The following is a 72,089-nucleotide window of genomic DNA, read 5'->3' as shown; positions in this document are numbered from 1 at the left end:
GTTTGACAATAGCGAGGTCGCTGGTATCCTGTGTTCTTTAGCATATGAAGATTCTTTTAGAACTTCCCTTATCTCAAGAATTCTTTCTTGGTCCTCAGCTCTGGAGCTCACCCCACCAAACCTCACCTATATTCCAAAACTATGTTAGATGTGCCAGACTTACTTTAGACTATACCTACAGTGGAATTCCTGGGTTATAGGATTTGCCCACATTTAACTTCATCACGTAAAGATACTTTGGAAAACAGTTGTGCCAGTTTACCTCCTAAAGCCAGTGGGATTGCTAGATTAGAGAGTGAGTAAATATTTAATTTTGTAAGCAATTACCAAACTTTTCCAGAGTGTCTGTGCCATTCTGCATTCCCATTAGCAATGCATGAGAGTTCCAGTTGCTTTACATCTTCACTAGTACTTGATATTGTCAATTTTAAAAACTTAAAATATTTATTTTAGCCATTTTAATGGAGTATATGGCCATATATCATTATGACTTTAATTTGCATGTCTCTAATAGCTAATAATGTTGATTATCTTTTCATGAGCTTATTTGTCATCCTTATATCCCTTTGTAAATATCTGGACAAGTGTTTTTCCCATTTTAAAAAATTGAGCTGTTTCCTTTCTGTTGAGTTTTGACAGACCTTATTCTATCTTAATATAGGTCCAGGGGCACCAGGTGGTTCCAGTTGGTTAAGCATCTGCCTTCAGCTCAGGTCATGATCCCAGGGTCCTGGGATCAAACCCCCCATCAGGCTCCCTGCTCAGCGGGGAGCCTGCTTCTCCCTCTCCCTCTGCCTCTTCACTCTGCTCCTGCTCTCTCTCTCAAATAAATAAATCTTTATAAATAAATAAATCAATAGATTACTAAATACAGGTCCAAATGCGTGATTTACAAAATTTTCTTTCAGTTTGTAGTTTATCTTCTCCTAACAGTGCTGCAGAGCAAAAAAGGTTTTAATTTTGATGAAGTCAAGATTCTCAACTTTTTCTTTTATGGATCTTGCTTTTAGTATTCTATCTAACTGTTAACATAGCACTAGGTCTTGAAGATTTTCCACCTATATTTTCTTTTAAAAGTTTTACAATTTTCCATTTTATCATTTTGAGTTTTTTTTTAATGAGGTATGAGATTTAGATCAAGTTTCTCTTTTAAAAAATTTTTAAATTTATTTATTTTCTCTTTTTTTAATTAAAAAAGTACTTTTAAAAAAAATTTAAGTAAACTCTATGCCACGTGTGGGCCTTGAACTCACTTGAACTCATGGCCCCAAGATCAAGAGTCACATGCTTTACCGACTGAGCCAGCTAGGCACCACATCTTTTTTCCCTTTATATCCAGAGATAGGCAGAAAAATGGATATACAACTGTTCTAGCACCATTTGTTGAAAAGACTACTTCTTCTACTAAATTGCCTTTGCTCCATTATAAGAAATCATTATTTTTTAAAATTATTTATTTTTTAAATAAAGATTTTTTTTTTTAAGATTTTATTTATTTGACAGAGAAAGACAGCGAGAGAGGGAACACAAGCAGGGGGAGTGGGAGAGGGAGAAGCAAGACTCCCACCGAGCAGGGAGCCGGATGCAGGGCTCGATCCCAGGACCCTGAGATCATGACCTGAGCCGAACGCAGTCGCTTAACTGGCTAAGCCACCCAGGTGCCCCTAAATAAAGATTTTATTTATCTGAGAGAGAGAGCTCAAGCAGGGGGAGCAGCAGACAGAGAGGGAGAAGCAGGCTCCCCCCCTGAGCAGGGGCTCCATCCCAGAATCATGACCTGAGCCGAAGGCAGACACTTAACCGACTGAGCCACCCAGGGGCGCCCCTATTTATTTATTTTTTGAAAAGATTTATTTATTTTAGAAAGAGCACACTGAGCGTGTGTTGTGGGGGAGGGGCAGAGGGAGAGGGAGAGAATCCCAAGCGGACTCCACGCTGAGTGTGGAGCTCAACGTGGGGCTCCATCCCAGGACCCTGAAATCATCACCCAAGCCAAAACCAAGAGTCAGACACTTAACTTTAATTGACTGAGCCAACCAAGCACCCCTATTTATTTAATTTTAATGATCTCTACACCCAATGTGGGGCTTGAACTGAGGACTCCTGAGATGAAGAGGCACATGCTAGATCTACCTACTGAGCCAGCCAGATGCCCCTGTTGCAAGACATCAAGTGGCCATATCTGTGTGGGTCTAGATCTGGACTCTTCTCTGTTCAACTGATTTATCTGAGTATCCTTTCATCAATACTTAATTGTCTTCATTGCAACTTTATGCTGATTTCTAAACTTGTGTGTAATGAGTTCAACTTTATTCATCTTTTTCAGAATTATTTGGTTATTGTTCCTTTGCCTTTCCATATACATTTTAGACTGTCTATATCTTATAAAAAATATTGCTGGGATTTTGATAGGAAATATGTTAAACCTATATATCATTTTGGGAGAGAATTGACATCTATCTGTACTATGTTGAGTCTTCCAATCTCTGAATACAGCATGTCGTTCATTTACTTAAATCTTTTTGGATTTCTTTCATAAGTATTTTGTAGTTTTTAGCATACAGGTCCTACCTATGTATTGTTACATAGCATTTGTTAGATACCTAAGTATTTTAATTTTGGTGAGCTATCATAAATGGTATTATATTTTTAATTTAAATTTCCACATATTTGGGGGCACCTGGGTGGCTCAGTTGTGGGGCGCCTGGGTGGCTCAGTCGTTAAGCGCCTGCCTTCGGCTCGAGTCATGATTCCAGGGTCCTGGGATCGAGCCCCCGCATCGGGCTCCCTGCTCTGCGGGAAGCCTGCTTCTCCCTCTCCCACTCCCCCTGCTTGTGTTCCTGCTCTCGCTATCTCTCTCTGTCAAATAAATAAATAAAATCTTTAAAAAATAAAATAAAATAAAATAAAATCCTTGTTAGGTATTGCAGATATTGGGGTTGATAGTGGTTTTCTTTTCTCATTCAAGTGGCTATTTTCATTGCTCTTAGTATGACATTTTGTTAAAATTGGATCCTGGACATTTTGAGCTATTTTTTGAGGCTCAGGCTCTTAATAAATCTTCTGTTTTTTTGTTTAAGATTTATTTATTTATTTTTGTTTTTATTTATTTACTTGAGAGAGAGAGAGAGCATGAGCAGGAGGGTGGGGTATAGGGAGAAGCAGACTCCCCACCCAGCAGGGAGCCCGATTTGGGACTCGATCCCAGGACCCTGGGATCATGACCTGCACCAAAGGCAGATGCTTAACCGACTGAGCCACCCAGGTGCCCGGATTTATTTTAGAGAGAGAGAGAGAGAGAGCAGTGGGGAGGGGCAGAGAGAGAGGGAGAGAGAATCTTCAAGTAGGTAGATTCCCTACTGAGCGCAGAGCCCATTCCAGGACTTGATGCCAGGACTCTTGAGATCATGGCCTGAGCCAAAATCAAGAGCCCTACTACGCTCAACTGACTGAGCCACCCAGGCATCCCCTAAATCTTCTGTTTTTAGGAGTTCTTCTCTGATGCCACACTGGAAAGGGAAAGGAAGGTGATATCATTACTGCCCAATAGGGTGGAAGTCCAAGTTCTCCACTTGGCCTCTGTTGACAGTCTGGAGATCGGGGAATGGAAGGGATGTTTTATGCTAGTGGACTGTGGTGGCTGTCAGGTTCCCCACTGGACCTTCAATGACAGCACCTTGATAGGAGGGTGAGCTGTGCCATGTCCCAGCCTAGAAGAGGGTGTAAGTCTAGGCTTGCTGATATGGGTAGGGGTGGTGTGACACTTTTTTTACGTAGAGTTTGGCTGGAACAAGATGTTTATTATCTAAAAGTTTTCTGTCTTGTAAGGCTGCCCCTTTCCTGTCCTTTGGCTGGAAAAAACATACTACTCTTAGGCTTTTAAAAATCTGCATCCATTGATATTTTCAGATTGCTGGCTTTTCTTTTTTTCTTTTTTTAAAGATTTTTTTTTTAAGATTTTATTTATTTATTAGAGAGAAGGAGCAGGGGGAGGGAGAAGCAGGCTCCCTGCTTAGCAGGGAGCCTGATGTGGGGCTCGATCCCAGGACTCCAGGATCATGACCTGAACCGAAGGCAGACACTTAACCAACTAAGCCACCCAGCACCCCAGATTGCTGGCTTTTCTAATACATAGTCTGGAATATATGAGGCAAAAAGAAAACCCAGGGACCCCAACATCATGTCATTTCTTGGTTCCCAGGATCCCTTCTTGATCTGCCATTTTCTCTCTACCTTTCAGTCTTGTTTATTTATATAATGGTCAGGATGTTTAGTTGTACTTAGTGGAGGAATATGAAGTATGTCTATCTTGTCCTGGACTGGAAGCTTTGCCTTCATTTTTGAAAGATATTTTTACTATCTCTACATTTAGAGTTTGGTCTTTCAGTACTTTAAAGCTGTCATTCCACTGTCCTCTTTCTTACATTGTTTCCAGTAAGAAATCTGATGTTATCCTTATATACGTTATTTATTGTCTGTTTTTACTGACTTGAGTTGGTTTTCTTTTTTTTTATCACTTGTTTTGAGCAATTTGATTATGATGTTCTTTGGTGTAGTTTTCTTCATGTTTTTTTTATGTAGGGTTCATTGAGCTTCTTGGAATTGCAGATTTTACAGTTAAAGTTGTAGGCTATCATTTCTTAAAAAAATTTTTTTTTATTTTGTTTTCCCCAGCTCCCCTTTCAATTATCTATATATTAGTCTGAAGTCATCACGCAGCTTACTGATGTTCTTTTCATTTGGGGGAGAATTTTTTTTTAGAAATGAACTTGATTGTTCTTTACTCATTTTTATTTATTTTATTTTTTTAAGGATTTTATTTATTTATTTGTCAGAGAGAGAGAGAGGGGGCGTGCAAGCACAAGCAGGGGGAACGACAGGCAGAGGGAGAAGCACGCTCCTGGCTGAGTAGGGCGCCCCAGGCGGGACTTGATTCCTGGACCCTGGGATTATGACCTGAGCCAAACGCAGATGCTTAATTGACTGAGCCACACAGGTATCCCCATTTTTTTAAAGATTTTATTTATTTATTAGAGAAAGAGAGCTAAAGAGAGACAGAGAGAACACCAACAGGGGAAGGGGCAAAGGGAGAAGGGGAAGCAGGCTCCCCGCTGAGCAGGGAGCCTGACATGGGGCTTGATCTCAGGACCCTGGGCTCATGACTGGAGTCGAAGGCAGATGCTTAACTGACTGAGCCACCCAGGTGCCCCACTCATTTTTATTTTAACCAAACTTTGTTATAAGAATAAAGCAGGTTGGGGGGGTGCCTCCGTTGCTCAGTTGATTGAGCATCTGACTCATGGTTTTGGCTCATGTCATTATCTAAGGGTTGTGAGATTGAGCCCCACGTTGGGCTCTGTGCAGAGAGGGGAGTCTGCTTAAGATTCTCTCTCTCCCTCTCCCTCTGCCCCTCCCCCTACTCGCATGCTCTCTCTCTCAAATAAATAAATAAAACCTTAAAAGGAAGAAAGCAGGTGGTTGCTTATGACCACAAGGTATTAAGAAGAATTATTTTATTGGTTCTGTTATCATAACAATTATTAAAGCCATAGACAATGGGTTAAAAACTGGGTTTGATCATCAAGATGAAATTCAGCTTCCATCATTAGTTATACTCTGTAAATATACCTCCTGCTGCAAACAAGTAAGCCAGTGTTATTGGTTAAGTGTAAGAGTTTTTATTACAATTAACTATTATAACTAAGAATATTACAGAGAAGTTCCTAGTAATCTAATTACCAAATTTTGTCATGACATTTGAGGCACCCTTGCCTTAACTTGACAAATATTTGTATTCCCAATATGTTCAAGGCATCTGAATATATCCTCTTTTAGGACTCCTATTTTTCTGCAATTTGGAGTATTACTTACTGTTCTTGGTGTATTACCCCAGCTTAATTATCTTTTCTCACCTTCTAGAACATTCAGTAGTTAGCTATTAGAATTTACAGTTTCATCCCTTACAACTAAAGCTAACACTTCCTCTTTTCTTTTGCACCACATTTGAGACCATTGATGGCGTCTTCCAGCTCACCATTTCACTGTACAAATTTTCCTTTATTCTGATATTTCCTTAATATTGTTAGGATTTCTTTCAGATTTTGACACTATTTTTTGACACTATTTTTAATATAAGAATTAACAAAACTGCTCTTTTGCATAAAAGATACTCTTATATAGGTGCCTTAGTCTCTCATATTTCTCTGAATATATTAGACACATCTTTCAAAATCTCCTGTTTGGTGTATTATTGGCTTAGTTTCCTTCAGTGTTAGTTTTTGTCCTTCCAGTTGGGTAATGCTCTTTGGGATGTTGGTTTTTCTCAGATGTCACGTGAGAGTTCCTGCTGGCATGACTAAATACTGTTTACCTATACCCTTTATTGGCAACAGGATGGAGTGTGGTGTGGTCTGGGTACCAGGAGACAGTAGTGATGTGGCATTCCTAAGGTATCTTAGCTGCTGCCAGACACCACGGGCACTTCTCTGCCTCCCTGGTTATACTGTGTCAGTCTGGGAGTAGACCCATAGCTGCTTTCTAGCTGTCTGGGCCCGAGGGGGAGGGAGCGCCAGGACTCAGACTGTCTCTAGAGCTTCTTGCATCTTTTCAAGCTGTCATCTTCTGCAGGTTCTGAACTCTGGATCCAACTCTGTGGTCATTCCATCTTTGAATCCCTCAAAATTCCATGTCCACTGAGGGTGACCCTTCTCATTTTCCAGCAATGATACCCATTTATGTTTTTAAAGTACCTTTTGTCATTTCTATAGTTTTTGGTCAGAAGGCCTACTGAAGTATGTGCTTAAGTGCCATTTTGATTCCATTCAATTGTAGACTGGAATATTAGGTAGTGCTTATAGGTGGGGTGGGTGTATCTGTACAAGCTTTGGAATCAAGAGTCTTGGGATTAACTCTCAGCTCTGAAACATATTTGATATTCTTAAGGCCCTTTATATAATTTAATCCATCCTTACCTTCCTCATCTATAAAATGGGGAAAATAATGTTTATAATGTATTCTTGTTACATATATTAAATGAAAAATTTAGTTTTTGCTTTGTTTTCAGCCACAAAAGATTGCACACAAACTAGTTTGATGCTCTCCTGACCAGTGTCCCTTCTCTGATGCTTGGTCCTGAAGGCAGTGGAAGCCAAACTTACCCTGGTGCTGTCTGCTGAGCTGTGCAGAATTTCCAACATTGAAGATGGGGCATCAGGTGTTCATTTCATTTTTTTGTTTAACTCTAATCAGAAGATTATATCAGGGGCGCCTGGGTGGCTCAGTCGTTGCGTGTCTGCCTTTGGCTCAGGTCGTGGTCCCAGGGTCCTGGGATCGAGCCCCGCATCGGGCTCCCTGCCCTGCGGGAAGCCTGCTTCTCCCTCTCCCACTCCCCCTGCTTGTGTTCCCTCTCTCACTGTCTCTCTCTGTCAAATAAATAAATAAAATCTTAAAAAAAAAAAAAGATTATATCAAATGGCCTTAAAAAAAAAAAAAGAAAGAAACCGTGGAACACAGATATATTATTCAAGTCCCACAGAATTGAAGCAGATCAGTGTTGAAGGGCAGTGACATCTATAGTATTAGCCAAATCAGCTCAAGCTGATATAGCTTGTTTTATAGGAGAACTCCGCTGACTTCTGTCTAACCTTATACAGAGAGACGAGGAACAAAGAGCAGCTGTTATTACAGAACTGGAAGCTGTGTAACCGATTTGTACTGTGAACTTATGAAATCAGTATTTTAAAAAAATTTCCTTTTCAGTATTTTGTAATGCCTCAAAATGTCTCTTGCATTTTGAGCTTATTTCAGTTTATATTGTACTAGTGTACCTCAGCAATTAAATATGCATATTGAAATGATTTCAGTTATGTGAAGTAAAAAAGTATATGTAAATATAAAAAATATATAAAAATACCATGTTGCTCTAAACACATTTGAGAGACATGCTTTTGAAAAATTCAATTAAAGGTCTTAGATTCATAATTTTTTTTATTTTGATTTTTTTCATCCTAATCTTTTTTTTAAAAAAAGATTTTATTTATTTATTTGAGTGAGAGAGAGCGCACGTGAGCAGGGGGAGGAGCAGAGGCAGAGAGAGAGGGAGAGAATCTTCACACTGAGTGCAGAGCCTGATGCGGGGCTCCATCCCACAACCCTGACATCATGACCCGAGTAGAAACCAAGAGTCCGATGCTCAGCCAACTGAGCCAACCAGGAGCTCCTTTTCATCCTAATCTTTTTGTTTTTTTTTTTATAGTTTTATTTTTAAGTAATCTGTACACCCAACATGGGGCTCACACTCACAACCCCAAGATCAAGAATCACATGCTTTTCCGACTGGGCCAGCCAGGTGCCCCTCTAATCTGTTTTTCTTCATTTATAATCCTTAAGGTAAGTTAAGATTTTACAACATTCAATTTGTAACATAATACTGGTCTTTGTGATTATATGAAATTGTGAAGCCTCAATTTAAAGCTTTCTTTTTACTGTTAGTTCATTTTATTTTATTTATTTTAAAGATTTTATTTATTTTTGAGAGATTGAGCACAAGCAGGGTGGGGAAGGCAGAGGGAAAGGGAGAAGCAGGCTCCCTACTGAGTAGAGAGCCCCATGTGGGGCTCAATCCCAGAACCCCAGGATCATGACCTAAGCCCAAGGCAGACGCTTAACCCACTAAGCCACCTAGGCGCCCCCTGTTAGTTCATTTTAGGTGTGTTTTGCTAAAGTAAAACATTTAACTAAAATTTCTATTACCAAGTTAAATTCTTTTTCACAGAAAGAGTCATAGGACTCAGGATATAATTGTACTTGTGGCTAAGATTTATTACATTATGAGGATGCAAAGCAGAATCAGTAGAGGGAAAAAGGCTCATGGGGTGATATCTAGAAGAAACCAGACCTGAGCTTCCCAGAGTCATCTTAGTGAAGTCACACAGGATGCACTGAATTCCCCCAGCAACACGTTGCAACAACTTTTGTGAAGTGTTGTCTACGAGGGAACCTCACCGGAGGCTGGGGATTCAGGATCTTCCTCGGGAGTCAGTCATGGAGACACATCATGCCCGTGTTACTTGTGCCAGTCACTGAAATTCCAGATGTTCAGAAGGAAAGCCGGTGTTCAGCATACATGTTGTTTGTCAGTTTAGGTGCAGTGAGCCACTCTTATCATTTAGGGCAAGTTTTATATGCGTGTAGGCAACTGTTTACCAGGCATGTTCTCAGATGCCAGCCAAGGACCAGCCTTGCAAGCAGGCCTTGATGAGGTTAGCAGGTTCAGGCCCGCTGTGTTAATTCTTTTTGGCACGAAATATAAATGGTATAAACAAACCAATTAAACAACCAAAATTGTCAGAATGGATTAAAAAAAGACTCAGTGTCTATAAGAAAGTCTGTATAGGTGGGTTTTTTTTTTTTTTAAGATTTTATTCATTTATGGGGCGCCTGGGTAGCTCAGTCATTAAGCGTCTGCTTTCGGCTCAGGTCATGATCCCAGATCCTGCTCAGCGGGAAGCCTGCTTCTCCTTCTCTCTCTCCCCCCTGCTTGTGTTTCTGCTCTCGCTGTGTCTCGCTCTGCCAAATAAATAAAATCTAAAAAAAAAAGATTTTATTCATTTATTTTAGAGAGAGAGAACAGGTCGGGGAGGGGGGCAGAGGAAGAGGGAGAAGCAGACTCCTCGATGAGCAGGGAGCCCGACGAGGATCTCGATCCCAGGACCCTGGGATCATGACCTGAGCCGAAGGCAGTTGTTTAAGAGACCACCCAAGTGCCCCATAGTCTGTACAGATAGTTTTAAATTTAAAGGGATAGAAAAAGATATAACATAGAATAGTAAACAAAAATCTGAAGTAACCATCTTAATATCAGACAAAGTAGACGTCTGAACAATGAAAATTGCCAGAGATAAAGAGAAATAGTATATAATGGAAAATAGAACTGAATAGCCAAAGCTATTTTAAGTAAGCTTTACGCCCCGTGTAGGGCTGGAACTGATGACCCTGAGATCCAGTAGCACACACTACCAACTGAGCCAGCCAGGCGCGGCACCTGCCAAAACTGTTTTGAAAAAGAATAAAGTTTGGGGCGTCTGGGTGGCTCAGTTGGTTAAGCGTCTGCCTTCGGCTCAGGTCATGATCCCAGGGTCCTGGGATCGAGTCCTGCATCAGGCTCCCTGCTCAGCGCAGAGCCTGCTTCTCCCTCTCCCTCTGCCTGCCTCTCTGCCTACTTGTGCTCTCTCTCTATCTCTCTGTCAAATAAGTAAATAAAATCTTAAAAAAAAACAAAGTTTGAGGAATTATAGTACCCAGTTTTAAGATTTACTATAAAGCTATAAGAATTAAGATAGTATGGTATTGGTGAAGGGATTGATAGATTAATGGAACAGAAGTGTCCAGAAATTGACACAAATATGGCCAATTGATTTTTGACAAAGTTGAAGAAATTCAATGGCAAAATGATAGTCGGGGCGCCTGGGTGGCTCAGTCCTTAAGCATCTGCCTTCGGCTCAGGTCATGATCCCAGGGTCCTGGGATCGAGCCCTGCATCGGGCGCCACACCCAGCGGGAAGCCTGCTTCTCCCTCTCGCACTCCCCCTGCTTGTGTTCCTTCTCTCACTGTCTCTATCTCCGTCAAATAAATAAATAAAATCTTTAAAAAAAAAAAAAATGATAGTCTTTAACAATTTAGTGCTGGAATGATTGGATATCCATTTGCAGATGAAATGAACCCTAATTGAAACCTCACACCTTATATGTTAACTCAGAATTGATCACAGATCCAAATATAAAACTATAAAATGATTTGTTGATTAAACCCCTTAGTGATCAGGTTACAGTAACAGCAATTGAAATATATTCTAAGAATGCCTCCCTTATGGTCTGTAACAGTAATATCACCACCATTGTTTTATAAATGAGGAAACAGGCAAATAGAAGATTAGTAACTTAAAGGCACATATCTTGTAGATGGGTTTTGCAGTAATGGTTTATGAGGGATTTGTGTGACAAAAGAAGATGGTGAAGCAAGGGGTGGGAAGCAAATGTTTTAGAAGACTTTCTCAGGATAGTCTCTTGATATTGGAAACTTGCTTTTCCTGATGATTCTGTTAATAAATCAGCTCATCTGTGTGGTATTGCCTATTCTATTCCTTGGCATCACTGCTTCAAAGGAAACACCCATCATCCATGGACTGGAAAGGTGAAGTGGTTTACCCCCCTCCCCCCCCGCCGTAGCCTGTGTCCGTTGTCCTGACATTGGACCCCGCTAGACTGTCCAGTGCTGAGATGCCCCACCCTGCCCTTACCTTACCCCATTTAACAAGTTCTATTTTGAATCTCTCCACACCATTTTGAGTTTGTCCTTATAAATGTCACACTTCTCTCAGCAAAGTTATACCTTGATCCTTATATATTTATTGCAATATGAATAGAATTTAATCATATTTCATCAGATTACTGTCGGCAAACAGGAAAGCTTTCAGATAATTTATTTAAATAGTTCAAATATCTTGCTAGTATTTCAGTAGTTTTTTTCTTCATTTGGTCTTCAATTTGTTTTTAAAACTCAATTCTTTTTAATAGATAATCTACTTTTATTTCTTGAATTATTGCATTGATAAAAATTTGGGGACCATATTTTTTTTTTTTTAAGATTTTATTTATTTATTTGACAGAGACACAGGGAGAGAGGGAACACAAGCAGAGGGAGTGGGAGAGGGAGAAGCAGGCACCCCACAGAGCAGGGAGCCCGATGCGGGGCTCGATTCCAGGATCCTGGGATCATTACTCGAGCCGAAGGCAGACGCCTAACAACTAAGCCACCCAGGCGCCCCTGGGGACCATATTAATAATAGTGATACTAAGTACCCTTGTTTGGTTACCAGATTTAATTTGATGGAGTTCTTTTGGTGTTATATCATTAGGTAAAATGTTGCATCGGGCTATCAAAAACCTTTAGTTCTGTTACAAAAGTATATCATCTCCCTTCTCCTTTTCTAAAATCATGTTCAGAGTCTCATGACATTTTATCTATATTCCAGTCACAAGAACCCTGTTTGGTTATTAATAAAATCCAGGGAGGTGCTTTACCAGCTCAGTCACTCCTCTGAGACTTTCTGCCTCTTGCCATGATTGTCATCTGGGGCAGTGATACAGACTTTTTTTCCCCCTAAGGTTGTACAAATTGCCACAAATGTGGTGGCTTAAAACAAATTCTCTCACAGGTCTGGAGGCCAGAAGTCTGACATCAAGGTGTTGGTAAAATTGGCTCCTTCTGGAATTTCTGAGAGGGACTCCATTCCAGTCCCCTCTCCAAGCTTTTGGTGGCTGCCAGCAATCCGTGGTGTGCCTTGGTTTGTGACTGCCCTACGATCTCAGCCACCATCTTCACGTGGATTTTTCTTCTGTGTATCTCTGTACAGCTCCTTTTCTATGTCTTATAAGGACACCCATCATTGGATTTAGGGCCCATCCTAATCCAGGATGATCTCATCTTGATTATCCTTTAATTATATCTGCCAAAACCTTATTCCAAATAAGGTCACCTTCACAGGTTCCAGGGATTAGGACTTGGACATATCCTCTTGGGAGGCCACTATTAAACTCACTACAGTACTAACCTGTTTACTAAATGAAACAACTTGCCCGAGCCCCTGTTTTAGTCAGGAATGATGCCAGGCACTGGAAATACGAAGATGACCAAGATGATATCTTTTTTAATATCACAGAGTCTGATTTCAAAAAACGATATAAAAACCCTCACACCCATATGAGATATAAGTATAGTGAAGAGATAAATACAAATCTTGTGGAAACACAAATAAGGATACTCACAAAGGAATTCCTTAAAAAGAATGTTTGCCTAAAACTGCCCTGTATGAGGGGCGCCTGGGTGGCTCAGTCGTTAAGCATCTGCCTTCGGCTCAGGTCATGATCCCACTGGGATCGAGCCCCGTATTGGGCTCCCTGCTCAGTGGGGAGCCTGCTTCTCCCTCTCCCTCTCCCCCTGCTTGTGTTCTCTCTCTCTGTCAAATAAATAAATAAAATCTTAAAAAAAAAAAGTATTCCTGCATCACAAAGTAAAAACTGTACTGGTTCTTGGAGGAGCAGGAGAGCAGTGTGCTAAGAATAAGGGACTTATAAAATCCAAAGTGATGAAAGTGTGTGAAATAAATATTAGAGTTATAAAATTCTTTGCAATAAAAAATGTAAAGTACCTTGATAATTTTTATATTGATTACATGTTGAAATAATATTTTGAATATTTAAAAAATAAAATGTTATTAAAGTTAATTTCACCTGTTTCTTGTTCCCTTTATTATGTGACCACTATAAAATTTAAAATTACATCTATGGTTCTCATTTCTTTTTTTTTTAATTAAAAAACATTTTTAAATTTTAGATAAAAAGAGAGTACGTGACCAGCAGGGAGGAGCAGAGGGCAAGGGAGAAGAAGGGGGAAAGAATCTCAAGCAGACAGTGAGCTAAGGGCAGACCCCAATACCAGGCTCCATCCCACAATCCTGTGATTGTGACCTGCCCTGAGATCATGACCTGAGCCCAAACCAAGAGTCAGATATGAAACGAAGAGTCAGATGCTCAACCAACTGAGCTACCCAGGCACCCCATCTTATATTTCTATTGGACAGCACTGCCAGATCTAAAATGGTGAAAGGGAATGAGATTAGGGAAGAAAGAATATTTCACAGAAGAGAAAGAGGTATTCTTGGTCATGATAATTAGTTAATGAATGTATGGATTTAGTTTTATCCCAATGTACTATTCTTGCTAGACCCCCCTCCCTCACCTTTTAAAAAAATAAACAGGATGGGATGCCTGGGTGGCTCAGTCGGTTGGGCGTCTGCCTTCGGCTCAGGTCATGATCCCAGGGTCCTGGAATCGAGTCCCACATGGGGCTCCCTGCTCTGCGGGGAGCCCGCTTCTCCCTCTGCCTCTGCCTCTCTCTCTCTCTGTCTCTCATGAATAAATAAATAAAATCTTAAAAAAAATAAACAGGAATGTGAAAGGGTAAGAAGGAAGAGTATTTGCCCAAGATCTCAGTGTTAATCTCCACCTTTGGGCATGGGGAGCAGTCAGAGCAATAGTAGTCCACCTTTGTCTTGAGAGGAATTTACTGAATCTGGGCCACATTCTTAATGCATTCTGAGTGAAGTATCTGAAAAAAAAAGAAATCTTGATAATATCTCTGGAAATTTTGAAGTCAGAGATCTCTGTCAAATAAAAAAAAAATCTTTAAACATTTTATTAATTTTTTTGCCTTTTTAAAAGAGGATTTTATTTTATTATTTTTTAAGTAGGCTCCACACCCGATGTGGGGCTTGAACTCAGGACCCTGAGATCAGGAGTCACACACTCTACCAACTGAGCCAGCCAGGTACCCCATAACTTTTATTTTTAGTGGTGGTAAAATACACATAACAAAATTTACCATCTTAACCATTTTTTAAAAATATTTTTATTTTTATTATTTTTTAAAGATTTTATTTATTCATTTGAGGGAGAGACAGAGACAGCACAAGCAGGGAGAGACAGAGGGAGAGGGAGAAGCAGACTCCCTGCTAAGCCAGGAGCCTGACATGGGGCTCCATCCCAGGACTTGGAGATCATGACCCGAGTCGAAGGCAGACGCCCAACCATCTGAGCCACCCAAGTGCCCCCCCAAATATTTTATTTTTAGAGGGTACGAACGGGGGGAGGGACAGAGGGAGAGAGAGAATCTCAAGTTGACTTCCCACTGCCTTGAGACGGCCCTATTTCACAACCCTGAGGATCAGGACCTGAGCTGAAATCGAGTGACTGAGCCCCCCCGGGAGCCCCTGAACCATTTTTTAAACTACAAAGAGCAGAACCAGAATACAAGAGAAGAGTTGAAAAATGAAAGAAAAAATGCAGAAGAACATCTAGAAGAGAAATATGCATGGGTGTGAAGAACTTCACACACAGACACACACACACACACACACACAAACACTGCCTTGATTGCATTCTATAGAGGACATTATCACACTGTCCTCTTCCTTCTGGGGGATTTGTCACCCTCAGTGATCCTGCCCCCATAGTCACATTTTTGTATAGTCCCCTCCCACATTGTGTGAGGGTTGCCTTTGTGATCAATAGGATGCAGCAGAAGTGGTTTGTCACTTCTGAGGCAAGGTTCTAAAGGACACTGGCTTCTGCCTATCTCTCTCTCTCTCTCTCTCTCCCTCTCTCTCTCTCTCTCTCTCTCTCTCTCTCTCTCTCTCTCTCGGATTGGTTGCCCTGAGGGAAGCCAGTTGCCATGTTGAGATGCTCTCCTGGCCAGGAAATGAGGCGCCTGCCAATAGTCGTGTGGTGTGCCATCCTGGAATCGGATCCTTGAGCCCTGGCCGAGCCTTCAGGTGACTGCAGCCTGGCTGAGAGTTGCAATGCCACCTCAAGAGAAAGCCTGAGCCAGAACTGCACAGATGAGCTGCTCTGACTCTCAGAAATGGTGTGAGATAATAAACATTTGTTGTTTTAAGCCACCAGATTATGGGTTATTTGTTATGTAACAACTAATAAACTGCCTGCGAATTTGTGAGTCTGTAGCAATTTCCTAAGAACTATATTGGAAAGGACACTGGTCCCACTATTTTAATATATGCACAGGCAGTTTGTTGGACACCCCCTGAAATTCTGGACATCAACATATTGAGTAGATAGAAGACCAACAGAGTGACTTGGAAAAAAACAAACCAAAACAAAAACAGCATCACTTCCTTGGGACTTCATTCCTTTTGTCACTTCCCTCATTTATGTCAATTGAGTTCCCCTTCAGCAGGTTCCTCTGGCTGTAAATCTAGAGCCTCTTAAATTGGTGGGAGTGTTGACAATCCTCTCACCAGCTATTTCTTCTGGAACTCTGTGTTCAACTTGAGTTTCACTTCCAGCGTTGTAACTTTTGCTTTCTTTGCTGCAATTTCATCTTTATTGGCCAATTCCCCCTTAATTATTTTTTTTTAAATGCCACTTGAATTTGTATAGTAGTCTGACTCCATATTTGACCTTTGATTGATGACAGCTTTCAAGCTCCACCCCTCTTTTCTTCTCCCTCTGCCCTGTGTCACATCAAGCTGATGTGAAAGCCCAGGCGCTCCCCTCTTTGACTCTGGAGGAAAGTTCCAAGTCACACAAGCCCCAGCTCCAGCCTCACCCCTTAGTCACAATAAAACCTTTAAGGCAGTCCTTCCCAGCTCTCTCAAGCCATTTTTGGACTTGAGTGGTAACTATCCCTGTTCACTCCAGAAAGCCTCATTTTTTTGGTAAAGATTTTATTTATTTGACAGAGAGAGAGAGAGAGAGAGAGCACAAGCAGGGGCAGCAGCAGAGGGAGAGGGAGAAGCAGGCTCTCTGCCGAGCAGGGAGCCCAATGTGGGGCTCGATCCCAGGACCCTGGGATCATGACCTGAGCCCAAGGCAGATGCTTAACTGACTGAGCCACCCAGGGTCCCTCCAGAAAGCTTCATTATATGAGTAATAAACCTTTTCATACCCTCTTTGGGCATGTGGAGTGCCATCAGTTTTGATATCCAAACTGAATTTGTGATGGGGAGTCCATCTCATTTCTTCAGGGTATCAAAGATAAACACAGCTGGATATTAGTTAAGGCAGTAAAAATAGATTCTATCTAGTAACTACTGACAGTAGGGGAAAGAGCTGAGAATTCTAATTTTGCAGAGGTGATAGGATATTTTAAAAGGAGAATGTGGTGGGGAACAAGCAGAGACTCAGGTAGAGTCAGAAATGAAATATTAAAAAGTATAAATGTGGGGCACCTGGGTGGCTCAGCTAGTTAAGCATCCAACTCTTGATTTGGGCTCAGGTCATGATCTCAGGGTCCTGAGATGGAGCCCTGCCTGAGGCTCCACGTTGTGCATAGAGCCTGCTTAAGATTCTCTCTCCCTCTGCCCCTCCCACTCAAGAGCGTGCTCTCTCTAACAAATTAAAAGTATAGGGGCACCTGGGTGGCTCAGTCGTTAAGCATCTGCCTTCGGCTCAGGTCATGATCCCAGGGTCCTGGGATCGAGCCCCGCGTCGGGCTCCCTGCTCCGCGGGAAGCCTGCTTCTCCCTCTCCCACTCCCCCTGCTTGTGTTCCCTCTCTCACTGTCTCTCTCTCTCTCTCTCTGTTGAAAAATAAATAAAATCTTTAAAAAAAAAAACAAACAAATTAAAAGTATAAATGCAATTAGGTCAGCGGCATCTGTAATTATCGAATTTAGAATTCTGTCCTCCCTCAGAGACTGAGAGACAGAGGCCCTATCCTTCCTGATGAATACATTTCATTTCAAGGAAACAGCTTTCAGGTCCTTGACAAAGATACTTCTGAGTTCTAGGAGATATAGATACATCTGAAAGGGACAGAGGAAGAATTCATAATTAGTGAATGCTCTAAGGGAAGTCAGCAGCCTGTCCTCACTGTTGGCTGGCACAAACAGTAAATTCTGGCAGAGTTGAGTTTTTTGGGCTGACATTTTAATGGTCTGTGTGTGTCTGTGTGTGGCTGACAGGCAAGGTGTGGGGAGGTGGGCATGGGAGCGGCTACCAACAGCCTTATGTTGGTAGATGCCATGCTAGAGTTTATTTGTCTCTCAGCAGAGGTCTGGACAGAATCCCTATGTGCTCAGAGTTCTGCAGTTCTCAGTAACTAAAACAGTTTACCAATGGGAGACAGAGCCCACACAACTACAACTGTTGCTGTCTCTGTGTGAATTGAGTAACGGATTTGCAGTGACCGATTACCAACAGACTTTGAAAGAAGAGATGTGACTTGTCACTGATCATGATGTGCAGCCATTATTAGTGTTATGATTTGTAGACCGAAGAGCTAGCAGCTGAGTTTGTACTTTATGCGATTACTGACAGTTAATATGAAGTGGTAACTGAAGTTTGAATTGTGTTGTTGGGGTACTGGTATTATTTAAACCATGCATCCGTGCAGAGGACTGCCTGTTGAATATAGTGCTGTCACTTTTTTTTTTAAGATTTTATTTATTTGACAGAGAGAGAGCGAGAGAAGGAACACAGCAAGCAGGGGGAGTGGGAGAGGGAGAAGCAGGCTTCCCGCTGAGCAGGGAGCCCGATGTGGGGCTTGATCCCAGGACCGTGGGATCATGACCTGAGCCGAAGGCAAATGCTTAACAACTGAGCCACCCAGGTGCCCCAGTGCTGTCACATTTTACGGGAATTTAAATTGTGCAAATTTAAAATAATGTGAATAAATATTTGAAAGTTGTATGTTATATACAAAGTTTGAAATCGTGCAATTCTCTTAATACTTTAAAAAATTGTTGGGAATCATAGGATTTTAAAACTCTCTTAAACAACAAATTGAGGTCAGTATTTGTTATTACTATACATAATCCCTTTCACCTTAACCACACAAAATTTAACTCTATCATGTGTCAGTCTCCTGTAAGTGCTGTTTATGTGCTTTGAAACATTCATTTTGTGAATGATCTGCAGACTTGTGCTGCTATTTTAATATTCAGTGTTGCTAAAATAAAAATCTTTTTTTTAAACCAACTAACCCAAATATTTACTTAGGAGTGGTATTCATGCTTGTGCTCTAAAACATGCCTGAAAATTGGTAACTTTGGAATAGAATTTTTGTTTTTATTTATTTTTTAAAACACAGAGTTTAAAAAAATAAATAAAACACAGATTGTTTTTTTTTTTAAATATTTTATTTATTTATTTGTCAGAGAAAGAGCGTGAGCTAGCACAAGTAGGGGGAGCAGCAGGCAGAGAAGCTGGCTCTCCACTGAGCAAGGACACGGATGTGGGACTTGATCCCAGGACGCTAGGATCATGACCTGAGCCAAAGGCAGATGCCTAACAGACTGAGCCACCCAGGCGTCCCAGAATTTTTATTTTTAATACAATTTGAATTTGATGCACTATGCAGTTGAATTGGTAGTTTAATTCTGTTAAATACTCAGAAAATATGAAGCAGAATTAAAACAAAATTTCTCTATCCTATTGGTAGATTTATGCTCTTTGAGAATGCATTTACTACATTTATTCCAATGGGAAAATTAGTACTCCATTATCTAAAGAGTAAATCTTGCCTTGTCTTCACTTACACATTCCTCACATCACTACTATGTACTATAAATATGTGGGTTTCATTGTTTTGGGGTTTGTTGAATCCTGTTTTTTAAAAAACAGCTTCAGGGACACCTGGGTGGCTCAGTCAGTTAAGCGTCTGCCTTCAGCTCAGGTCACGATCCCAGAGTCCTGGGATCAAGTCCCACATCAGGCTCCTTGCTCAGCAGGGAGCCTGCTTTCTCCCTTTGTCTCTGCCTGCCGCACCCCCCACCCCACCGCTTATGTTCTCTCTCTCTGACAAATAAATAAAATCTTTAAAAAAAAATAAAAATAAAAATAAAAATAAAAAACAGCTTCAACTTCAAAAAACTTAACAAAATCTTTATAATAGACATTTTGGAACAATTGGGGAAATTTGAATATGGAGTTGATATTAGAGGGTTTTTATGGAATTACTGTTAAATTTTATAGGTGTGATAATGTTATTGTGATCATGTAGGAGTATGTCCTTAATCTTAGAAGATATATGATGACATATTCAGGGCTGAAGTGTCACCATAAATGACTATACATTTAGATAGATAAAACAAACATGTTAAAATATAACAGCTGTCGACTCTAGGTGAGGTGTTTATGTCTGCTCATTGAATTCTTTCAAATTTTCTATTTGAAATTATCAGTAAGAGCCGGGACATATATTGACCAAGAAAATGTTTATATTCTTCACTGAAAACATGCTATAATAGTTATGCCCTTAAAATGCCATTTTTGCAACATGTCAGAAGATTGTGCACAGTCATCTAAGGGAGATCGGGCTGTGCGCGATAGTCGTTTTTTTTTAGTTTTTGTCTATTTTTATTCATCTACAACTTTTATGTATTGCAAGTAATTTTGAGAAGCTGGCACCATCCTGTTTTATCATCATTACTACTACTGCCAACACCACCAGCTCGGTGGTGGGAGAAGCTCTGTCATGGGCTTGCTTTCTTTTTCAATGCTCGCACTGCGTGTACTCTCGAGTCTTCAGTCCGCGACAGTCTGCGACGGCTGAAAGTAGGCCTCACGCCTCCGGGCGGTTCTCCCCGACGCAGCTCCGGCCCCCCCGCCCCCTCCGGGGCGGGGCTCCTGCCGCGGGGCCTGACGGGAAACGCCCCTCCTGGTCTGCGGCAAGAGTCGCGCGGGAGCCGGGCGGGGGGGGGAAAATGGGCGTTTCGGCGCATGCGCTGCCCGAGCTGGGCCTTGCGCCTGGGCGAGGCGGGGACTGGAGCGCGGTTGGGGCGCGGCGGGTGTTGAGAAATAGCTGCGCCCGCGGTGGGGGCGGGGTTCGGGTGCGGACTCGGGCCTCAGGTCCCAGCCAGCAAGAGCTGCCCCCGCGGGCGGATCGCGGCGCGACCTTTGTTCGCATACCTGCGCCTGGGGGTTCTCAGGCTGCGGTAGTGTAGGCGGCTCCTGTTCGGAGGCCGCCGCGCGCTCAGTGATTAATGCAGGGAGTCCTCACCGTTCTGCTCTAATGGATTAGGAAACGGAGACTCAAGACAGGCCCGCGAGCGCCTCGGCCCGCGCAGTCCGCGGGAGACGGCGCTAGGAGGCACATCCACAGCTGTCTCCTCTCTAAAAAACGATTCTACCTAAACCCGGCGACCTAGCCCACCCAGCACTGAGCCAGGGGGCATCGCCGTCAAGTATAATGTGGAATCCGGCTTGTCGTGGGGCACTTGTATTTCCGGGATTCTTGGTGTCTCTTCAGCCTTCTTGGGTCACACTTCATAATGGTTAGTTACGCGTCTGGTCTGAACTGTCCAGCCTGTGTGTCCTCAGTGGTCCTGGTTTGGGTTTTTTGAGGGACCAGCCCAAGATTCCGGGGCGCAGGAAGTTCCAAGATTTCAGACCCTTATTGTAGGTTACAAGTAAAATGATTTTGGCCCTGACGTTCATGTCCCGGTTCCTAGGAACAAAGCAGCTCTCCTAAGGTAGAGGAATCCCACCTGGAAGATAGCCAGTGTGAACGGCGACCTCCCACCAGGGCTGCAGAGCAGAGGAGGACTAGGCCGAGAAAGAGCAGACGCTAGATTTGGAAGGCTAGTAGCAATATGTGATCCTTGTGTTCTGCAAGCCACCCGTCAAACTGTTGACAGCCTGAGTCTGAGCCAAGTTTCAGGAGAGGTGAGCTGGGGCTAAGGCCAAAGGGCAAGCCTGCCAAGGACAAGTCACTTCATTTGAGAGTTTGAGAGAGCGTGGTCTGGGGGAAAGAAATACCATCTACCACCAAGAAAATTCTATCTCAGACCTCCCTAACAGCCTTTGACTTCTTTCAAATGCTCCACTCTTTTCAGATCCCGAGGGGCTCTCATTACCATGCGCAGCATTGAGAGATGTGGTTGCTTCCTCCATTCTGACTTCACGGACTCAGAAAATAGTGTAGGAAAAGAACTTCCTGGATTACCTGTTTCTGCTTACAATGAAAGATGAAAAACACTGAGCTAGAGAGGGTAAATGTCCAGGTCATCCTGTTCATTTGTGGCCTAACCAATAGTCGGATTTTCAGGTACAGTTAAGTCAAAACGGGTTTTTGTCAAAAGACTGAGAAACTACTGCCAAGGTAGTTAAGGACCAAAGGATGTTCTCCTACAGGAGGTTTTATCCAGCTAGTGAGTGGAGTTTTATAGATGGGAGAATCCAGGAGGTGCAAGGCAGGTCAGATCTCTTGTGATTATTCTTTCTTTCTTCTCCCCTAGCTCCACCTTTGTAGTTCCCTACATGTTTCCTAGTTCCACAGAAAATGAATAGATCTCAGGTGAGTTGTTTATTGTTCTTCTCCCTATTTTGTTTACTGTGACTGTCTGAGACTTTTAAGGGTCAGTAGGTTAGAATGGAAATATAGAAATAGATGAAAATCAGCTTCAGGGAAAATATCCAGGACTGCATCAATATCAGGAGCAGCATGCAGAAATAGGCAGATTTTATGATATTGCAGCCAAATTTGTCTGATTTTTCTTTTGTATGTTTTATTTTTATTTTTTCCCCCAAGATTTTATTTATTTACTTTAGAAAGAGAGGATGCATGTGAGTGGGGGGAGAAGAGAGGGAGGAAGAGGGAGGGGAAAAGAATCTCAGGCGGACTCCACGTGGAGCCCGACTCTGGGCTGCATCCCACCCCTGAGGTCATGACTCCAGCAGAAACAAGAGTCAGATGCTCAACCTACTGAGCCACCCAGGCACCACTTTATTCTTATTTTTATTTTTTTTAAAGTAGGCTCCACACCCACATGGGGCTTGAACTCACAACCCTCAGATCAAGAGTCGCATGCTCCATTGACTTAGCCAACAAGGTGCCCCTAAATTTGATTTTTCTGATGGTTATAGCAAAAATGCAGACATTCTTTGTTGCATGATTTGAATTGGTCCTTAAATTGTCATGCTAATTCCTCATAAGACACAAGAGTTCTAAAAAATGTTCCTGCCCTGATTTTCCTGTAGGTAACAGTAAATAATCTTTCAGGGACTATGGGCGATCAATACAGCCTGCTGCCTATAATTGCTCCTCAAGGGAAGCAGGACACTTTGTGCTGAAGGAGAATTCAGTCAATCCAGGTTTCTACAGGCCCAAGCGCCGTAGTCCCATAGACCTCTTTCTGATGATCCCACTTGATCCAGGCATATAGCCAGGGATGTCTCCAAGAAAGAATGGATTATACCACCTTCAGATAATCTCCTTTAATATTATGAATAGATTGTGCAGCAGATGGATTAAAGTTGTATTTTCTGGCAAATGTTTCCCCATTTCCCTTTCATATTTCAAACCAAATCACTTGTTGGATCTGTCTGGTAAGGGGCAATGGAGATCTTATTATGGCAAATATCATGGATCCTTTAGTACTTAAGTTACCTTAATTGAGGTAATACTCAGTGAATTGAGCATTCTGTCCAGTTTTGGTGCTCATGTCCAGTCTCTCCTAGAAAGTCTTCTTGGTTGGTTTCTGGTCTATTCCTCCTTCTGTGATTACTTCTTTTCTGTCTTTTCCATAGTGTCTTCTTCCTCTTCTTGCCTCTTATTATTGTTTCTCCCATAGTGTCCATTTCTGATCTCCCATTGTGCTCACTCTCTTGGTCTTGCTGGGTAATCTCTTCTCTCTGGGGATGTGGCGTTTGCTGGGATGCTTGAATCTGGCTCTCCAGTCCCGATCTCTCCCCTACCCTGGACCCTAATGGCCAACTTGCTGGACATCTCTGTATAGCTCATCTAAAGGCCCTTCAAACTCTACAGATCCAAAAGGAAAGTTGTTATTAACAGCCAGCCCCCCTGCTACCCTTCTTTATTTCCAACCAGATGTTATCACCAGCCAACCCATTGTCCAGGTAAAAAACACAACATTTTTTCTCTCTCTTTTTTTTAAGATTTTATTTATTTATTTGCAGAGAGAGAGAGACAGCGAGAGAGGGGACACAAGCAGGGGGAGTGGGAGAGGGAGAAGCAGGCTTCCCGCTGAGCAGGGAGCCCTATGTGGGGCTCGATCCCAGGACCCTGGGATCATGACCTGAGCTGAAGGCAGACGCTTAACGACTGAGCCACCCAGGCGCCCCCTCTTCCTTTTTTAATGAAATTGAAATAAAGTGCACAAATCCTAAGGGTACAACTTGATGAATTTTTCATATGCTCTGCATCTGGCTAGCTATCACCCAGATCAAGATAAGAGTTATTTTCTGCAATGTGAAGGCTTCCCTTGTGTTCTTTCCAAGACAGTACTTGCCCACTCTCACTTAATGGTAACCATTATTTTGACTTCTATTATCATATATTAGTTTTGTCTAATTTTAAACTTCATATAAATAGAATCATGCAATATATATTCTTTTGTGTCTTTTTTTTTTTTTTTTTTAAGATTTTACTTATTTATTTGACTGAGAGAGTGAGCACAAGCAGGGGGAGCGTCAGGCAGAGGGAGAAGCAGGTTCCCCACTGAGCAGGGAGCCCAGGACCCTGGGATCATGACCTCAGCCAAATGCAGATGCTTATCCCTTAACCGACTGAGCCACCCAGACGCCCCTGGTCTGACTTCTTTTATTCAGTGTTATGTCTGTGAGATCATCCATGGGTAGCACTAGTTTGTTTTTTTTCCCCTTGTGTGGCTATACCACAGTTTATCCATTCTCCTTTGGATGGATATTTGGGCTTTTTCTAATTCTGGCTTTTGTACATGTCTTTTGGTATACATATGCTCTTGATTTTGAAGGATCTCAACCTAGAAATGGAATTGAGGGGTCTTAGAACATATATATGTTTGGCTTTGACAGATTCTGCCAGATGGTTTGACAAAGTAGTTGCACTACTTGACACTCCCACCAGCCATACACCAGTCCTGTTGCACCCTAGCCTTGACACTTGACGGCATTTGGTATTGTTTGTGAGGTGGTTTTCTTTTTTCTTATGAATTTGGTGGGTGAGTGTAGTGGTATCTCATTGTGATTTTATTTTGCACTTCTCTGAAGAGCGATGATGTTGAGCATCTTTTCATGTTAACTGACCATTTTGATATCTTTTTAAATTATTTTTTCTTTCTTTCTTTCTTTGTCAGAGAAAGAGAGAGACAGCAGGCAGAGGGAGAAGCGATGTGGGGCTCGATCCCAGACCCTGGGACCATGACCTGAGCCGAAGGCAGACGCTTAACCGACTGAGCCACCCAGGTGTCCCTTGATATCTTTTTTTTGAAATGTGTTTCAGTCTTGTCCATTAAAAATTTTGACAGTTTGTCTTTGCTGTATTAACTTATAGGAGTTCCTTGTATGTTCTAGATATGAGTCCTTTGTCAGATATGGGTCCTGCAAATATCTTCTTTGAGACTTGTTCTGAATTTGATTAAGTCCAATTTATCAATCTTTTCTTTAATGGTTAGTGCTCTGTGTGTCCTAATTAAAAAAAAAAATCTTTGCCTATCCAGAAGTCATAAGGGAATTCTCCTGTGTTTTCTTTTAAAAGCTCAAATTGTTTTACTTTCACATATTTAAGTGTATGATCATTTTGAATTATTATATACATATACAAGTATCTTTCTCTTTCTTTTTCTTTTTTTTTTGTGTTTTGGCATGAGCTATTGCTAACCAGTTCCTGCAGTACAATTTACTGAAGACCTTCCTTTCCCAACAGAATATTGTCGAAAATCATGTGACCACATATATGAGCATTTATTTTTGGATTTTTTTTTTTTAAAGATTTTATTTATTTGAGACAGAGAGAGAGTGCATGTGAGAGAGAATGAACATGGGGAGAGGCAGAGGGAGAGGGAGAAGTAGACTCCCCGCTGAGTAGGGAGCCTGACGTGGGCCTCAATCCGAGGACCCTGGGATCATGACCTGAGCCAAAGGCAGACGCTTAACCGACTGAGCCACCCAGGTGCCCTGGATTTTTTTTTAAGATTTATTTATTTATTTTAGAGAGACAGAGAGGGAGAGAGAGAGTGGGGGGAGGGGCAAACGGAGAGAGAATCCTGAAGCAGACCCCTTGCTGAGCGCAAAGGCCGATGCAGGGCTCAGTCCCATGTTCCATGACCCTGAAATCATGAACTGAGTTGGTCATAACTGACTGATCCAGCCAGGCGCCCCTCTTTTTGGATTTTTATTTCTATTGCAGTTGTCTCTTTGTCTAGCTCATGCCAGTAGTACCCTGCCCTTACTATTGTAGCTTTATAAAAAATTCGTATCTGTGGGTATAAGTTCTCTACTTTCATTCTTCAAGATTTGCCTTGGCTACTTTAAGTCCTTTATATTTCCATATCAATTTTATAATAATCTGGTCAATCCCCCCCACCCCCAATCTGCTGGAATTTGGTATTGCATTGAATCTAGAGATTGATTTGGCACACTGGTCATATTAATATAGACTTGAATTTTCAATTCACGAACATGGCATTTCTCTTCATTTACTTAGTTTTTTTTTTTCTCAGCAATGTTTGATAAATTCCATGTATGCATCTTATACTTTTTTTGTTAGATTTATCCTTAGGTAGTTGACAATTTTTCTCTTTATTTGTGTATTGCTAATATATAGAAATATAGTCAATTTTTGTATATTGAACTTGTTTTCAGTGACCCTGCCATTTATTAACTCTCATATTTGATCTGTAGATTATTTTGGATTTTCTACCTACACAACTATGTTGTATGACTATTTCTTACTTTTTCATTCATTTTTAAACTTTATTTTCTCTCTTTATTGCTGTGGCTAGGAGCTATAATGTACTATGGAATAAAAATAGTACATCCTGTTGTCTTCCCAGTCTCAAGGGAAAGTTTTCAATATTTTATCATTTTGTTTGATGTTTGCTGTAAGTTTTTTGGTAGATATTCTTTGGGAAGTTTCATTCTGTTCCTAGTTTGCTGAGAGTTTTTATCATCCAATGGGTGTTGATTACTGAGATGATTATATTATGGTTTTCTCCTTTATTCTTTTAATGGGTTGATTAATATTAACATATTGATTGAGGTAATTTTTTTGGATTGAGGTAATTCTATTAATGTTTTGATTTTCAAATGTTAAACCAGCCTATTTTTTTTTTTTTTTAAGATTTTATTTATTTATTTGTCAGAGAGAGACACAGCGAGAGAGGGAACACAAGCAGGGGGAGTGGGAGAGGGAGAAGCAGGCTTCTTGCTGAGCAGGGAGCCCAATGCCGGCTTGATCCCAGGACTCTGGGATCATGACCTGAGCAGAAGGCAGACGCTTAACGACTGAGCCACCCACGTGCCCCTAAACCAGGCTATTTTTAGGGGGGAAAAATCCCACTTGATCTTGACATTCTGTCACCTTTTAAATTGCTTACAATTTTTGTCTTTGTCTTCGTTCATGAGAGAGACTGTTATTTTCCTTTCTTATAATGTCTTTGTTAGGTTTTATATCAATTTTATACTGGCCTCAAAAAACTTGAGTATTTTTTCATTGTCTGTTCTCTGGAAGTGTTTGCGTAAGGCTGGTTTTATTTATTTCTTAATTATAAAATTAAGTGAATTTATCTAGGGTCTGGATTTTCTTTATGGAGTTTTAAATTATAGATTTAATTTCTTTATATTCGGAAAATTGTCCTTTAGAACATAATGAAAGTTGCTGTTGTTTCTTCCCAGTTTGTCATTTGTCATCCCCAGGTAGGGAGTAGGTGCTTTTTGTTCCAGCGCAAAGCATGGCTCACACACACCAGTTCAGATAACAAGAGTCACACAAAGGGTTTCTCACAGTTGGCTTTGCTTTCTGGCTTTATTTCCCCCAGGGCTGATCTTCTAGGAACCAGTCAACAATGGTGTTAATTTAGCATCCTGATATGAACTGAAAGCCTTAATCTTATCCCTGTCCCTTAATATTTTTAGTCAAGGTCAGCAGTGACCTCTATTGCTGAATCCAATGGTGAAAGTCTCAGTCTTCTAGTCTCAGTCTTCTTACTTGGTCTTTTATTTTTTTATTTTTATTTTTTAATGCTTAACCGACTGTGCCACCCAGGTGCCCCCTTACTTGCTCATCAGCCACATTTGACACCACTGGTTTCTTTTTCCTTCTTTTTCTTTCTTTTTGTTTTTAAGATTTTATTTATTTATTTGACAGAGAGAGAGAGAGAGAGAAAGAGCGCACAAGCAGGGAGGAGGAGCAGAGGGAGAGGGAGAGGTATGTGGGGCTTGATCCCAGGCCCCTGGGATCATGATCTGAGCCTAAGGCAGACGCTTAACCGACTGAGCCACCCAGGCGCCGCTACTTTTTCCTTCTGATTCACTTTATTCACTTGGCTTTCACACTCCATTAATGTTCCTTCGCTCTCCTGTTTGCTGATTTCTCCTTTTCCTCCTATCTCTAAATGTTGGTATGCTCCAGGGCGTGGTCCTTGGTCCTCGTCCTTCCTTTGTCAGAGGGCCCTCCCTTGATGATCTCGTCTGTTCTTATCTGCTGATAATCTGTGGCTCGCACATCTCTTCCTGCACTTGAGATGCGTTATCTAATTGTCCAATCTGTATCTCCACTTGAATGTTTAGTAGACTCAAGTTCAACCTGACTAAAACTTACCTCTTGGGCTTCCCCTCCCAAACCTGCTTCCTCTGGTGCCTTCTCCTTGATTAATAGCAGACCCTTTGGAATCATCCTTGACATGTTTTTTTTTTTTTTTTTTTTAAAGATTTTATTTATTTATTTGACAGAGAGATAGACAGAAGAGCACAAGCAGAGGGAATGGCAGAGGGAGAGGGAGAAGCAGGCTCTGCACTGAGCAGGGAGCCCGATGCGGGACTCGATCCCAGAACCCTGGGATCATGACCTGAGTCGAAGGCAGACACTTAACCTTCTGAGCCACCCAGGCACCCCTGACATGTTTTTTCTTGTGCTCCATATCTTATTTGTCAGCAAAATCACGGGGCCCTGTATCTAAAACATATCTAGAGTCTGACCTCTTCTGATCTTCTCTGCTGCAATTACCCTCACCAGGCCAGAATAATTGGTCTGGTCTTGTCTGGATTACAGAAATAGTCACAGAGCAGGTCTTGCTGCTTCTCAATCCTGGCCTCTCAACACAGCATCCAGAGTGCTCCTTGTAGAATGTGAGTCAGTTATTTTATGTCACTCCTCTGTTCAACATCTACATTTTTCTCTGAGTAAAAGCCAAGTTCTTACACTGGGTTATGTGGCCCATTTTTGATCTGATCTCACCTCATTAGCCCCTTGATCCCTCTGCTCCAGCCCTACTTGCTTTCTTGCTGTTCTAGAAACATACATGCACAGTGCCACCTTCATCCTTGTACCAAATGTACCTTCTGCCTGGAGTGTGCTTTGTCCAGGGAGCCTGGTGGTACACTTCCTTTCCTCCTCAGGACCTTGCTCAAATGTCATTGCTCAGTGAGGTCCACATGAACTCCCAGCTTAAAATTGCCACACTAACCTCGTGTTCCCCTTGCCGTAAGTTTGGTCTACTTTGTATTTTTAACATAGCACTTTTCGGGGCACCTGGGTGGCTCAGATGGTTAAGCGTCTGCCTTCGGCTCAGGTCACGATCACAGGGTCCTGGGATCGAGTCCCACATTGGGCTCCTGGTTCAGCGAGGAGCCTGCTTGTCCCTCTGCCTCTCTCCCTGCTCATGCTTTCTCTCTCTCTCTCTCTCTATCTCTGTGTCTCAAATGAATAAATAAAATCTTTAAAAAAAACAAACAAAACATAGCACTTTTCATCTAACATACTCTATAGTGTCTTTATTACTATATTGTTTATCTTCTGTTTTCCCTAGGCTAGAGGAGGTGAGCTTTGTTTTTCACTCTTGTATCCCAAGTGCCCAGGACAGTGGAACATAATAAGTATTGAAAAATCATTAAATGCAAAAAAATCATTCAGTGAATGAGTGAGTGAATTTTTATGTGTTGGTTTGTTTTTAGATGTCTCCTTTGTAAGCTCCATGTAGTTTAGTCTTTTTAAGCCAATTTAATACAGACTTAAATATGTTATTATTTGAGTGTTTCCTTTTGTTTTATACTTATTCACTCAAATATATTTTTTATACAGTGTGAGGTCTAATTTCTTTCTTAACAGATAACTTCATTTATAATTATGGCAACCTCATTCAATAAGTTAATCACCCTTTGCCTCAAATTTAAATTGTGACTTTACGGGGCGCCTGGGTGGCTCAGTTAAGCGTCTGCTTTGGGCTTGGGTCATGGTCTCGAAGTTCTGGGATCAAGCCCCGCGTCGGGCTCCCTGCTCAGCGGAAAGCCTGGTTCTCCCTCTCCTGCTCCCCCTGCTTGTGCCCTCTCTCTCTCTGAAATAAATAAATAAAAAATATTTAAAAGAAATTGTGACTTTACTATGTGTTAAGACATACATAAGACTATTAAGACTGTACTTCTGGACTTCTACTTGCTGCTGACATATTTTATTTTTGATTTGAGGAGGTTTGTAATAAATAGCAGTATCTAGCAGGGCAAGCACCGTTTACAGTTTTTGCTTTGGACATACTTATTTCCCCCCGCTTGAATTTAAAAAGTTATATCCAGTGGATCTCCTCCCTGTCTTGTAAAAAAATATTTAAGCACAGTAATAATAAAAAATTGATTGGCTAAATTGTCTTAAACTTTTAGGTTAATTTTTTTTTTAAAGATTTTATTTATTTATTTGAGAGAGAGAAAATGAGAGAGAGAGAGAGCACATGAGAGGGGGAGGGTCAGAGGGAGAAGCAGACTTCCCGCTGAGCAGGGAGCCCGATGCGGGACTTGATCCCGGGACTCCAGGATCACGACCTGAGCCAAAGGCAGTCGCTTAACCAACTGAGCCACCCAGGCGCCCTTTTAGGTTAAGTTTTATGGCTCAGCATTTTGGTAAGTCTTAGATCTCAGGAACATTGTTTTATGTCCTACATGAACATTTTTTTTTTCCTTAAGATTTTATTTATTTATTTGTGAGAGAGAGAGAGAGAATGAGAGAGAGAGACAGAGAGCATGGCGGGGGGAGGGTCAGAGGGAGAAGCAGACTCCCCGCCGAGCAGGGAGCCCGATGTGGGACTCGATCCCGGGACTCCAGGATCATGACCCGAGCCGAAGGCAGTCGCTTAACCAACTGAGCCACCCAGGTGCCCCCCCCCAAAATTTTTTTTTTAAATGTTCATGTAGGGCAGGGCGCCTGGGTGGCTCAGTTGGTTAGGCGACTGCCTTCGGCTCGGGTCATGATCCTGGAGTCCCAGGATCGAGTCCCACATCGGGCTCCCTGCTCGGCGGGGAGTCTGCTTCTCCCTCTGACCCTCCCCCCGCCATGCTCTCTGTCTCTCTCTCTCATTCTCTCTCTCGCAAATAAATAAAATCTTAAAATAAATAAATAAATAAAAATTTTTAAAAAGATTTTATTTATTTATTTGACAGAGAGAGACACAGCGAGAGAGGGAACACAAGCGGAGGGAGTGGGAGAGGGAGAAGCAGGCTTCCTGTGGAGCAGGGAGCCCAATGCGGGGCTCGATCCCAGGACCCTAGGATCATGACCTGAGCCGAAGGCAGTCACTTAACGACTGAGCCACCCAGGCACCCCACATGAACATTTTTTTAGGGGTGCCTGGTGGCTTAGATAGTTAAATGTCTGCCTTCAGCTTGAGTCACGATCCCAGAGTCCTGGGATCGAGCCCCGAATCCCAGAATGGGGCTCCTTGCTCATCTGGGAGCCTGTCTCTCCCTCCGTCTCCCTCTCCCTGCCCCTGCTTGTGCTCTCTCTCTGTCAAATAAATAAATAAAATCTTAAAAAAAAAAAAGAATATTTGTTTAGTACAGAACAGCTTTATTGAAATAGAATTCAAATGCCACATAATTCACCCTTTTAAAGTGTACACTTCAGTGGTTTTTAGTATATTCACAGAGTTGTGCAACCATCAACACTAATTTCAGAACATTTTTTTTTTTTAAAGATTTTTTTTATTTATTTGACGGAGAGAGACACAGCAAGAGAGGGAACACAAGCAGAGGGAGTGGGAGAGGGAGAAGCAGGCTTCCCACGGAGCAGGGAGCCCGATGTGGGGCTCGATCCCAGGACCCTGGGATCACAACCCGAGCCGAAGGCAGACACTTAATGACTGAGCCACCTAGGCACCCCTAATTTCAGAACATTTTTATTGCCCCCCAAAGAAGCACCATACTCCTTAGCAGTCACCCCCATTCTCTCTTCCCCCCGACTCCTAAAAACTATTAACCTACTTGTTGTCTCTGGATTTGCCTATAGTGGACATTTCATATACATATATAAATATTTCACGTACACTATGTACTTTTTGCGTCTGGCTTCTTTCACTTAGCATGCTGTTTTAAAGGTCCATCTATGTTGTAGTATATCATTTCCTTGTTATGGTCAAATATTCCATTGTATGGATATGCCACATTTTGTTTATTCAATCATCAGTTGATGGACATTTGGGTTATTTCTGCTTTTTCGGGCATTATCAATAATGTTGCTCTGAACAGTTGTGTACAAGTTTTTCTGTAGATATGTATTTTCAGTTCTCTTGAGCGCCCTAGGCCTGGAATTGCTGGGTCATATGGTAACTCTGTGTTTAGCATTTTGAGGAACTGTGAAATTTCCACAGTGAAGTTTACATTCCCACCAGCAATATATGAGGGTTCCCGTTTGTCCACATCCTTGCCATCGTTTGTTATTGTCTGTTCTTTTGATTATAGCTGTCCTGGTGGGTGTGAAGTGATATCTCCTTGTGGTTTAGATTTGCATTTACCTAATGACTAAAGATGTCAAGCATATTTTCATGTGCTTATTGACCATTTGTGTATCTTTTTTTGAGAATTATCTATTAAAATCCTTCACACATTTTTTAATTGGGTTGTCTATTATTGAGTTATAAGAGTTCTTTATATATTCTTTTTTAAAAAAGATTTTTTTTTTCTAAAGAGAGAGAGCTTTTTTTTGTTTTTTATTTTATTCATTTATTTGACAGAGAGCGAGCACAAGCAGGGAGAGCAGCAGAGGGAGAGGGAAAAGCAGGCTCCCCACTGAGCAGGGAGCATGACACAGGGCTTGATCTCAGGACCCTGTGATCATGACTGGAGCCAAAGGCAGATGCTTAATGACTGAGCCACCCAGGTGCCCTATTTTGGCTTTATTTTAATTTAAGATGTTATCCTCATTTTTTAATGCTTTCTTTGCTTTTTTATTTTTTTAAAATATTTTATTTATTTATTTGACAGAGAGAGAGAGATAGTGAGAGCAGGAACACAAGCAGGGGGAGTGGCTCGATCCCAGGATCCTGGGATCATGACCTGAGCCGAAGGCAGACGCTTAACGACTGAGCCACCCAGGTGCCCCCTGCTTTTTTATTTTTGATATTTCTTTTAGCTAAATATAAGATTCCTAATTATTTTCAATTTTTGTTTTAAAATTAAAGACAAGTTTTCTCTATGATTGCTTTAGTTGTAGCTTTTAGATTTCATGTGACAAATCCCCACTTTGTTTTTTTCTGGGTAATTAGTAATTTGGATGTTGGTTACTTTTCTTTGACCTAGTTTTTAATTTGGAGGCTCTCATGAGTTAATGACTTTTTGGTGAGATTATTTTTTTCATTTTGGTTTTTGTAGGTCATAATCAGACAAAGTAACCTGTAAAATCTCCGATTTGTAGAATTTAATAATATTTTCTCTGAAATCAGCGTAACATAACAATTATAAGTGGATCTTTATTGTCAGATGACCTGATTCCAGTTAAGGATGAACTTGGAAAGTTGATAACATTTTTCTGCCTCAGTTTTCCTGTCTGTTAATTGGGAGAAAATAATACTTATGTTACTGGTTTTTCCTGAATATGAGATAATATATATTTAAAATATTCTATGAAAGGCATTCTTCCAAATAAGTGCCTACTGAATTTTTTTTATTAACTTTTTTTTTTTTAAGATTTTATTTATTTATTTGACAGAGAGAGACACAGTGAGAGAGGGAACACAAGCAGGGGGAGTGGGAGAGGGAGAAGCAGGCTTCCCGCTGAGCAGGGAGCCCGATGCAGGGCTCAATCCCAGGACCCTGGGATCATGACCTGAGCTGAAGGCAGACGCTTAACGACTGAGCCACCCAGGCGCCCCAGTGCCTATTGAATTTTACCTGTCAGTATTATTACCTGGCGCAAGAGTTTAATAAACTCTATTCGATAGTTGTCCTTTTTTATTGGTAGAGATATATTGTCTCTCACTGTAATTGTGATTTGTTTTCTTTAACCAAATTATTCTGTAATTATAGCAGTTTTTCTTTATCTATTTGGATACATACAAGTTTGACTTAAACCTTGATTAATTTTTTTTTATTAAAAGATTTTATTTATTTATTTGACAGAGAGAGACACAGTGAGAGCAGGAACACAAGCAGGGGGAGTGGGAGAGGGAGAAGCAGGCTTCCCGCGGAGCAGGGAGCCCGATGTGGGGCTCGATCCCAGGACGCTGGGATCATGACTTGAGCCGAAGGCAGATGCTTAATGACGAGCCACCCAGGCGCCCCTAATTTTTTTTTTTTTAAGATTTTATTTATTTATTTGACAGAGACACAGCGAGAGAGGGAACACAAGCAGGGGGAGTGGGAGAGGGAGAAGCAGGCTTCCTGTGGAGCAGGGAGCCCGATGCGGGGCTCGATCCCAGGACCTGGGATCATGACCTGAACCCAAGGCAGACGCTTAATGACTGAGCCACCCAGGTGCCCCAAACCTTGATTAATTTTTACCATTTATCATTACATGATATTTGCCTTTGCCCCATTGAAAGTTAAGGCTGCAAATTCTACTTTATCTGATGTAACTAAGGCCATGCTTGCTTCCCTTTTATTTGCATTTTCTTATAAAATTTTGTTCATTTCTTCATTTTTCACCATTTTTAATCACTTTGAGATTTATTTTTTATAAATAACAAATGTCAACATTTTGGCTTTTTAGACCATTATGTCGGTCTGTCTTGGATAAGAAATATATCCACTTGGGATGCCTGGGTGGCTCAGCTGGTTAAGTGGGTGTCTTCGACTCAGGTCATGATCCCATGGTCCTGGGATCAAGTGCCGCATTGGGCTCCTTGCTCAGCGGGAAGCCTGCTTCTCCCCCTGCTTGTGCTCGCTCTCACTCTCTAATAAATAAATAAACAAATAAAATCTTAAAAAATATATATATATATATAATTTAAAAAAATATATATCCATTCACATTTTCTGCAGTAATCCATATATTTGGTTTTATATATCCACCTTAGTTTGCTAAATATTATATTTGAGTATCACATATATCATAATTTTATGCTATTAATTATACATTTTCAGAATCTGGCTTATTCAAATTTCTTAGTATTTAATTTTTTTTATGTTAATTTGGTAGACTTCTGATTTTTAATTCTCACAGTTACCAACTTACTCCTGAATATTATAACTGAGTGTATATCTACTAACATATCAGGATTACTTCATTGCTTTTCTGCTGCTTCATGCTGCAGTGATTGCTACTCCTCCTCCAGCCCCTCTTAGATGACCTTAGAAAGCTTTAGTCCACCCTACCCCACACGTAGACTCACTCCTTTATTTCGTTAATTTATCAGTATATTATTGGTTCTTCCCTATGGACAGCCTCTGTTTCAAGAGGTCTTTTTTAACATTATGTTGTACATTTCAAGTAGGCTCCACACCCAGCATGGGGCCCAAAGGGGGGCTTGAACTCACAACCCTGAGATCAAGACCTGAGCTGAGATCAAGAGTTGGAGGCTTAGGGGCGCCTGGGTGGCTCAGTCGTTGAGCGTCTGTCTGCCTTTGGCTCAGGTCATGATCCCAGGGTCATGGGATTGAGCCCCACATTGGGCTCCTTGCTTAGCTGGAAGCCTGCTTCTCCCTCTCCCACTCCCCCTGCTTGTGTTTCCTCTCTTGCTGTGTCTCTCTCTGTCAAATAAATAAATAAAATCTTAAAAAAAAAAAAAAGATGGGGCGCCTGGGTGGCTCAGTCGTTAAGCGTCTGCCTTAGGCTCAGGTCATGGTCCCAGGGTCCTGGGATTGAGCCCCACATCGGGCTCTCTGCTCTGCGGGAAGCCTGCTTCTCCCTCTCCCTCTCCCCCTGCTTTTGTTCCTGCTCTCGCTAACTCTCTCTCTGTCAAATAAATAAATAAAATCTTAAAAAAAAAAAAAAAAGATTTGGGAGGCTTAATCAACAGCCACCTAGGAGCCCCTATGTTGTACATTTCAAATCATGTTAATATTATCCATCTAGTTGTAGCTGTATATCACTAACAAGATCTCGTTTCCCACTCCTTCCCTTCCTCTTCAACTTCCCCTTGCTTGAGACTTGTTTAACAGGTTTTTTTTGTTTTTTTAAAGATTTTATTTATTTGACAGAGAGAGACACAGTGAGAGAGGGACCACAAGCAGGGGGAGTGGGAGAGGGAGAAGCAGGCTTCCCACTGAGCAGGGAGCCCGATGCGGGGCTCGATCCCAGGACCCTGGGACCATGACCTGAGCTAAAGGCAGGCGCTTAACGACTGAGCCACCCAGGCGCACCCTGTTTAACAATTTATTTGTACTTCCTCAGTGTTTTCTCTGTGGAGGTAACATAGGCGATTTATTCCTTGAGGCGCTGCCCATTTGAACACATCTGGTTTGGGGCCTGTCATGTAAAAGGCAATTTATTTGTGTATAAGATTTCTAGATTGAAATTCTTTTCTCATAATCTCATTGTCTTTTTGTTTTCACCACTGCAGAGGAGAAATCTGAAGTTGGGATACATCTCTTTACTTTGTGAGTCAGTTCTTTCATCTGGAAGCTTGTAAGAGTTTATCCTTGTTATTCAGTATTATATAAACGTATGCCTCAGTGAATCTTTTTTCATTAATTCTAGGTTGGTGGCTTTCTTCTTTCAACGCTTTAGATATTTAATTCCACTCTTCTTGCTTGCATGGATTCTGAGAAGTCTGTTGTAATTCTTACCGTTGTTCCTTTGTAGGTAAGGTGCATACCCCCCACTCCCCACTTCTTTGCTTCTCTCAGGATTTTCCCCTTTGTCTTTGGTTTTCTGGAGTTTTTTTTTTTTTTTTTTAAGATTTTATTTATTTATTTGACAGAGACACAGCGAGAGAGGGAACACAAGCAGGGGGAGTGGGAGAGGGAGAGGCAGGCTTCCCACTGAGCAGGGAGCCCGATACGGGGCTTGATCCCAGGACCCTGGGACCATGACCCGAGCTGAAGGCAGACGCTTAACGACTGAGCCACCCAAGCACCCCTGGTTTTCTGGAGTTTGAATACCATATGACTAGATGTGATTTTGTTGCTATTTATCCCGCTTGGTATTGTCTGAGCTTCCTGGATCTGTCATTAATTTTGGAATTTTTTGGTCATTATTGCTTCAGATATTCCCTCTGCTCTGTTCTTCTGGTATTCTACTTATGCATATATTATACCTTTTGATGTTGTCTCACAGCTCTTGGATGGATGTTCAATTTTTTCATTCTTTTTCTCTTCACATTTTAGTTAGTGAATTTTGTTGACCTCTCTTCAAGTTCACTGGTTCTTTCCTTGGCTTGTTGTGTGATGTGCCCTTCAAAGGCATTCCTCATTTCTATTACTGTGGTTTTGAATTCTAGCATTTCCTTTTGATTTTTTCTTGGAATTTTTCTTTCCCTGCTTATGTAACTCATTTATTCTTGAATGTTGTCTAATTTTTTTCATTCAACTCTTTAGCATATTAATCATAGTTATTTAAAACTCGCTCTCATAATTCTAGCATCTGTGTTGTATCTGAGTCTTGTTCTGATGATTACTTTGTGTCTTCGGAGTGTGTTTTTTTCTTGCTTTTTGATATGCTTTGCAATTTTTTTTTTCCAAAGCTGGACATGTATCTTGTAAAAGAACTGAGATAAATGGGTTTTTAGTGTGAGGATTTATGTGATTCTGGCTAGGAGATGGGCTGTGTTTAATGTTGTAGCTGTAGGTCTCAGAGTCTCCAAATTCCTTTAGTGTCCTTGTTTGACTCCTCTCTTGACTTTGGGCTTCCCTGTGTACTCCTGTGTCTTGAAACTGTTCAGCTTTTCATCTGTGATCTACTGTTATTGCCCTGGAACCTGTTGATGTGGTGGGAAGTTGTCGAGAGAGAAGCATTTCATAATCTTAGGATTAAATTTCAGTCTTTTAATGGTCCTATGTTCCAGTATTTCTAATAAGCTGGAAAACTGTTACTATTTCATTTATTTTATTTTTTAATTTGTTCAGTTTTATTGAGGTATAGTTGGCAAATAAAATTGTAAGATATTTAAAGTGTAGGGGATCCTGGCTGGCTTGTGGAAGAGCATGGGACTCTTGATCTCAGGGTCATGAGTTCGAGCCCCATGTTGGGTGTAGAGGTTACTGAAAAAAAAAAAACAACTTTAACAACAATAAAATGTAAATTGTGGTCATTTGATATACATACACATTGTGAAAGGATTCCCCCATCTAATTGATTATTTATTAAATCTGTTACCTCATATATTTATTTTTTTTTTTACTGTTTTGTGAGAACATTTAAGTTCTCCTCTCTTAGCAAATTTCAGCATACAGTATAGTGTTATCAACTGTAGTCACCATGTTATACATTAGATCCTCAGACTTCATTCATCTTACAGCTGGAAATTTGTAACCTTTTACCAAACTCTCCCTATTTCTACTACCTGTCAGCACCTGGCAGTCACTTTTCTACCTTCTGTTTCTATGAGTTTGACTTTTTTTTTTTTTTTTAAGATTCCATATATAGGGGCGCCTGGGTGGCTCCGTCGTTAAGCGTCTGCCTTCGGCTCGGGTCATGGTCCTAGGGTCCTGGGATCGAGCCCCACATCGGGCTCTCTGCTCCGCGGGAAGCCTGCTTCTCCCTCTCCCACTCCCCCTGCTTGTGTTCCTGCTCTTGCTCTCTCTCTCTCTCTGTCAAATAAATAAATAAAATCTTTTAAAAAAAAAAAAAAGAAAAGATTCCATATATAAGTGATACTGTACAGTATTTGTCTTTCTCTGTCTTATTTCATCCAGCGTAATAATGATTTCATAGTCCATCCATCTTGTCCCACATGGGGGATTTCCTTCTTTCTCATGGCTGAATCATAGTCTACAGTGTATAGATAGATAGATAGATAGATAGATAGAGTGTGTGTGTGTGTATATATATATATATATGTATATATATATATATACACACCACATCTTTGTCCACGCATCTGTTGATGGACAGCTTAGGTTGTTTCTATATCTTGGCTATTGTGTATAATGCTACAGTGATTATGAGAGTACAGATATGTCTTCGATATCCTGTGTTCTTTTCCTTTGGATATGTATCCAGAAGTGGGATTGCTGGATCATATGATAGTTTTATTTTTCATTTTTTGAGCAACTTCCATACTGTTTTCCACGGTGGCTGCACCAATTAATGTTTCCAACAGTACACACAGATTCTCTTTTCTCCACAGCCTCACCAGCCTCACCAGGTGTCTCTCAGACCTTTGTGCTTGTCCAAGCCACCTTCTTTGTTTTCAGTGGCTCCTGGTAGTTGAAGGCATGCCAAGACCTATCAGTGTACCAAAAGAAAGGGATCTCAGTCAGCACCTACATGCAGGCTGACTGGAAGCTGATCCATCAGGCAGCAGCTGGGAAAGTATGTAGTTAGGCCCTTTCCAGGGAGAAACTGGAGATGGGCTTTTTAAATTTTTAAAATTATTTTATTTTATTTTTTTAGAGAGAGGGAGAGCATGAGTGGTGGGGTGGGGGAGAGGGAGAGAATCTCAAGCAGACACTCCGCTGAGTGCAGAGCCTGATGGGGGGCTTCATCTCACAACCCCTGAGATCATGACCTGAGCTGAAATCAAGAGTTGGACGCTTAACCAACTGAACCACCCAGGCGCCCCCCCCCCGCAATTTTAGTTTTTGAGTTTCTTTTTGAAGCAGTTCTAACTATTTGCAAGGATTGATATGTTATGGATTTCATCATTTTTTTTTAAAGAGTTTATTTATTTATTTGACAGAGAGAGAGACAGTGAGAGAGGGAACACAAGTAGGAGCAGAGGGAGAGGGAGAAGCAGGCCTCCTGCTGAGCAGGGAGCCCGACACGGGACTCAATCCCAGGACCCTGGGATCATGAGCTGAGCCGAAGGCAGCTGCCTAACCGGCTGAGCCACCCAGGCGCCCCTGGATTTCATAATTTTTTATAACTATAAGTTAAAATAAAATTTTAAATGAACAAAGATAAAATTTAAAATTTTAAATGAACAAAGAAAATTTACTTATATTTTTTAACCAAATAAATTCATTCTGTCTTGCAGTTTCCACATGGGTGACTTGGTCTCATGTATAAATCTAAGAAACAGGATTGTAGTGATCTTATTTTAATGTATTTTGAAATGTTTTGCTATTTTATCACCCTAGCAGTTATTTTAACATTACTCATCAATTATGTCCAACAGTGCTAAACTAGACTAAAATATAAGAAAATAGAAGAATGATGCAATTTCTTAGAAGGTTAACGAAACAGTAAAGTAAACCTTCACCGCTATATCATTCTTCAATTTTCTTACTGAGTTCCCTGAAGTATTGAATTAGTTGTGATGAAGTTATGAAAGAAGTCTGAAGACGCCTTATTCATTTTTTTTTTTAAAGATTTTATTTTTAAGTAATCTCAGCACCCAACGTGGGGGCTGAACTCACAATCTCGAGATCAAGAATCACACATTTCATTGACTGAGCCAGGCGTCTCTCTTTTTTTTGTTTTGTTTTGTTTTCATTGAACACAATTGAGAATTCAGAATTTTTGTTTTCTGCCTTAATTGCAAAAATCAGAAAGCTGACACGAGAAGACTTTTCATAGTTATTAGACAAATCAGAAGATAAATGTAAAGAGACAGAAGCACTCTAGATCTAACAATGATGGTATAATTCATTTATAAGTAAAATAGACTGTAAGTTTTAGATGATGACATTGTAGACAAATAAAGATGTGCATCTGATCCTTTTATAAGAGCAGCTTGAATGTATACTTGTTTGGAAATTAGTATTCTTTGTGAGTCCCAGCAAGAATGCAAATATAGCCTAGGCGATCGAGTTTTCCTTTTAAGTTTAATGGAAATGTGTACTTTCTGAAATCTAATTTGGTGTTGTCATATGGACTAGAAAAGCGGGGTTGACATTGTAAGCATGTATGTTAGTAAGGCTCTTGTTTCGGGAGATACGGACTAGATCCTGATCTGATTGTTCCACATCTAATTGTTCCTTTGATGTCTCCCCTCACCATCATTGTCTGTTAATTTGCCTTGTGATTCTACTTGCTATTTGTTGAGTTGTTGGGCTGATTCTATTCCTTGGGAGGTTCCCCATCCCAGGATCAAGCAGTTATCCAAACATTTTGTATTTATTGTTTGTGTTTATTTCAAATTCTCTATCCATTTTTGAATGTCACATTTTCAAACTTTTTTTTTTAAAGATTTTATTTATTTGACAAAGAGAGAAAGACAGCTAGAGAGGGAACACAAGCAGGGGGAATGGGAGAGGGAGAAGCAGGCTTCCCGCGGAGCAGGGAGCCCGATGCGGGGCTCGATCCCAGGACCCTGGGATCATGACCTGAGCCGAAGGCAGATGCTTAATGACTGAGCCACCCAGGCACCCCTTTCAAATATTTTTAAAAAGTAATCTCTATACCCAACATGGTCAAGAGTCACATGCTCCACTGATTGAGCCAGCCAGGCATCCCTGAATATCACATTTTTTAAAATTGAGGTGTAATTGACATACAATATTATATTACTTTCAGGTGTATAACATAATGATTCATTATTTGTATATATTGCAAAATGATCACTGCAGTAAACATTTTGAAGTGCCAAATTATGTTTTGTTGCCAGATTGCTCAGTCATTTTCCACTACTGCAAGTTATTTATTTTATCCAAACCTAGGAGAGTGAGGCAGTATGCCCTTGGATTACTTTCACAGCAAAAGACTGGGGTATAATAAGACATAAAAATATGTCATCTTTTCATAAGAAATACCTTACTACTTATAAACCATGGTAAATTATTTTTATTTCTAGACTTTTGCATAGTTGACCTGATGGGGAAGAGCCAGGAAAAGCAAGAGCAGTATTTGTGGGAAGTCAATTTTGTCAACAACAAAACACTGACTAAGGAGAGAAATAGTGTATTAGGAAAATCATTTTATCTGAGTACAAACTCTGTTCTGCAAGAAAAATACCTAGTATATGTGACTCATATGGAATGAGTTTTGAATTGTATTTCAGAAGTAATTATTAGTAATAGAAACTTCTTTGTAAGGAAGCTTGATGAGTTTAATGCACATGGGAAATTGCTCCTCTGTAAAGCAGAATTTTCATTCTGGAGAGAAACCTTTCGAATATGACAAAAATGGAAAAGCTATTGGTCAAAATGAGGACCTGTTTCAACATCAGTATATTCAAACTCTGAAGCAGCTTTTTGAATATAATGAATGTGGGAAAGCCTTCCATGAGGGAGCAACATTATTTTATTTTATTTTATTTTATTTACTTATTTGCCAGAGAGAGAGAGAGAGGGCGAGCACAAGCAGGGAGAGCTGCAGGCAGAGGGAGAAGCAGGCTCTCTGCTGAGATCATCACCTGGGATCATGACCTGAGCCAAAGGCAGACGTTTAACTGACTGAGCCACCCAGGCATCCTGAGGGAGCAACTTTCATTGTGCATAAGAGAACATGCTCATGGGGGAAGCCCTATGAATATAATGAATATATGAAAGCCTTTTCTGATAGACCAACATTCACTGTTCATCAGGGAACTCATATAAGGGAGAATCCCTGTGAATTTAATGACTGTGGGAAGTGGTCTGTTGGTGAGAAGTCAACTCTAAATAAGCATAGTCGAGTTATCATGGGGAAGAAATACTATGAGTGTGTTGAAAGTGAGAATAGTTTCAGCAAGAAGTCACTCCAGCGAATTTGTAAAGGAGAGGAAACTTTTGACTGTAATGAAGATTGGGAAGTATTCTGCAAGAAGCCAAATTTCATTCAGCATGAAGAAACACATATAGAAAGGAAAGCCTGTAAAATTAATCAATATGCTGGCACATTTTGCAAGAAGCCAAAGCTTCCTATGGGTCAAAAAACATATATAGGAGAAAAACTCTATGAATGTCGTGAACATTCCCACCTTCAGCCATAAATCATCTCTCATCCTACATTAGAGGATACACAGAGAGGAGAAACCCTGTGCACCAAATGTGGGAAAACTTTCAGATAAATGTCAGGCCTCGCAGTGCATCAGAGAACACACACAGGGGAAAAACCCTATGAATGTAATGTTTGTCAGAAAGCCTCCAGTAATAGGTCAGCTCTCACTGTACATCAGAGAATACATACTGGGAAGAAACCTGATGAATGTAAGGAATGTGGGAAAACTTTCTCCCAGAAGCCAAACTTCATTAATCATCACAGAACTCACACAGGAGAGAAACCCTATGAATGTAATGAATGTGGAAAATCCTCCGAAGTCAAAACTGAGAGAACATCAGAGAACACACATAGGAGAGTAACCTCATAAATGTCAGGAATGTGGGACAACTTTTTACCACAAATCGACCCTCACAGTACATCAGAGAACCCACACAGGGGAGAACCCCTTTGAACATAGTGAATGTGGGAAAACCTTTCACCAGAAGCCATCCCTGACAACACATCAGAGAATACACACTAGGGGGTAGGGTAAGCCCAGGACGATACTGGAACCACTTGCCAGAATCCTGACTTCCCTGAACCCCAGAGAAACAACACTGGGAAGAAACCACTGTCAACATTATGAAAACTCAGAAACCTTCACCTTCTTGTCAGACTCATTGTGTAGCAGAAATAGCCCAGGGCTGAGGTGGGGAACCCATTAAATAGGAGGAAGCTTTTGCCCAGAAGTGGCATTTCATTGTACAGCAAAACAATTGGTATTTGATAACCTTATTAAAATTTTGAAGATTTACCATGTAACAAAAGTAAAAAAAAATATGGAGGCTTTTTTTTTTTGGAGGAGTATATATAAATATCTTATATAAGAGAAATTAAAAAAAAATTTTTTTTATTTATTCATGAGAGAGAGAGAGGCAGAGGGAGAAGCAGGCTCCCCGTGGAGCAGGGAGCTTGACACGGGACCGGATCCCAGGACTCCGGGATCATGACCTGAGCTGAAGGCAGACGCCCAACCGACTGAGGCACAATTTTGCATGATTGGTTTGCTTATTGGAACTGAACATTATAGTAGGAAACATATATTTGCTTAATAACATATAATTTTGAATTAATGATTTTAATATGAATATGAAATGGGTAAGGTGTCCCATACTTAATACCTATGTAACTTTTTTGTTTTAATTGAAATGTTCATTGAGATAATTATAGATTGTAAGATGCAGTTTTACATTTTTATTTTTTTAAATCTTTAAAAATATTTTATTTATTTGAGAGAGAGCGAGAGAGGGAGGGAGAGCACAGATGGAGAGGGAGAGGGAGAAGCAGACTCCCTGGTGAGTGGAGAGCCTGACATGGGACTTGATCCTAGGACCCCGAGATCACGACCTGAGCCGAAGGCAGACTCCCAACTGACTGAGCCACCCAGGCTCCCCTAAGATGTGATTTTAATAACACGGAGAGATCAGGTGTTCCCTGTACCCGGCTTCCCCCAGTGGTAACATCTTGCAAAACTGTAGTACAATATTGTCCAGGAAAATGACCATATTGATACAATCCACCAGTTTAAAGTTTCTCAGTTTTATTTGTCCTCATTTATGTGTATGTGTATTGAGTTCCGCGCAGTTTTATCACGTGTGGGTTCGTGTATCCACCACCCTGTCAAGGTACAGAGCAGTTCCATCACCACAGGGGTTCTCTGTTTCTCTTCTATAATCACATCTCCCTCCCTTCCGGATCTCCTCATTCTAGCGCCTGCCAATAAATAATGGGTTCTCCATTTCTAAAATGTTGTCACTTAAAAAATGTTACATGAATGGGGCGCCTGGGTGGCTCAGTTGGTTAAGCGACTGCCTTCGGCTCAGGTCATGATCCTGGAGTCCCGGGATCGAGTCCCGCATCGGGCTCCCTGCTCGGCGGGGAGTCTGCTTCTCCCTCTGACCCTCCTCCCTCTCATGCTCTCTGTCTCTCATTCTCTCTCTCAAATAAATAAATAAAATCTTTAAAAAAAAAAAAAAATGTTACATGAATGGAATCGTAAAATGTGTAACCTTTTAGAATTGGCTTTTTTCACTCAGCATAATTGCCTGAAGATTCATTTAACCGTGTTTTTGTGCATATCAATAATTTATTCTTTTTAATTGCTGAGTATTATTTTGTGGTCTGGATGTACTGCAATTTGTTTACCCATTAAGCTAGGCTGTTTCCAGTATTTTATTATGAGTAAAAGTGTTATGAATGTTTTTTTCCCCCTTTTGTTCATTGCAGTGACTAGAACTTCCAGTACTATGCTGAATAAGAGTGGTGAGAGTAGACATCTCCACTTGTTCCTAATCTTAGGGCGAAAGGACTGTCTTTCAACATTAAGTATGATGATAGCTGTAGATTTTTTAATAGATTCTCTTTACCAGACTGAGGTAATTTCCTTCTGTATTGGGTGTCCCCAGGACCCCTAGATTTGGTGATTTATTTGGAGGACTCACAGGACTCAGCATATAGTCCTATTCGTGGCTAAGATTTATTACAGTGAGAAGAGACAAGGCAAAATCAGCAAAATGTATAGGCATGGGGGGCAAAGTCCAGTGGAAAGCAGACGAAAGTTTCCACAAGTCCTTTCCCAGTGGAGTCACACAGGATGCGTGTGATTCTTCCAGCACCAAATTGTGACAGTGCATGTGAAGTATTGCCTACCAGTGAAACTCATCAAAGACTCAGGGCCCAAGGTATTCTCCCTAGCACAAACCCAAATTCCAGCTTCTCAGAAGGAAGGCACATTTTCAGGATAAGGCATATTGTCTGAACAAACAGTTTAGGCACAATGAGACAGTCTTATCAGGGAAAGATGAAACACTCCTGAAATCCAAGTTCCCAGGTGCCAGCAACAGGCCTTGAAAGCAGGCCTTCCTAAGGATGTTAATCTCGGGCTTGCCATATTCTGACTTGTTCGGAATTTGTCCAGGTGTTGGATTTTGTTAAATGGTTTTTCTACATTTGTAATATGAGTACATGAGTCTTCTTCATTAGCCTGTTTATATGGTGGATTACATTATGATCGACTGATTTTTTTTTTTTTAAGATTTTATTTATTTATTTGACAGAGAGACAGCGAGAGAGGGAACACAAGCAGGGGGAGTGGGAGAGGGAGAAGCAGGCTTCCCGCTGAGCAGAGAGCCCGATGTGGGACTCGATCCCAGGACCCTGGAATCATGACCCGAGCCGAAGGCAGATGCTTAACGACTGAGTGACCCAGGCGCCCCTGATTGATTGATTTTTAAGGAAGCTCTGGGCCCAGTGTGGGGCTTGAACTTAGGACCCCAAGATCAAGAGTGGCATGCTCTACTGACTGAGCCAGCCAGAGCCCCTACATTATGAATTTTTAAATGTTTAGCCAACCTCACTACTTGGAAAAAATCTGTCTTGGTCATGGTGTGTGGTACTTTTTATACACGATTGAATTTGGTTTCTTAGTATTTTGTTGCAGATTTTTGTGTGTAAATTGATGAGAGGTATTGGTCTATTGTTTTTTTTCTGCTCTGTATGTACGGTTTTGGTATCAGGCTAATACTAACTTTATTAAATGAGTTGGGAAGTACCCTCTGTTTTGTTTTTTTTTTTAAAGAATGTCTAATTGATGTTAATTATTCTTTTAATGTTTGGTAGATTCTCCAAATCTGGATCTGGAGATGTCTTTTTTGGGAGCTTTATAGTTATGAATTTTTTTTTTTTTTTTTTAAAGATTTTATTTATTTGACAGAGAGAGACACAGCGAGAGAGGGAACACAAGCAGGGGGAGTGGGAGAGGGAGAAGCAGGCTTCCTGCTGAGCAGGGAGCCTGATGCGGGGCTCGATCCCAGGACCCTGGGATCATGACCTGAGCCGAAGGCAGATGCTTAACGACTGAGCCACCCAGGCGCCCTGAATTTTGTCTGTTTTATCGCTTGCTGAGTTTGTGGTGTTGAAGTTTCCAATTGTAATTATGATTTTTTTAGCTTTATTGTATTTTTATGTTTTATGTATTTTGAGGCTCTCCTGGTTGGTTCATAAACATTTAGGATTTCTAAATGTTATGTCTTTCTGTTACATTCCTCCTTTTATCATTATGTAATATTCCTCTTTGTTTCTAGTCATTTTCTTTGTTCTGAAGTTTACTTTATTGGATATTACACTTTTGTAATTGTCCTACAGTTCTTGGATATTGTTTTATTTTGTTCTCTTTGCATTTCAGTTTTGGAAGTTTCTATTGACATTTCTTTAAGCTTGCTGATCCTTTCCTCAGCCATCTCATCTCTTGATGAACCCGTAAAAGGCATTCTTCATTTCTTTCACAGTGTTTTTGATTTCTAGCATTTGTTTTTGATTCTTTCTTAGAGTTTCCGTTCTCTGCTTACATTACTTATCTGTTCTTGCATGTTGTCCATTTTTTCCATTAGTGCTCTTAACATAGTAATCATAATTTTATTTTATTTTATTTTTTAAATTTAATTTTATTTTAAAGATTTATTTATTTGAGAGAGAGCGTGCAGGGGGGAGGGAAAGAGGGAGAGGGAGAAAGAGTCTTTTTTTTTTTTTAATATTTTGTTCATTTATTTGACAGAGAGAGACACAGCAAGAGAGGGGACACAAGCAGGGGGAGTGGGAGAGGGAGAAGCAGGCTTCCCGCTGAGCAGGGAGCCCGATGTGGGGCTTGATCCCAGGACCCTGGGACCTGACCAGAGCCGAAGGCAAAGGCAGACGCTTAACAACTGAGTCACCCAGGCGCCCTGAGGGAGAGAGTCTTAAGTAGACTCTGCGCTGTGTGCAGAGTGAGATCAGACCAGAGCTAAAACCAAAAGTCGGATGCCTAACCGACAGCGGCATCCAGGTGCCGCAGTAATCATAATTTCAAATTCTCAGTCTCATAATACCAACATTTCTGCCATATCTGAGTCTGGCTCTGATGCTTTCTCTTTCTTTTCAAACTGTCTTTTTTTTTTTGTCTTTTAGTATACCTTTCATTTTTATTGAAATATGGATATGATGTACTGGTGTATTAGAGTTCTCCAGAGAAAGAGACAGACACAACACAGCAGCTGAGGGTCACAAGTGGGAAAGTTTATTAAAGCGAAAGTACATTCTCAAGATATGAGAGCTGGTAAGTTCAAGAGAAGGAGCGTTGTGTGCCCTGGGTTTTGGGTTTTTAACATTTATTGACAGTTGTTAACAAGGGGGAGAATATTCATTACTTGAGGAGGGGGTTTTTCCGAAGCAGGGTTTTGGCCTTTTTCTTCCTTATATGGACAGGAGTTCCTGTCATGGCACCTGTCATCTTGGGCCTGTCTGGTTTGATCCGGCCTTTTGTGGCTTCGTTTGGAGCACTGCCAGACAGGCCTCTGACTTTCCTGATAGCTGGCTGTGACTTCCTCTTTACTGGACACCAGGCCTCCTGCTAGAACTCAACCAACGGCCTCTAACAGCTGTAGGGGTCAATATTTGTAGTAGTTGCTCCCGGTATCATAATATATATGTAACTGAATGTTTATCACAGTTGACTTATGTCAACATTTTACCACTTAGTGTGAAGCATGGAAACCTTACTTCCATTTAGTTGTTTTTCCTTTCCCTACTTTTTTTTTTTTTTAAGATTTTATTTATTTGACAGAGAGATAGAGCACAAGTAGGCAGAGAGGCAGGCAGAGGGACAGGGAGAAGGAGGCTCCCCGCTGAGCAGGGAGCCCGATGCGGGGCTCGATCCCAGGACCCTGGGATCATGACCCGAGCCGAAGGCACCGCTTAACCAAGTGAGCCACCCAGGTGCCCCTCCTTTCCCTACTTTTAAATATTATTCTCTTGAGTATCACATTGATGTAGGCAAGCTGGGTCTGAGGACCCAGACGGGGGGCCCCTGCAGGACCAGCGATAGCGTCCTTGACTTTGCGCAGGATAGAAATCAAACTCATGTGGAGAGGAAGTGAGAACAGTTTATTGAAGGCATAGAGAGCAGATAGAGACTGTTTAGATGTCCTCCCTAAGTCACTTATGCTCTGGAGCCAGGGGTCTTGGTGAGTCATTGGTCTGGAACACTACATGTGACACTGCCTGGTCACTCTTTAGTTATAGTGCCGGAAGACTTCAAGGAAGTCATTAACTCCTTGACCTTTATAAGGAGGACATAGCGTGTGTAGGGTAAGGGTGCAGGGCTTAGCAAGAATAGAAGCAGGAGAAGGAGCCGGAAGCAGCCCTTCGTGGGGTCTCTTCAGTGTCCCTGGCTCAACATGGTATTTTAATTTTTGTTTCAACCTTGAAATATGATTTATAAAACTCATGAGGAAAGGATAGTTTATTCTTTAGCAATTCCTCAATGGTGGGTCTCCTTAGAACAAATTCTATTAGTTTTCTTTCATGCGAGAATATCTTTACTTCTTTTTCATTCCTGACGGAGAGTTTTAAACCAGATGAAGAATTTACAATTTAGAGTATTTTCCTATGAGCATTTGGAAAAATGTGACAATTCCTGGGGCGCCTGGGTGGCTCAGTTGGTTAGGTGTCCGACTCTTGATTTTGGCTCAGGTCATGATCTCAGGGTCATGAGATGGAGCCCTGCATCAGGCTCCCTGCTCAGTGGGGAGCCCTGCTTCTCCCTCTCCGTCTGTAGCTTCCCCTGCTTGTGCTCTCATAAATAAATAAAAAATCTTAAAAAAAAGAAAGAAAAATGTGACAGTTCCTTCTGGCCTCCATGATTTCAGATGAGAAATTCACTGTCATTCGAACTGGTGTTCTGTGGGTGATGTGTTGTTTCCTTATGGCTGTTTTCAGGGTTTTTTTCTTTAGCTTTTGGATGTTTAATTATGATGTGTCTAGGCATAGATTTTTGGGGAGTTTGATCAATGTCTTCTATTTAGATTGGTCTTTTGTCAGTTTGGAGAAATTTTCAGCCATTATTTTTTTAAACACACAGCTGGGGGGCCCTGAGGCTTTTTTTTTTTTTTTTTAGTCTATTTTCTCTCTGGTCCAGATGGGCAAATCTGTTGCGCTGTCCTCAAGTTCATAGATTCTTGTCATCTGCAATTATTATGGGTTGAATAAAGTCCCCTTGAAAGATATGATGAAGTCCAAACCTCTGGTGCCTATTTGTGACCTTGTTCAATTATTCAATTTTGCCCTTAAGAAAATTTAAGTCTTGGGTGCTTGGATGGCTCAGTCGGCTAAGTGTCCGACTCTTGATTTTGGCTCAGGTCATGACCTCAGGGTTGTGAGATAGAGCCCTGTGTGGGGCTCTGCACTGGGCATGGAGCCTGCTTAAGATTCTCTCTTTTCCTCTCCCTCTCCCCCTCCCTGCCTTCTCCCTCTAAATAAATAAATACGTAGATAGATAGGAAGGAAGGAGGGAGGGAAGGAGGGAGGGAAGGAAGGAAGGAAGGAAGGAAGGAAGGAAGGAAGGAAGGAAGGAAGGAAGGAAGAAAGACATTTTAAGTCCTCATAGAATTTCAAACTTGGTACTTATCTTGAGACACTTTACATATTCAAAAATTTGCTTTTAACTCCAGCCCTTATTTATTTATTTATTTATTTATTTATAACAATTTTATTTGTCAGAGAGAGAGAGCGTGAGCACACAAGCAGGGGGAGGGGCAGAGGCAGAGGGGAAGCAGGCTCCCTGCTGAGCAAGGAGCCTGATGTAGGGCTCAACCCCAGGACCCTGGGATCATGACTTGAGCTGAAGGCAGACGCTTAACTGACTGAGCCACTCAGGCATCCCTCCAGCCCTTCTTGAATGCTAGACTCTGTCCTCCATACCTGCTCTGTGCAGGGGCTGAAGCCTTATTCTCAACCCTTATCTGTGCCAGAATTGGTAAGTGGTCCTGGATTAGGAGTGGGTTTAGATACTGAAGAGCAATTCACTACATTCTCTAGTGTTTTCATATCTTGCCTGTTTTATTTTCAGAAGGTCTTTATATTCTAAGCACTGCAAGACTGAGATAGACTTCATTCTGCCTTTTTGTTCTCATCTCATTAGCCTCTTAGTAGAGACTCTTGAATTTGTCATTCCTATCATAGCATACCACTGCCCAAAGTGTCCTTGCTTTGTTTTTTCCTCAGCAGAGACACAGTACCTGGGGCAAGACAAGCCCAGAGGCTCTGCTTGCATCCAGAATTGGAAAATGCTATCAGGAGAAACACACAAACAAACAGCAGGAATTTAGGAGTTCACCTTGTGATTCTCTGTTCTGAAGTTTTGGTCTCCTTTATCCTTGTTGCTCCCACAACAGTTGGATGCCTTTAGGTATATTTTTGTTTTTTTATATGGGTTTTACTAGATGTTTTTAGAAGGAATATTGGCCTACAGCAATGTAATACATCCTACCATGAAGGAGGTGTGTTTGTGTGTGTTTATTTATTTATTTTAAAAGAAATATATAGCTGGTCAGGCGTATAGGGAGTGCTGAACTTAAACCAGGTCTCCTCTTCTCAATTGCACGGATTGGTGTTTTCACTGTGAAGTCTGGGGCATCATGTGTTTTATTTTTGAGCTACCCCAGAAAAGGCTGGCTTGGAATCCCGGTCAGTACAGATTCCCTCATGGTTGCAGAGTTGTCTTGCTGACCCCACTCCAAGATGCAAGCAGCCTTTCTCTTGCTGAAAAGATGACTTTCCCATATGATATTCCTTTTATGGTGAAAGATTTATGCGATCTGAAGAGAAATGGATAACCTAATTGGCAGATAATTCACAGGAGACATCCTCTTGCATCCATGGGATTTGAGGGATTCTCGATTTTTTAAAAAAATATTTATTGGGGTACCTGGGTGGCTCAGTCAGTTGAGCATCCAACTCTTGATTTCAGCTCAGGTCTGGATCGGAGGGTAATGAGTTAAAGCCCAGCATTGGGCTCCTTGCTGAGTGTGGAGCCTACTTAAAAAAAAAAGAGAGGGACTACCGGGCAAGTCTGTCTCTGTTTCTTTCTGTGTATGTGTGTGTTGTGTGTGTGTGTATGTCTTGCATAAGAAAGTACTATAGCCTTTTGGGGAAAATTTCAATTGTGCAAATATGAAAAAAATATTTTTCTGTATAATAAGTAGGACTGTATAATACTAATAAATTTTAACATGCACAAAATTAAAAACAGTGCAATTCCTTCTCAAATTTTCAAAGTTGTCAGGAATCGTAAATATTCAAAAACTTCTGTGTCCAGTGAATTAGGAGTTGTGTTGATGGTAGTGTGACTCGCCCTTTACACACACATTTGGTATTATTACTATCTTTTTTTTCTGGTTTAATTATTTTTTTCTTTCTTTCTTTTTTTTTTTTTAGGTAAGCTCTACCCTCAGTATGGGGCTCAAACTCACAATCCTGAAATTGTCACATGCTCCTTGGACTGAGCCAGCCAGGTGCCCCTGGTTTAATTATTTTTTAACTTACTGGTTATACTGCAATTGTCTTGGAAACTTTATTTGCTCATTTTTTATAACAAATATATTGAGATATAATTAATATAACCCAAAATGCAAGTGTGTAAATCAGTGATTTTTGGTATATTCACAGTTAGGCAATCATTACCCCGAGAGGCTACCTCAGATATCCTGCAGGTTCAGTTCTAGAACACCACAATAAAGCAAATATCACAATTAAGTAGTAAATGCCTGTATATACCTCAGTTGTGGCAACCCTGAGTCGGGCACTTTGTGTTACGTATTTCCTTCCTAGCACTACTTCAGTTGGTGTCTCACAATTTTTGATATGTTTTATTTTTACTTTCATTTGGTTTAATGTATTTTTAAAAATCTCCTCTGAGGAATTCTTACTCTCAGGAAACAAACTGAGGGTTGCTGGAGTGGTGGGGGGTGGGAGGGATGGGGTGGCCTGGTGATAGATATTGGGGAGGGTATGTGCTATGGTGAGCGCTGTGAATTGTGTAAGACTGCTGAATCACAGACCTGTACCTCTGAAACAAATAATACATTATATGTTAAAAAAAAAAAAACAAAGAAGATAGCAGGAAGGGAAAAATGAAGGGGGGGAAATCGGAGGGGGAGACGAACCATGAGAGACTATGGACTCTGAGAAACAAACTGAGGGTTCTAGAGAGGAGGGGGTGGGGGGATGGGTTAGCCTGGTGATGGGTATTAAAGAGGGCACGTACTGAATGGAGCACTGGGTGTTATATGCAAACAATGAATCATGGAACACTACATCAAAAACTAACGATGTAATGTATGGTGATTAACATAGCATAAAAAAAAAACTTCCTCTGAGACTCCCCTTGACCCATAGATTTTCCTACAAATGTATTGTTGAGTTTACAAGGGTTAGGAAAATTTCTTTTTCTTTTATTGATTTCTAGTTTGGTTACATTGCAGCTGGAGAACGTACTATGTGTGATTTCAGTTCTTTTAAATGTGCTGAAGTTTGTTTTATGATACACGTTCCATAGGTACTTGAAAAGAATGTGTATTTGTTTTGTTGGGTCAAGGGTTCTATAAATATCAATTAGATCTTGTTGGTTGATGTGCTGCTGAGTTCTTTTATATTCTTGGTGATTTTCTGTATATTGTTTCAATTATCAAGAGAGGTATGTTGGGGCACCTGGGTGGCTCAGATGGTTGAGCGTCTGCCTTCGGCCCGGGTCATGATCCCAGGGTCCTGGGATCGAGCCCCGCATCGGGCTCCCTGCTCAAGTGGGGAGCCTGCTTCTCCCTCTCCCTCTGCCATTCTCTCCGCTTGTGCTCTCTGGCTCTATCTCTCTGTCAAATAAATAAATAAATAAAATCTTTAGAAAAAAAAGAGAGGTATGTTGATGTCACTAGCTATAATGGTGGATTTGTCAGTCCTTCAGTTCTGTCAGTTTTTGCTTCACATATTATGTGGCTCTGTTGTCTGGTATATATGCATTGAGGACCGCTATGCCTTCTTGGAGTAACCCCTATTATATAATGTTCTTCTCTTTGTTGGTACTTTTCTGTGTTCTGAAGTGTACCTTATTTGATATTTATATAGCCACTCTTGCTTTTTTTACATTAAAATGTAAAAAAATTAATGTTGGCACAATATATTTTTTCCTATTCTATTACTTTCATCCTGCCTATAGGATTATATTTGAATTCAGTTTCTTCTAGACAGTATAGTTGGGTTATATTTTAAAAATCCATTTGCCAACCTCCGTGTTTTAATTGGCATTATTAGACCACTTAGATTTAATGTAATTATTGATATGTTAGGATTTAAATCTGCCATTTTAGTTTGTGTTTTATATTTGTTCCTTTTGTTTCTTGTTTCTTTGTATTGCCTCACTTTCTGTGGATTACTTGAACATTTTTTAGAATTCCATTTTGATGTATATATAGGGTTTTGAGTGTATCTATTTGTATGGCTATTTTAGTGGTTGCTCGTATATTATACATATATGTAACTTATTAACTGTTTTCATTTTATTTGAGTGAAGAAATCTTATCTCCCTTTCCATCCTTTTTCCCTCTACTGCTTATAATGATTTTATTTATTTATTTTTATTTATTTGTCAGAGAGAGAGGGGAGAGAGAGAGAGAGAACACAAGCAGGCGGAGCGGCAGCCAGAGGGAGAAGCAGACAGAGGGAGAAGCAGGCTCCCTGCTGACCAAGGAGCCCAATGAGGGACTGGATCCCAGGACCCTGGGATCATGACCTGAGCAGAAGGCAGAAGCTTAACCAACTGAGCTACCGAGGCGCCCCTGAAATATTGTTGAAGATTGAGTCTTCTTTTTGTGAAAATCATAGGGCTATCTACCTTTTCAAGTCTTTTAAATGTTATACACAAAATGCCTTTTTTTTTTTTACAAGTTTACTTCTTTTATTAACTCGAATAATTATTTTGCACAATTTTTAAAAAGACTTGGAGAGAGAGAGAAAACACGAGAGGGGGAAGGGCAGAAGGAGAAGCAGACTCCCCACTAGGCAGGAAGCCCTATGCGGTGCCAGATCCCAGGACCCGAGATCATGACCTGAACTGAAGGCAGATGCCTAACTGACTGAGCCACCCTGGTGCCCCTATTTGGCACCATTTTTGATGCGATTGTGAATGGAACTTAATTATCATTGGAAAAAAATACTGGTTTTGTATTTTACAAGAAATTGTTTTCTGCAAGGATAGTGATAAAAATTATGCATATAATCGCATTTCTGCAAACTACAAGAAGGTTGTGTGTCTAACCGTTAAGCACATAAATCTCAGGGAGCGGGAGGTGAAGTTGTGTCCATTGTTTCTTTCTTTTGGTTGTGTGCATTTTCTGATTTTCCTGAAATTTTCGTGTATCACTGGGTAATCTTTGCAGGCTAGCATCGTAAGAAGAATGATAATGAAACATTCGTCATTATTGTCCCATCTTGGGAGAACCCCTGCTGTTCCGACGCAGTTCACGCCAAGGCCGGCGGGTCTCTGGTTTCCGCGTCCCTTGTTGTTGGGGGGGCCCCGCCCATCTCCCGGAACTGCCCCGGGTCTCCCGGAGCCCCTGCGGCACACACTCCGCCGGGGCTGATGGGAAGTTGCGCGCGCGGCCCCGCTGCGCACGTACGCTCGGCGGCGCGCTCCCATAGTTCTGCTGCGTCGGGTAGATGGTCGGGGTGCGTCTGCGTCTGCTTATGGAGCCGCGCAGTAACGCAGCCGTGAGGGCCGCGGTGGCGCGTGGCGGATAGAGCGCAGTTGAGAGGAGCCCGTGCGCGTCGGGGGTGGCTCCCGACTCCGAGGCGGAGAGAGGCGGGCCGCCCGCGGGGAAGCGCCCAGACCCTGAGGCCCCGCCCCCGGCTGCCTCGGAGGGTTGCGGCCCTGGGCGAGTGCGCCGAGCCTGCCAAGGCGGCTCGGGTCCGCTCCCAGCAGCGCCCCCTGGGGGAGGCCCGGCTCTTCAGCTGGCTTCTCTGCGCTGAGAACGAAGGCGTATGTGAGCCTAGTAGTGTGTGGTGGTTAATGATAAAGCAGCTGGCATTTCGTTCAGTTTTCACAACCATTTGTTTGTAGAGAAGAACTAGTCTTGGAGAGGTGATGATTCACCCGAGTTCACATAGCCAGCAGGTGAGGGGGTTGGGTTAAAGGCCAGATCTGTTGTCCAAATCTCTTGCTGCTAATAGGCCACTCTACCTGGAAACCAGCGTTGGGTTCCTTCACAGCCCCCAAGTGGCACACGTGCCTTGCTGGCTCTCGGGAGCCCTGGGGTCAGAGTCCATAATCGAGAATATGGGCCCCTCCCAACTTTCCCAGCTTGTGTGCCCAGCAGTTCTGATTTGAGCCTATAGAAGGTCTAGTCTGGGGAGCAACCTTCGGGAGAGTCAGATTGGGGGTCTTTTTTTTTTTAATTTTTATTATGTTAATCACCATACATTACATCATTAGTTTTTGATAGATTGGGGGTCTTGTATGAAGATTCCAGTTAAATGATTTTGTCCTCTAGGCCTCAGTTCCATTTCCTTCGGAACAAAGCAATTCTAGGGAGATAAAAGGGAACGGCACAAATCAGAAACCCACATAGAAGAAAACACCCCTCAGATCTTCCTTAGACCTTTCACCAGAACTCTGAACAGAAGTGGAAGAAACCCCCAAAGAAACAGAATCTAGATTTCCAAGGCCAGAAGCCATTTTTGGTCTCCCCGCCCTAAATGAGCATGCTTTCAGGTGTCACATCTGAAACTTTCACAGCTCTGTGACGGTGGAAGATCAAGACCAGGTTTCAGCAAGAGAGGTGTGCTGCCTTAAGTGGTGAGTGTCACGGCTCTTTGGGTGGTTGGTCTGAGGAAATGATCACCAAGGAGGAAGTTTTATTTAACTCCCTACACGGCCTACGTTTCTTTTGTTCTCTTTTTTCGAAATCCTGAACTTGTATATGGTGTATAACCATGTTGTTAGTATCTAGATATTTTTTTATTCTTTTTTTATTCTGGACTTGGGATCACATCGTGGTAGTGCAGGAAGGGTTTACGAGATTATCTATTTCTGCCTCATTTGAAAGAAAACATGTGGAGCCTGAGAGGGTAAATGAATGTTACAGATCACTCCTTTGGTACTGATCAAGACAGAAGAGTTTCTTGGTTTCTTGATTCCCAAGCTGTCTCCTTTGCACAGCAAAAGCAAGTTTCTTATCAAAAGATTATGAAATTGCAACTAATTTGGACAGATTAAAAAAAAAAATTAAAGCGCTGATTCTCTTTTTCAGAGTTTCTGTGAATTGTTCAACGATGTTTCCAGTATCACATTGGTAGGAAAACAGATAATACAATCTTGGTATTTCTAACCACATCAGTTTAAAGAAAACTTTGTATATTAGTATCCTGAATGCATATGTTGGTTGTATTTTAAGTTTTTTTGTGTGTGCTTAAGTCATAGGCAAAATATTAATATAATCAATGGGATGTGTATGTTTATTTTCACCTACTCAAAAATTGCATATCTAAGCTCAATGTGATCTAGTTATTGATACATGTCATGTTGTTTAAACTGCTTCTTCTGTGGAGTATTTTGGAAAGGTGATTCCAGGGTGCCTGGGTGGCTCAGATGGTTGGGCCTCTGCCTTCAGCTCAGGTCATGATCCCAGGGTCCTGGGATGGAGCCCCGCATCGGGCTCCCTGCTCAGCGGGAAGCCTGCTTCTCCCTCTCCCGCTGCCTCTCCCCCCGCTCTTGCTTTCTTTCTCTCTCTATCTCTCTGTCTCAAATGAATAAATAAAAAATCTTAAAAAAAAAAAAAAGGTGAATCCAGGAGCTGCAAGGCAGGCCATATTTTTCCTGAATTCATTCTTCCTTCTTCCCCAGCTCTACCTTTATACTTCTCCATACTTTTCCAAAACCAGTAGAAAATGAACAGATCCCAGGTGAATTGTTTATTTCTTATTCCCAGTTTGTTTATAATGCCTTGTATGAGACTTTTAAGAGTTAGATTAAAACAGAAATACAGAAATTACAAATCAACAGGGAAAATATACAGTAGCAGATCAAGAACAGGATGATGTAATATATAGATATGTACAGGTTTTGTGATCTTACAGAGTTATCAAAGATGAGCTGCAGATTTATTTCTGATCTTTCTGACAGTCATGGAAAAATACACACATCTGTTATATGATTTACATTTTCTGTAAAGAGAAACCATATTGATTGTTAATGGGGCATGAAGACTTCCTAGCTTTAAAGTCTAAAAAAAGTTCCTTTCTTGCACTCTGTGTGGATGATGAAGTATGCAGCCTTCCAACAACTTCCCTAAAAGAAATTCAGCCTCTTTCATTGAGTGGTTCTTCAATGGGAACAGAAGTCTCTAGAGCTAAGGGAGAACTCAGTGAATATAGATTTTCAGAGAATCAAAATATTGTGTCTGGTACTGTATGCTTTCCAGTATAGTAACCACTAGCCACATGTAGATATTTCATTTAGAACAATTAAAATTTAGTTCCTAAGTCACATATCAACATTTTAAGTGCTTAGTTGTCACATGTGACTAGTGCCCACCAAATTGGACAGCAGTGCTCTAGACCATTTTCTGATGATCCTGTATGATCCAGGAATAAAATGTAGAGTATCTGGAGGAAGCAATAGAGTATATCTCCTTTACTGATTATTTCAGTAAGTGATTTTTTTCCCCCATTAGGCTGTATTTATTGGTGTCACAGATAGTTCAGAGTTATACTCTTTGGCTTTCTTTTTTTAAAGATTTATTTTTTAATTTATTTGACAGAGCACAAACGGGGAGCGGCAGGCAGAGGGAGAGGGAGAAACAGGCTCCCCACAGAGCAGAGAGCCAGATTTGGGGCTAGATCCCAGGACCCCAGGATCAAGAGTCGCATCCTCTTCTGACTGAGCCATCCAGGTGCCCCCATACTCTTTGGCTTTTATGTCCATAATTCTGTTTCACATTTCAGACCATTCTTGCTTCTTCCTTTCCAGTTGTCTTAGTCTCCTATGGTAAAGGTCACAATGACCTAATTATAATAAAATGATGGCTGTTACCAGTGCCTTCTGTCTCATGGACACTGTTGACTCTTCTCTCCTGAGAGTCTCTTGTTGGTTTCTCTGACATCACCCCAGTGGCCTGTGCCTTTGTCTAGATTTTCTATTTCATGGTGCTTTCTTTCATCCTTTTGCCCTTAAACATTATCATCCTCAGGAGCCTGTCCCAGTCTCTCTGCTTCTTGTTATTCTCATTGTCCCTCACAGACTCCATCCTCTCTGTGCTTATAGCTGAGGAGCACCTGTGGGACTCCAGAGTTTGTCTTTCCGGTGTATCTAGCTGCTGGTCCCCTGTGTGTAACTTGTTTAAAAGCAACAGATCCATAATTATGACGTACTCGTGTTTCTTTATTCTCTGTCCAATGTTTGTTGTAGCCATAGGTGTTGGAGGCTTCACTTTCCTCTGGTGTCCTTATTTTTGTCTCCCCTCTTGACTTGGAGATTCCTTAAGAACTCTGTGTCAGTGAGAGTCTGTGTCTTGTAGCTCTTCTAGCTATAATCTGTTGCTGTTATGCTGGAGTCCTCTTGGTGTGGTGATAAAGTGTGGAGGGAAAGCATTCTAAAATCTCATGATTAAATCTCAGTCTTTCAGTGGGCCTATGTCCCTGGGCTGTGATTTTCACAAGTATTTCTTTAATGGTATAGTTTTCCCCACCCTGCTTCCTACTTCCTTCCTTGGCTGAGTTTCTCCTCTATTCCTTGAAACAATAATCTTTAAAAAACTATTCCCTCCCCTCCCACCTTAAGTGGGACAGGAAGGCTAGAGATGGATAGAGTGAAAAATTCCCTTCCTCCAGCTGGGATTAGATTTCAGAGAGTAGGCCTTTGTTATGAAAAAGATGCTGAACATATTTCCACAATGGTTATTGTTGCCCTATTCTTGCCAGGTCTAAGTGGATCTTTCTCAGATCTTTTTCATGAGAACCTGGCAGACTTGTGGGAGGGAAAGCCCGTAAATGTGTGGTGACGCCACTGTAGCCAGTTGTCTACTCTGATGCTTCTCTAAACTTAGCCTCCAGCGATTTGCAAATTTACCATTTAAGTATTCCTTCCAATTTGTGGCTCTGGCAGCTTCTGCTCCAAATAAGCAGATCTCAGCTGTTGACTCTCTGGATATGCCTATCTCCAGATTTCAGCATGGCAGTTTGCCTTGTGACCTCAGTTCTCTGATGGGCTCAAGGAAAGTCACCGAGTTTTAGCTGGTCTAGCTTTTTCTTGTTATAAGGATGGGAGTGGTGACTTCCAAGCTCTTTAAATGTCAGAGCTGCAACCAAACTTTTGTTTTGATTCTGAACCTTTTTAGTATGTCTCTTTCAATGTGAAAACTCAAAGGCTTTCAACTCTGAAAGTGTCTTACTTACATCATGATTAATTCTTTTCCATCTGTTCCTTTAATTTACTGGAATCCTTGTTATTTACATGTTAGCTCTTCTGGATATGTCAGCCAATAGCCATTGTCTTTGTATACTAATTACTTGGCTTGGACTTGTTTGCTCAGGATTCTGGTTCCTCTTACATGGGGTAGTTATTGCCCTTTACTTGATCTAGGTTGTATATTTCCTGAGTGATTTGATAGGCTGTTAGGGTCTCTTGAGCAAATGTCACCCAGCAGATAAGAGAGGGCAAATCAGTTTCTACTTTTGTGATGGCTAATAAGCTGGAAAACTGTTACTTTTCTATATTATCAGGAGAGAAGGTGCTACCTGCCATATGCATTTGGCGGTCTATCTTTCATTCTACATTCTAGGAGATTTGTACAATTGATCATTTATGTCCATCCATTCTATTTCAGGCCTTCTCTAAAGAGTTTTGATTTTTTCACAATTCAGTAGTCAAGTTTTTCAATTTTTGAGAATTATCTCTTGATCTCTGATGGTTCCTTGTTATTAAAGTCAGTCCTTAAGCAGTTTTCTACTCAAATTTGTAAATGCAGTATGGGGAACTAAAAGCAGATTTTCTTTCATTTCTTGCTGTGATTTTGTTTTATCCAGGTTCAGTTGTTTTGATTATCTTAGTTCTTACCATTATGCCCTTTGTTTTTTAAAAAATCCCTGCTGCTTCATTTTCTATTCATTTTCCATAAGTGAAGAACTATGTGTTTAATGTAAATTGTTAGTTTTGTTTTTCCTTTTGTATAATTTTTTCTCATTTTTCATGGCCTGTTCTTCCAGGCTCCTGTGTGGAGTTCTTTCTTTCCTCGTGAACCATCTGATTCACTGCTGGTTTCAGTTACCACCAAAATGCCGGTGACTCTACTATCCTCACCTTCATCTTGGGCTTCCTCCCTCCTGAGCCCAGAATCACACATCCGACTGCCTCCTGGAGATCTCCGTTGGCCTGTTCCACAGATACTTCAGGCACAACATTTCTAGCTTTTAATTATGTCCAACATCTTTGCCTCTGCTTCCCAGTCTTTGCAAATGGCACGTGGTTTACCTGGGATTCTCACAAAGATACCCTGGGAGGCAATTTCCCTGTCTTTCCTTCTGTACCATGAATCAAGGACATGATTTTCTTTGAGCTTTTTCTGTTGGATCAAGTCTCTGTTCCACCTCTCTATTATTAACCCCTGGATTAGGTGGTCAACTCTCATCCTGGTCTTTGCCTTTTACCACCTAATCCAGGGGCTAATAATGGAGAGGTGGAACAGAGACTTGATCCAACAGAAAAAGCCATATATATAATTTAAATTTCTCTAATAGCCACATTAAGAAAGATAAACAAATGGAATTAATTTTATCTTGGGTTTTCCTCCTGAGTTCAGAACCATACATCCAGCTGCCTCCTGGAGCTGTTTGCCTGTTCCATAGATACGTCAGTTACAACATGCCTAAGACCTCTCTAACTCTTAATTCTGCCCAGCCTTTTTCTGCTCTATATTTTCATTATCATCAGTTGTAACACATCTTAGATTCTATTTCAGGTTGTACTGAATTAGTGTTTTCTCAACCTGTTTAAAAATATTCTCTCCTGTATTTATACACAGACCGGAGAACTAATTCTCCAATCATTTCAAACTTACTATTTTTTAAATTTTTTATTTAAAAATTTTTTAATTTGAATGTAGTTGGCATGCAATGTTACATTAGTTTCACGTGTACAGCATAGTATTTGACAAGTTTATACATAAGGCTATGCTCACCCCAAGTGTAGCTATCCTCTGTCACCATAGAGTGCTATCATTGACAGTATCATTGGCTATATTCCTTATGCTGTGCTTTTTATTCCCATGACTTATTCATTCCATAACTGGAAGCCAGTATTTCCCACTGCCCTTCACCCATTTTGCCCACCCCCCATCTTCCTCTCCTCTGACAACCATCAGCCATCAGGTTGTTCTCTGTGTTTATAGGTCTGATTTTGCTTTTTGTCAGACTTCTTATTGACATTCTGAATAAACAATAATTGAGTAGTAACATCTTTTGACTTATTAAGAGCAAGGAAAACCACTTGATTATTTGCCTGGTGTTTTAATTGACAATTGATGTTGCTTCCAGTATCCTCAACTCTGTGAGCAACTCTCCTCACCAAGAGGCTAATAGGCATAAACAAGTTTATTTTCTCTGGATACATTTAGCTATTTAATAAAATATTATTTATTTTTGATGTAAAAAATTTATTATTATTATTATTATTTGGCTCTTCCATTAACTGTTTGACTCCTGGCAATTCACTTTCCTTCTCTGGGAATTACTTTTTTTAATCTATAAAACGATGTGATAAACTAAATGAGACTGCTAAGCATGTGATTGACTAGGTGAGTGAATCTGTGGCTTATTACATTGATGTCTCAAAATGAGAAACCCAAGTACAGAATGAATCTAATCTCCTTATCTTCCCTGGGCCACAGTTTCCTCATTTATAAAATGGGTGTTGTGATACCTCACTGAATTGTCATAGTGGTTAAGTAATATTAGGCATATAAGACTCTAGCATAGGGCGCCTGGGTGGCTCAGTTGGTTAAGCGACTGCCTTCAGCTCAGGTCATGATCCTGGAGTCCCAGGATCGAGTCCCACATCGGGCTCCCTGCTCAGTGGGGCGTCTGCTTCTCCCTCTGACCCTCTCCCCTCTCAAGCTCTCTCTCACTCTCTTTCTCTCAAATAAATAAATAAAATCTTTAAAAAAAAAAACTCTAGCATAATACTTTTCACGTGCTACATATTAGAAATTGATAGCTATGATTATTACTATGTACTAGATGTTTTAAATACTTCATCCCAGTGGGATAAATCCCACTTAACTGACTGAGCCACCCAGGCACCCTGTAAGTTTGTACCTTTTGACCACTTTCACCTAGTTTGCCCACCTTCTCTGTCTTCCTCTGGCAACCACCAATCTGTTCTTTGTATTTAAGAGTTCAGTGTTTTTCTTTTTCTTTTCTTTCTTTCTTTCTTCCTTTCTTTTTTGATTCCACATACAAATACAAGTGATATCATATGTTAAAATACAGACAGTGGTGCCTGAGTGGCTCAGTTGATAGAGCATGTGACTCTTGATTTCAGGGTCGTGAGTTCAAGCCCCATGTTGGAAATGGAGCCTACTTAAAAATAAAAGAAAAAATACAAGTGAGATCATGTCTTTCTCTGACTTATTTTACTTAGCATAATACTCTCAAGGTCCATTTATATTGCAAATGTCATGTTCCTCCTTTTTTATGGCTTTATAATCCATTATGTATGTAATCCAACACTAATTTGTGATAAAAAAAGAACTTCAGTAAACTAGGAATAGAGTGGAAGTTTCTCAACTTGATAAAGACTACAAAGAAACCTACAGCTAACATCATATTTAATGATGAGAAACTCAAAGCTTTTGCATTAAGATCTATTATAAGGCAAGGATGTCGCCTCTTACCACTCTTTTCCAAAATTGTACTGGAAGCCCTTGCTATTGCAGTAAGGCAAGAAAGGGAAATAAAATATATACAGATTAGGAAGGAAGGTATAAAAGTCTTTGTTTGCAGATGACATGATTGTCTATACAGAAAATCTGGAAGAATCCACAGAAATAATCCAATGTATTACATTATGTATAGTATCTGTAGATATTATAGAGAAGAGGATATTATGAAAAACATTATGCTAGTAAATTCCATAACTTAGAGGAGGTGGACAAATATTTTGAAAAACATGATGTACTAAATCTAACACAAAATTAAATAGAAAAGGCAGAAGAGTTCTATATCTGTTAAGTAAATTGAATCTACACATGGCATACTCACTGAGATAGACCATATTCTGGGCCATAAACCAAGTCTAAATATGTTTAAAAGGATTAATCTGGCATAAGTAAGAATCATTGAATTTGAAGATAGATCAGTAGAGGTTTTCCATTCTAAATATCAGTCAATAGAAACTATCTCCCAGGGGGTCCAGATTCTGGACTTAACAGGGAAATTGTTCAAAGAAGCTATTATAAATATATTCAAAGAACTAAAAGGAAACAATGATTATTAAGATTAAAAGGAAAGTATGAGGGCGCCTGGGTGGCTCAGTCGTTAAGCGTCTGCCTTCAGCTCAGGTCATGATCCCAGGGTCCTGGGATCGAGCCCCACATCGGGCTCCCTGCTCCGCGGGAAGCCTGCTTCTCCCTCCCACTCCCCCTGCTTGTGTTCCCTCTCGCGCTGTGTCTCTCTCTGTCAAATAAATAAAATCTTTAAAAAAAAAAAAAAAAAAAGGAAAGTATGATGACACTGGCTCATCAAATAGAGATCATCAATAAAAAGATAGAAATTATTAAAAAAATAGGGGCACCTGGGTGGCTCAGTAGTTAAGCGTCTGCCTTCGGCTCAGGTCATGATCCCAGGGTCCTAGGATCGAGCCCCGCATCAGGCTCCCTGCTCTGCAGGAAGCCTGCTTCTCCTTCTCCCTCTCCCACTCCCCCTGCTTGTGTTCCTTCTCTTGCTGTGTCTCTCTCTGTCAAATAAATAAATAAAATCTTTAAAAATTATTTAAAAAATAGGTATGTTTTTGCAGAGTACAATGAGTAAAATTAAAAAAAAATCAGTAGAAGGATTTTTAACATCAGATTTGAGCTGGCAATGGAAAGAATCAGTGAATTAGAGGATAGCTCAATAGGGATTTTACAGTCTAGACACCAGAAAGCACAAGGGGAATGAGGAAAAGTGAACAGAGCCTCAGAGACCCGTGGAACACCACCGGACATATCAACAAAACAATAATGGGAGTCCCAGAAGGAGAGGAGAGAAAGGCATAGAAAACAAGTAATATCCAAAAACTTCCCAAATTTGATGAAAAATGTTAATCTACATATTCATGAACCTCATGTGTGAGACACTGCTGGAGAGTAACCAGTTTCTCTGAGGTGTGGGGAGGGAGATTAGGAAAGAGGCATATAAGATTATCAAAGGCATTAAAGGGACATGGTTCCTGATGACTACCCTCAGGACTTCTGCAGGAAGTCTGCCCATGCGCTTGTGTGAGAGCTTCACCCAAGGATCTCCCACTGGGATTGAGTCCACCCTGAACACCTGAGTACTAAACCCACATCTCCCACTCTTCCATTGTGGCTGGCTCCTTGTGCACACTCCTGCATGTGGCCACAAGAATGAGTCTAGTAATCAGTAAATGGAGTGGTATCAGGAAATCAGACCAGCATCTTTGGGCATGGGAGAATCCTCAAACTTGAGCTATAGTACCATCTTCTGGAAAACAAAGGAGAGAGGTTTGAGCAATCTGCTTGGTGAATTATAAAAACCAGGAAAGACATAAAAGTTTAAGAATTCTGCCACAAGAGGGAGCAAGAAGTGTGGAGCAGGAGTTTATTCAAAGGTGGAGAAGCCCCAGATAGAATAGGACCAACGAATAATATACCACATTTGAAGGCAACTAGTAATGATTTGAGGAGGTGTCTGCTACTTCAAATGGGAAAACAGCAATGCAAAACCACAAGGAAGATGAAGAATAAAGAAAACATGTTATCACCAAAAGATAACAGTTCTCTAATAATTGAGCTCAAAGGCATGGACTTTAGTGATCTACCTGGCAAAGAATTCAAAACAGCTGTTTTGAAGAAACTCAAATCAGCTACAAGGAAACTCAGTCCAGTGAAATGAGGAAAAACATACATGAACAAAATGAGGTATTTATCAAAGAGAAATCATAATAGTCAAACAGAATCCCTAGAGCTGAAGAATTCAGTGAGTGAAATGGAAAAAAAAAAAGCAGTAGAGAGCATCTGCAAGAGCGAATGGAAAGCAGAATAGGTAAACTAGAGGGCAGGAATTTTGAAACAATCCAGTCAGAGCAGAACAAAAGGAAAAGTTCTGCACTATGGTGGTAATCATATTGTAATATATAAATATGTCATATCAAGTTATTGTACACTTTAAACTTACATGACGTTATATGTCAGTTATACCTCAAGAAGAAAAAAAGTGCTGAAAGGAAAAGTAAAACTACCCTGTAAACCAAGAATTCTATATCTAGCAAAATTACCATATTAAAAAATGAAGGTGATAAAATAATGGCATTCCACTACACACCTATTAGAATGGTGCAAATCCAAAACACCGACACCACCAAATGCCGGCAAGAGTGTGGAGCAACAGGAATGCTCACTGATTGTTGGTAGGAATGCAAAATGGTACAGCCAGTTTTGAACACATTTTGGCAGTTTCTTATAAAACTAAACATACTAGGGGCACCTGGGTGGCTCAGTTGAGCGTCTGCCTTCGGCTCAGGTCATGATCCCGGGGTCCTGGGATCGAGCCCCAAGTCAGGCTCCCTGCTCAGTGGGGAGTCTGCTTCTCCCTCTCCCTCTGCCTCTCCCCCTGCTCATGCTCTCTCTCACTCTCTCTCTCAAATAAATAAAATCTTAAAAAAATATTTAAAAAACTAAACGTCCTAATAAAAAAATGAGGAAATCCTGCCATTTGCAACAACACAGATGGACTTTGAGGGCATTATGCTAAGTGAATAGGTTAGACAGAGAAAGACAAATACTGTATGATCTCGCATATATGTGGAATCTAAACAACAACAACAAAACTACTAGAAAAAGAAATCAGATTTGTGGTTACCAGAGGAAGGGGTGGGAGGAAGGGGAATTGGAGAAAGGTGGTCAAAAGGTACAAACTTCAAGTTACAAGATAAATAGATATTAGGGATATAATGCACAACATGATGAGTATAGTTACCACTGCTGTGTGATATATATGAAGAGAGTTATTGTTATATTGTTGAGAGAGTAAATCCTAAGAGTTCTCATCACAAAGAGAAGTTAATTACTTTTCTTCCCATTTCTTTTTATTGTATCTATATTAGATGACAGATGTTAACTGAACTTATTGTGGTAATAATTTCACAATATGTAAATCAAACCTTGATGCTGTAAACCGGAAACTCATTCAGTGATGTATGTCAATTATATCTCAATAAAACTGGGTGTGTGTGTGTGTGTGTACGTGACTAAATACACTGTTACAATGCAATATAGCAGTCACATTGGTATTTACCCAAAGGGGTTTGAACTTACGTCCACAAAAAAAGTATGGATGCATATGGATGTTTATAGCAGCTTTATCCATAACTGTGAAAGCTTGGAAGCAATCACAGTGTCATTTGTTAGGATAAATAAACTGTGGTACATCCAGACAATGGAATATTAGTGCTAAGAAGAAATGCAATGGCCTTTTCATGTTGTGGAAAGACATCAAGGAACCTTGAATGTTTATTACACTACGTGAAAGAAGCTAGTCTGACAAGGCTAAATATTGTGTGGTCTCAACTACATGACATTCTAGAGAAGGCAAAATTATGGATACAGTAACAAGATCAGTGGTTGCCAGGGGTTGGGGGGAGGGAGGGATAAATAGACACAGAGGATTTTTAGAGCAGTGAAACTATGCCCTATGGTACTATAATGGTGGATACATGTCATTATACATTTGTCAAAATCCATAGAATTTAAAGCACAAAGAATGAACCCAAATAAAAACTATGGACTTTGGGTGATAATGATGTGTCAATGTAGATTCACTTGTAACAAATGCTCTCTTCTACTACAGAATGTTGGTAGTGGGGGAGGCCATGTATGTACTGGGGCTAAGGGGTATTTGGGAACTTTCTGTACTTTCTGCTCAATTTTGCTGTGAACCCAAACCTTATCTAAAAACTGAAAGTGTGGGGCGCCTGGGTGGCTCAGTCGGTTAAGCGTCTGCCTTCGGCTCAGGTCATGATCCCAGGGTCCTGGGATCGAGCCCTATGTCAGGCTCCCTGCTCGGTGGGGAGCCTGCTTCTTCCTCTCCCTCTCCCTGCTGTTCTGCCTACTTGTGCTCTCTCTCTCTCTGTCAAATAAATAAACTCTTAAAAAAAAAATAAAAAAATAAAAAAATAAAAACTGAAAGTGTATTAAAGACAATAAAAGCAAGGTAATATTTCTAGATTAACAAAAACAGAGAATTTTTGTTGCTAGCAGATCTGCTCTAAAAAAGATACTAAAGAAAGTCTTTAAGATTGAAAGGAACTGACACCAGATAACTTGAATCCACCCACCCAAAATTAGCAACAATGGAAAAAACGCTCATTACCTAGGAACATATAAAAAACAGTATAAATATTTTTTTCTATTTTTTAAAGGTTTTATTTATTTACTTAGAGAGAGGGAGAGAGGGTGAGCAGGGAGAGGGAGAGAGAGAATCTTGAGCAGACTCTGCACTGAGCACAGAGCCTGACGTGGGGCTCAATCCCACTACCTGGAGATCATGACCTGAGCTGAAATCAAGAGTCAGAACTCAACTGACTGAGCCACCCAGGCACCCCCCCCTTTTTTTTTTTCTATTTTTAAGATTGATTATTTAAAATAATTGTTTAACAGTAGCTATAGAATTGTATTATTGGGTTTATCGCATGTAATCTATATGAGTCTATAAATAGGTCTTTCCTTTCCTTTCTTCTTTAAAAGTTCTCAGGGTGCCAGGGTGGCTTTGCTGGTTAACTGTCTGACTCTTGATCTCAGGTTGGGTCTTGATCTCCGAGTTGTGAGTTCAAGCCGTGTTGAGATCTTTAAAAAAAAAAAAATGTCCTGAGATTGTATCAAGCAGTAATCTGTATTGGTTAGTTTATAACATAAATAGACATAATATGTATAACAATAACAGTAATACTATAAAGAGGGAAGGAATTCCTCTATTTTACTGGACCTTCATTTTATTTTATTTTATTATATATATATATATATAAAGATTTTATTTATTTATTTGAGAGAGAGCATGAGCAGAGAGAGGGGCAGAGGGAGAGGGAGAAGCAGAATTCCCACTGAGCAGGAAGCCTGACGTGGGGCTTGATCCCAGGACCCTGGGATCATGACCTGAGGTGAAGACAGATGCTTAACCGACCGAGCCACCTAGGCACCCCGATCTTTATTTTAATGAGTTTTGCAATAAATGTTTAGAAATGAGTTGCTTTACACTTGTCATTTGCTTCTGATATTATACATGTAGCCAAATCTGCAAAACAGTCAGGAGTGGATTGGAAGGACAAGATGGTATAAAATCAAATGAGAATGTCAAAGGGAGCTTCTGCAATGGAAAGAATCCTTACTTCATATGGGTGGTATAATTCATAGCTTCATACCCCTTTTTCTTCTGGAACCTTGGGGGTTTTAGGAAATTCTTCTCAAGGAATACTTTGTTGTTTCTTGATTTGTAGAACAGCCTTCATAAGTTACTATATACATTGCCAACAAAGAATCTTTACATTCTCTGTAACTTGGTGTATTTCTGTACATCCCATGACCTTCCTGATAACATCACTGCACTGAGACAAAAATGCAGATTGGAGTCAGAAATTGTATTGATGCAAAGTCCTAGTGGCCCTGGTTATTTGAGGGAGGGCAAGAAAGTAAAAGTGAAGGAGATTATTTCAGAAATTCCAAGATGGTGGACAGACTTTTTTAAAAAAGATTTTATTTATTTATTTTGACAGAGAGAGAGAGACAGATAGCGAGAGCAGGAACACAAGCAGGGGGAGTGGGAGAGGGAGCAGCAGGCTTCCAGCCGAGCAGAGAACCTGATGCGGGGCTCGATCCCAGGACCCTGGGTCATGACCTGAGCTGAAGGCAGATGCTTAACGCCTGAGCCACCCTGGTGTCCCCAGACTATCTTTGACATAGGACCATGAACTTTTGCAACTGGAAAATGGTAAAAGATTTATTTCAACAGAGGATTTCTACTTTCTGTCTCCTTCCATGTAGTTTGGCTTAACTGAGAAACAGTTTTAGTTCAAAATGGCCAAGTTTTAAAAATTTCTTGTTGATATACTAGGATATACCTAGAATGGCCTAAGAAGCAAAGTCATCTGGAGAAAAAAAAAAAAAAGGAAGCAAAGTCATTGAGACTTTGGAAACCATGTATTTTTTTAAATTTTATTTTATTGGGGCGCCTGGGTGGCTCAGTCCGTTAAGCGGCTGCTTTCGGCTCAGGTCATGATCCTGGGGTCTTGGGATCAAGCCCCGCATCTGGCTCCCTGCTCAGCGGAGAGCCTGTTTCTCCCTCTCCATCTGCCTGTCACTCTGCCTACTTGTGCTCTCTCTCTGTCAAATAAATAAATAAAATCTTTAAAAAAAAAAAATTTTTATTTTATTAGTCACCGTACAATACACCATTAGTTTTTGATGTAGTGATGCACAATTCATTGTTTTCGTATAACACCCAGTGCTCCATGCAGTACGTGCCTCCTTAATACCCATCACTGGGCTAGCCCATCCCCCCACCCCCCTCCCTCTAAAACCCTCAGTTTGTTTCTCAGAGTCCATAATCTCTCATGGTTCATCTCCCTCCGATTCCCCTCCTTCATTTTTCCCTTCCTTCTCCTAATGTCCTCCGTGCTATTCCTTATGTTCCACAAATAAGGGAAACCATATGATAATTGACTTTCTCTGCTTGACTTATTTCACTTAGCATAATCTCTTCCAGTCCCATCCATGTTGATGTAAAAGTTGGGTATTGATCCTTTCTGATGGCTGAGTAAGATTCCATTCTACATATGGACCACATCTTTATCCATTCATCTGTTGAAGGGTGTCTCGGCTCTTTCCACAGTTTGGCTATTGCAGACATTTCTGCTATGAACATTGGGGTGCATATGGCCCTTCTTTTCACTACATCTGTGTCTTTGGGGTAAATACCCAGGAGTGCAATTGCTGGGTCATAGGGTAGCTCTATTTTTAAATTTTTGAGGAACCTCCACACTGTTTTCCAAAGTGGCTGTACCAACTTGCATTCCCACCAACAGTGTAAGAGGGTTCCCCTTTCTCCACAACCTCTCCAACATTTGTTGTTTCTTTCCCTGTCCGTTTTTGCCATTCTAACTGGTGTAAGGTGGTATCTCAGTGTGGTTTTGATTTGAATTTCCCTGATGGCCAATGATGATGAACATTTTTTCATGTGTCTGTTAGCCATTTGTATGTCTTCTTTGGAGAAGTGTCTGTTTTGACTTGGTTATTTGTTTTTTGGGTGTTGAGTTTGAGAAGTTCTTTATAGATTGGATACCAGCCCTTTATGTATAGTGTCGTTTGCAAAAATCTTCTCCCATTCTGTGGGTTGCCTCTTTGTTTTGTTGACTGTGGAAACCATATTTTAGTCTAAGAGAACATAGTGTTGTGTTCTGCTTTATGTGGCATATTTGTAAGTTTTCATACCCTTTTCTATTTAAGATATTTGATTTTTATGATTTATTTTTATTTAAAAGATTATTTATTTTAGAGAAGGGGGAGGGGCAAAGGGAGGAGGAGAGAGAATTTCAAGCCTGGGATCGTGACCTGGGATCGTGACCTGCGCCAAAATCAAGAGTCAAATGCTTGACCAACTGAGCCACCCAGGCGCCCTCAGGCACACTTTATTAAACAGAACTACAAAAACTAAGATAAATTATTTTCCAAATAAAATAACCTTATGTGTTTATCACATTATTAGGTTCTGAAATGATCTGAGAAATGAAATTTCTTCCCATGTAACTGGGAATCTTGGATCTCAAAGTGGGTAAGTGCTTCTACTGCTGACATAATCCTTTTAAATGTTCCAATGTACTTTTAACTGGATTCTACCAATCTGCCTCTATTAGTTTGTTCTTGAAAGCATTCAAGAAATTGCCTGTTTTGATAACAATTTGTGGGGGGTTTACAGGTATCAAGATACAGCTTAAAGTCAGTTTGTGGTTATGTGTAAGAATTTGAAACAGAATGGTCAATATAAGTTTTCCAAAAGGTTAAATAATCTCTATCTCTCTCCCTCTCTCAGTCTCTCTCTCTCTGTCCCTCTTTCCTTACTTTTTCTTCTCCCACTCTCCTGGGTCTGAAAGGCTCTCCATCTTGATTCAGTGGTTCTTACTTTATCAAATTATTGCTCTATATTTTCTTCTTTTTTTTTTAAGATTTCTTATTTATTCGACAGAGAGAGAGAGGG

At 40.8% G+C, this 72,089-nt stretch overlaps 1 protein-coding gene and 2 long non-coding RNA genes across 3 annotated transcripts; all 3 read left to right on the top strand.

Moving 5' to 3' along the window:
• Nucleotides 1-20,319: 20,319 nt before the first annotated feature.
• LOC116649451 lies at nucleotides 20,320-24,744 on the top strand. The gene is made up of 3 exons (XR_004302681.1): nucleotides 20,320-20,850; nucleotides 21,814-21,872; nucleotides 24,652-24,744. It is a non-coding gene; the product is annotated as an uncharacterized LOC116649451 (long non-coding RNA).
• A 15,973-nt stretch (nucleotides 24,745-40,717) lies between these two features.
• On the top strand, nucleotides 40,718-42,726 carry ZNF487 (zinc finger protein 487). Its single transcript, XM_032432332.1, is given in 4 exon segments — nucleotides 40,718-40,727; nucleotides 41,533-41,890; nucleotides 41,892-42,045; nucleotides 42,721-42,726. Coding segments are annotated over 4 exon segments (528 nt in total).
• A 4,996-nt stretch (nucleotides 42,727-47,722) lies between these two features.
• LOC116649452 lies at nucleotides 47,723-57,206 on the top strand. Its single transcript, XR_004302682.1, has 3 exons — nucleotides 47,723-47,865; nucleotides 50,811-50,994; nucleotides 56,371-57,206. It is a non-coding gene; the product is annotated as an uncharacterized LOC116649452 (long non-coding RNA).
• The last annotated feature ends 14,883 nt before the right edge of the window (nucleotides 57,207-72,089 follow it).

This window comes from Phoca vitulina, unplaced genomic scaffold (assembly GCF_004348235.1).
Source record: "Phoca vitulina isolate PV1807 unplaced genomic scaffold, GSC_HSeal_1.0 scaffold48, whole genome shotgun sequence".
Classification (NCBI taxonomy): domain Eukaryota; kingdom Metazoa; phylum Chordata; class Mammalia; order Carnivora; family Phocidae; genus Phoca; species Phoca vitulina.
The sequence above is the reverse complement of the archived record's forward strand: the minus strand, read 5'-3'. Positions and strand labels throughout refer to the sequence as shown.